General features: G+C 41.8%; 3 protein-coding genes across 3 annotated transcripts in view; 1 reads left to right on the top strand and 2 right to left on the bottom strand.

The window, feature by feature from the left end:
• FLT1 (fms related receptor tyrosine kinase 1) overlaps positions 1–8,401 on the bottom strand; it is a 108,583-nt gene extending 100,182 nt beyond the window's left edge. Inside the window, exon 1 of the mRNA XM_084226226.1 lies at positions 8,084–8,401. Within this exon, the coding sequence (XP_084082352.1) occupies positions 8,084–8,141 (58 nt within the window). The 5' untranslated portion in view covers positions 8,142–8,401. The remainder of the gene's footprint in view (positions 1–8,083) is intronic.
• A 36,034-nt stretch (positions 8,402–44,435) lies between these two features.
• POMP (proteasome maturation protein) lies at positions 44,436–52,886 on the top strand. The gene is made up of 6 exons (XM_084226688.1): positions 44,436–44,476; positions 45,917–46,014; positions 46,815–46,875; positions 48,879–48,980; positions 50,648–50,741; positions 52,389–52,886. The coding sequence occupies exons 1-6, from the start codon at positions 44,474–44,476 to the stop codon at positions 52,454–52,456; spliced, it is 426 nt and encodes a 141-aa protein (XP_084082814.1). The 5' UTR covers positions 44,436–44,473; the 3' UTR covers positions 52,457–52,886.
• Positions 52,887–55,239: 2,353 nt separating this feature from the next.
• Positions 55,240–68,429, bottom strand: SLC46A3 (solute carrier family 46 member 3). Its single transcript, XM_084201188.1, has 6 exons — positions 68,235–68,429; positions 67,494–67,711; positions 61,565–62,434; positions 61,073–61,156; positions 59,401–59,557; positions 55,240–57,837 (listed from the first exon to the last, which is right to left on the bottom strand). Exons 2-6 carry the CDS (start codon positions 67,687–67,689, stop codon positions 57,750–57,752), a joined length of 1,395 nt encoding a protein of 464 aa, XP_084057314.1. The 5' UTR covers positions 67,690–67,711; positions 68,235–68,429; the 3' UTR covers positions 55,240–57,749.
• Between the last annotated feature and the right edge of the window lie 3,293 nt (positions 68,430–71,722).

Genomic DNA, 71,722 nt, shown 5'->3' with positions numbered 1-71,722 from the left:
ACTGTCATGCCAATATGGTAAACAAATAAATATTTCCCCAACAACTGCCAAACATTTTGCCAGCACTTGCCCTAGTTAGGTCAGGTTGCTTTTATAGAAGTTTGTGGTGAAGTCTTTCTAGCAAAGAGCAGGGAGGGGTTGTTAATTAAAACATTTAGATGTAGAAATTAAACAAACTGAAACCTCAGACAGTTATTTGACACAAATCTCATGCCAGTTATTACCAATTGAAACTATTGACATTTCCCATCATACCTGGGCAACCAAGGCCATGCAGTTCCATGTTTTGTGCCCCACAAGACCCACTTGAAGGCACTTGCTTCACCAGCTCATCACAAGTTTGTGCCTTGTTTGCCCTACACTCAGTAGGGAACTTCCATGCATGAGCATAGGCACTTAATAAAATGCCAATGAAAAATAAATTTCTGTATTTAACAGCCAAAGATCTGAGAGAAAAATAATCTTGGTTTCCTGTTGTATCCATCAAGTTTTAATATCTCTAGAAAGATAGGATCTGAAATGAGCATCTTGGCCACTATCTAGCCTGATGAAGGTGCTCATTTCATCAGCTATATAAGCAGGACACATTTACAGAGAAGAAATAATACCAGCCACAACTACAAACTTTTTCTTTCCCACTGAGCACATGGAATTGAAAATGGATATCCAAATGCACAGTCTGACACCTCCATTATGAACCCCTGTGGGACCACTTTGGTAAACCACACCAGGAAGGCAGAAGACAAACATACATGTGATGTGAGTTGAGAAAAGAAACACCACAGTTGTGCCCACCTTAGTCTGCTCTTCACTCCAACGGAGTAAATGCCCATCTTAAAAACAAAACAGGTCAGCTGAGGCCGGTAACACAGAGATAGCAACACTTTCACAGCCACATTCAGCACAAATCCATGTGGCTCTCATACCCCTCCACCTTGATGTGCCTGTTCTGGCCCCTGCATGGAGATCCTGCTGAGGCCATTCTCATCTGGAGAAAAGATTTTGACTCCGTCATTTGCCCAGCCAAAGGGATGCCATGTGATCAGCCAGTGGCACTCACCCAGGGGTGTCATTTCATGCCTCCCCACACAATTCAGCCTGTGCTGCTCTCACAGTGTAGAGAGCCCCATCCAGACTGTGCCTGTGAGTCACCAGATCTACCTACTGACATGTGTCAGCAACCACAGTGCCTCTGCTCTAATCCCACCATGACAGATCCTAGCACATAATGGCCAGTTCAATATTCTTCCCATTAATAAAAAGAAAAGTTTATCCCATTAATAAGTGAATAGAAAAGTATTGATATGGTATAAAGAGTAAGCAAGTACACTAAAAATTGACACAAAAACAATTTAGAAATCCTAGGCATTTAGAGTAAAAGTGTATATTTTCTTGGCCAAACTAAATTTCTTCACCAGTTGGATACTTTACATTTGTAACAGGTTATCTGTCAGGACGAATGAAGTAATATAATAGGACTGAATTGGAAGACTTTTCATAAAGACAGGCAAACTGCCTCCCTGCCAGTAATCTACCTGCTCAGCCAGCAGCACAAGCCTGTCAAATTCATCTGGGGCTGTAGTAATCACTAAGCTGTAAGCACAGAAAAAGATTAGGAACTGTGTAAAAGAAAATGTAAAGCAAAGTTGAAGGAGTTACACTTCGCTGAGGGCTGCTGGTTATTATTCCCATTGTTACAGCTGCACTGTCCTGTAGTGCTCCAAGTCAAAGAGTCAGGAATCAACTTTCCATCCACCCCACTTAAACCTATAAAGCAGAGCTATAAGTAAAGCCCCTGGATTTGAAACAAGAGCAAGTAAATAATGCAGCACCAACAATTTAGAATAGAGAGATGAGAAGAACTGGAACAGTCTGCACAGAGGAATCCCTTGCACTGGCTTAGGAGCAAAACCCACTTTGCTGTTAAATAACATCCAAAGCACCCAGTCTAAGGAGGTAGATGCACGTGCAGAAATCTTCTGACAAGATTGCCTATGGCTCAATTACATTAGGAAATGGTAATCATTCATACTTATAAAATAGATTAGGATGACTGTCAATTGCAGCACTGCATGAGACAAAGAAAGGTGCCCCAAACACTTTCAACACAACAGAACAAAAAAGTTCTGTCTTATATAGTTTAACGTGATTTATTTCCACTGTGTAATATCCACTTGCATAAACATAGAAAACAACTAAATTTTACTTTCCTTGACCTTCAATCCCATGGTTTCTTATGAAATGCTATTGGATTTTAGATCATAATACCAAAAAAAAAAAAAAAAAATCCCCTCTTAAGAATATTATCAGATAAATGCTTCCTGCAAGGCTTCATGAACCTTTCCTGAAGATGAGATGCTGGACACCACTAAAGACATGACAAGAAGCTAAAAAAGCCCTTGTCTGATCCAGGATGGCAACTCTCACGCTTCTGTTAACATTAGTCCATGGTGATCCTGATGAGAGGTTTTTCCATAGAGGAATGACAATGGGAACAAAAGGGGTGAATTCCTTCACTCTGTGTCAAGGAAGAATCCCACAGGAAGGACGCTTAAGTGAGCTATGTGAAATTGTGAAATTCCTCTCATGAAATGCCCTCACACTCATCCCTGTTCACTCCCCACGCGCTAAGCAGGGGGTCTGTTCCCAGAGCACAGGCTTCCTGAGAGAACATCTGAGGAGCAGAGACATCTGCTCACAGGTCCCTGGCTCCCAAGGACCACTGTGCCCTGCCTGCTTCACCCACTTCCAGCCATGGAGTGGGAATAATGGCACCACATTGCCACAGCATCTTCAACCCACTGAAACCCTAGAAGCAATTTCCCTCTAGCCCCTTGCTCATCCTTCAGCTGCTCCAACAGCAAAGAGAACCTTGTTTCAAGGCCATAACTCCAAAAGAAGGAATACAACTTTAAAAGAAGTTATATTGCACAAGTGCTTAGTGCCACATACCAGTTACTGCTGGAGAAGCAGCCCCACCACCCAGAAAAGCCATGCCAAGAGAAATTGGTGTCAACAACATCTCACTGAATTATGCTCTAAATATGTTACAGGGGTGACTTAACATTGTGGATATGGATCAACTGTGATTTGAGGGGAAAACAACAGAGAGAGTAAAACCAGCTCACCACGAACATGAACCTTTTGCTTCAGCATTAAAACAAGACAAACCAAAGTGTGAGAAAGACGATTAATGAATCTACTAACTATTGCACAAACATTCATAATGGCCTTGAATACATTGATACACCACATCAAGCTAAATCGTCCTCCTCTTCATCTTTACTCTGGCACATCCCCACTCACTGTACCACACAAAAAACACCTCAAATGCAAACATGACAATGCAGAAGAAACAGTCATCCCCATTATCTGTCCAAATTTCTCCATACAGCTCAATGGCTCAAGATTAAAGTTTCTGACAACAGTACCTCTGAAATCCATAGTTTCAAATCTCTTAGCCCTCACTGTTGCTTAGTTCCATCATGAGTTCATTCTGCTGGTCACAAAGGCAGGATATTATGCCATGCCTGGCTCTGGAGAGAGCACTAATGACTGCATTTACACTTTTCCAGCTCCTGCTTGCACCATAGCACTTTCTTATGAGCATCAGGATTTATGCAGTACTGATCTTCAACCATAGGAGAATGAAAGTGAACTTCTGCATCTCAGTAAGAGAAAACTATATAGGCACCTCCTGACAGTCACTGGACCAATTTTAGGATAGGCAGTTCCCCATGATGCATCAAGTCAGACCATTCACAGCTGAGGATGCTTGGGAAAAGTTGCTTCCCAGCTGTAGGAATGCATGCAGTGAGGACGCATCGCAAGGGCAAAGAGAGAAGAGCCTGGTTCTGTCTGTGGGTAGAATTCATGCACAAATATATACAGAAATGTTTCTCTACATTCTGACAAATAGTGATAGAGGGAAAAAAAGAGACTGCTGGGGGCAGGGAAGAGATCTAAAGATGAAGCATGGAGGGAGCGGTTTGCTTCTTGAAGGTCTCATGCCAACAGGAGAGACTTGTCTCCAAGAGCAGAGGTGACTGTGATTGGTCATTTCATGCAAAACCTACTCTTGCAGCACTCTTGCTTTCCATTCCCTCTGGGCCTGCAGCAGGAAGTCCCAAACACTGGCTCTGGGGGATTCAAAGAACAATCTTGCTGCTGAAGTCCCATCACAGCCCCTCTGGACACAGACTTCTGAAACACCGAACCTTAACCCTCATCTGCTTCTGCCAAGCTTTTTCCTTTCCCAATCTCAGCTGGACATGAAAACTAGCAAGCTGATAAACAGTGTGCTGGAAGTTTCCAAACCACATGAAAGTATAAGGACTTATCAACTGTCCTCAAATCTGGACAATTTCCTTTTGTCCTATACACCCACACAGTGTGGCAGGCTACTGGTTTCAGTCTTTGAAGCATCTGACAAAAAATAGCTTGTTTGTTATTGTTTGGATGCAAAAAAATCCCCAACATCACCAAAAAACCTCTCAAATCTCCTCAAAGGCAAATTTTTAGGGTTCTAAATATATTGGGTGCTTCTGGATATGAAGATCTTTGCTACAGGCACAGGCCAAGTCCAAGTTACCCAACACAAAGAGCAAATCTAGAAGCTGCTGGCCCAGCCCAAAGGAATTGCTCCAGATTTACACCAGCTGTAAGATAACGAAATCTAGCTTTGTGTAGAGCTCGTGGGAAAAACACCTGTCTGGTAAAATATCAGTTAGCTCTGTGATTTTCTTTGCCTATGTCAGAAAGTTTGATGCTTTAACCCCATACGTGCCATACATTTTTTTTAAAATCTCTGTTATAAAGCAGTTCCTAACTCTTCTCCTTTATGTGAATACAGTTTGGAATTTTTTAGCGAGTTTCATTTCTATGAAGGTCCAGAAGAAGTGGGAAAGCCAGTTTTTCTCAGCTTTGTTAATAACTGCAGCCCTCATCCCAAATTGGACCATTCCATCTGTGTCATTGCTTCAGCAAGTACTCAAATCAAATTGAAACCTTAACATATGAGCTTCCATCTGAACAGCACTTTCAGAGAAGTCAGGTTAGTTATTGCAACAAATTAGCCTCAGCACAGATTAGATTTGACCCGGAATTTCTTCACTTTTTCCTGCTGGCCATGAATTTGAAAAGTCCTCTGTGGATTTTGATGTTCTAGTTGCTACCGAAATAACTGAGATCATATAGTGCTGCTCACAGATAAGACTGTAACAGAGTCTACCACCTTCTAATGCAAATTGTGAGGTTCCACTTCTGTGTGGAAAGCCAGAAATACAGCTAAACCATCAGTTTATGTTTCTGGAAGCATGGCACACAAGCCTTGAGCCAGGCTGCAGAGTCTGATGTTTTCAGGGTTTAAACACAGTCCTTCAAAATCCCAAATGCTAGTGATTAAAATTATAGTAATACATTAGTAATAATTATAATTATAGTAATAAAGTTGAGGACTGGGAGATTGAACTTAATACAGCAACCACATATTCATGTTGACCGTTATGTGTACAGTCATTAGCATATGCAATATAATTTGTGGAATAAATAATTATAAGATATAACGAAAACATATTGAGTTCTATGCAAAACCCAGAAAAAAAGTACTGTTCTTTCCCAAGTTAACCAAATATGTGTGGCACAAGAGACCTGAAGTGCCCAACACTCACATGTCAAATGAATTTAATTTCCTTAATCTCATTTTTCAAATAGGTACTCTCAAAGTTTGTAGGCTGCTTGTTGTTTTCGGGAATTTTAAATTATTAAGTAGACTTACATGGGCTGAAAGACCTCCTTCTGTCTCCTCCTTGTGGAGGTCTTTTTAGGTTCTTTCTGAACCACTGATTATTTCTCCCCTAGAACCTGTCAGTAAATGGAAGCTCAGCAGGCACCTGCAGAGACTGACTTACAAGAGGGCACCAGTGATGAATTGAATTTCATCAAGAGCACTGGAAATGGAAAGTGCTGGGCAGCCTGAGTAAGAAATTCAGGTAAATAAGCAGTGAAGGAGGGTGAAATGGGAGGAAAAACACAGAGAGATGTATGGTACAAAACATCACACCACTTCAACAATAATTTTCAAACTCTCCATGCAAATGCAACTATGGAGAATTCCGCCAGTGGCCCAGAAGAAGCATGATCAACCTATTTGAGATGTCCAAACAAAGCTGAGCAAGAATGCTCCTCCAGAAAACAGAAAAGAAAAAAAAAAAAAAAAAACAAAAAAAAAAAAAAAAAAAAAAAAAAAAAAAAAAAAACAAGAAAGCCAATGAGTCTGAAGACATTTAAATTTTGATTTGAGCACAGTGTCTTCTACATGGCGAGGATATGAATTTCCAGCAGGATGGTTGTAAAGGCACCCAGCCAAACTAGAGAAGAAACTTTCCAATGCCTACAGCACCCGATATGACCATCAGGATGTTTGGCCCCAGACAACCCAGAGCCCCGGGTTGTCTCCCAAGCAAGCCAAGCTTTTCCCACTGGGACTTGTCTAGGGTGCACATGAACAGGAAGGTGAACCAGGGTCTTTCTCACAATCCCTGGCTCACAGAGTCCACCCTCTCCCTGGGCAGTGGGCTTGCCATGATCTGCACAATGGAAAACCTTTCCGACAGGAAAGAGGAAGCCAGTCCCCTGGCGGAGCTGGTCACTGCAGGAGCCCATGTAGGAGCAGGACGCCGAAGTTCAGACTCAAGCTGTGAAGGAAGCCTGGCAAGGATCTGAATCCACATTTCCTGTATCCAGGGTGGGTGTCCCATGCCTGTCCCTATTTCATCTTGGGCATAAGAACCTCCTAGGCAGAGACAAATAATGTGGGGAAATTAGCACTTTCCTGGGGAAAGGAAAGAGGAAAAAAAATGTAGAAGAATACCTATGTATCTGTATTAAAGCTGATGAATCAGCACTTCCCGAGCAGGAAAACGTCTCGTAGGAGCTGCCCCGCCAGCTCTCCTCCCGGGCAGCCTCAGGCAGCCGGACCGCTCCCGTGGGCTCAGCGGCGCGGAGCAGACCGAGCCCGCGGCCACCCGCGCCGCTGACCGCAGGAACGCTGGCCTCGACGGCTGTCCCCCGGGGAATTTGGCTTTTCGCTTCCCCACCCGGGTTTGTTCTCGCTCCCCGCCGGCCACTGGCCCCTTTCTGCCGAGCGCCGACCCCGCGGAGCGGCCCGCGGCCGTGCGCGCTCTCCCGGGCGGGACAGGCGGCGGGATCGCCGGTCCGTCCCTCTCCGCGGGACATCCCCGCAGTGCAGCGGCCCTGCCGAGCGATGAGCCCATGCGGGACGGCCCTTTGCCCGGCCACCACGCACCCCTGCTCTCAGGTGACCAGCCGCACAACGCTGGGAGGCACTGACCACCGCGGCGCTCCGGCCCACGGGGACTGGCTCTTGGCACAAAGCAAAATAAAATTCGGGTAAGAACATCAAATCTGCAACGATTCATCCCTATCATTGAGGGATGCAGGCACCGGAGAGTAGGTCCATCCCACTCTCCAGTAAGACCCGGCAGCCGGCCCCGCAGGAGCACCACCGGTGCTCCGCCGACCTGCTCGGGCGGGAGGCAGCAGAACCGCGATATTTGCGAAGAAAAGTTATACCTTTGCCGCTTCACGGACAGAGCTGGGACACTTGAAAACAAAGTGCGGAGGAAAGAAGCGTGCCCTGCAGCCAAGACATGCTCTCGTTCCGTGATGCACCGGTTGGGACAACTCCCGATGATGTACGGCGGTCCCCTGTGCCCGGGAGAGGCTGGCCTCCACGCCGCCACTGCCACGGCTCCGCACCACCGGACCCTCCGGGAAGCTGCTCCCGGAACACGCCGATGGGGATCCGGAGCATACTGACAGCTTGGGGATGCGGCGTTTCTCCGCTCCCTGGAAAGCAGGGATCGCTTCCCCGGCCCTGCCTAGAGGAAAGGGGCGAGGAGGAGGCAGGTGCCCGCCGGCTCCAGCCGACAAGCGGAGTGCGGCGGGACCGGAGAGGGGCGCGGGAGGTGCAGCCGACGAGGCACATCACTGGGGACCCGTCGCGGAGAGCTCGGCGCAGAACGGGGTCTGACCGGGGCAGCGCGAACCGGCGGTCCCTTACCTGCGAGCAGGAGGGCGGCTCCCAGCAGCACGGTCCCTGAGAGCAGCTGGCAAGGCATGGTCCTGCCTGCGGGAACGCAGGGCTTTTTCCCTGCCGACGGCGGCGAGGCAGGGGCACAGGCGCCGGCTGGGCTCCGACGGGCTCTCCTCGGTCCCGGGCGCTTCCCGCGGTGGAAAAGATAACGGCAAAGCGAGGCGCGGAATCCGCATCCAGCAGCACCCGAATCCTACCCACCCGCCCCGGCCCGGCCCGACCTGCGGAAACGGAGTATCCGCTGCGGGCCGCCCTGCCAGCTTCACCTCCCGCGGGCATCCGATACCCGCCAGCCCAAGCCTCGCTAATTTATAACTTCTCCACCCCTTGCCGCGCACCCCTCCGCCCCCCCCGCCCACATCCTCTGCCAGGAGCACGCCTACCCGGGACGCGTCCCCCGCCCGCCCTCCCGCCCTCCCGTCGGTGGGCACGGTGTCGCTGCCCCGCGGGTGTCCCGGTCCTGGCCGCCCCCGGACCCCAGGGACCTGGCCGTGCCGTCCCGCTGGAGCCCGGGTCTGAGCTGCTTCCAGCCGCCGCGGCCGCAGCTCTGCCGGGGCGGGCAGCGGGACTCGTCCGTCGCACGTCGTCAGCCTCTCCTCGGGAGGGCGTGAAGCGGACTTGCGATTCCTGGACCTAATGCTGAGCGGTGGGGTCCCGGTCCTGCGGAGACCTTCTCCTGCTCCGCAGGAAAACCTTGACAACGCCGCGTCCCGCCACCGGCTGCCGAGCCGGTTGCCGGGTCGGGCGGGGGCCTTTTAGAGCCGTTCCCCGACTGCCCGGCGCGATGCTCGGAGTGTCCAAATCGCTGTCCGTGCCCCAGGGGCCAGGGACTCCGCTCCCCGCCTTCCTTGGGGAGTGGAAGCCGCGGGGCAGACCGCTCTGTGAGGGGCCTGACCCAGACCAGCACGGGTCCTCAGCCAGCAGCACTGAGAGCGCTCAGAGCAGGGAAGCCAGGAAGGGGCAGCACTGGCTAAGGATGCTTAGGGAGTCTGCCCTGCCAGCTCTCCTGCTGGCCTTCACTGACTGTAACAATCAGGGCAGCGCCAGAAATATATTTCTCCCCCCCTATGCACATACCTTACATTTCCCATACATGTTTTATTTTGTGAAAGATCAGCAGAGAGCCCACGACAGCAAAACTCAAGCTCTGTGTTTCCACTTTTTCCCTGTGTAGCCAGAGAAAGGCTGCTGCGTGAGTCAGGTCTTCAGTTTGCCCCACTGTGGCCCTTCCTATATTTTTATGCTATGAAACAAGTCACAAGAGTGTCTGCACGGGGCAGGTAAATGTCATCATCCCCTTCATACAGAGAAGGAAACGGAGGCGCATAGAGAGGTTAGGCAGCTAGTCCAAGGTCATAGGAAGCTGGTGACAGGAGACACAAATAGAACTCAGACCTCCCGTGTCCCACCAGACCATCCTGTGCAAGAAAAAAAAATAAGAAGTTAATGTTGTTTTTAACTTGAGAACTGTTTAGCTTTAAAGTTTAAAGTCTGTGAGAATATTTCCTGCACGCGTCTGTTTGACTACTATTCATAAATTACGCCCTAAGCTACAAATTTAAGTCTGTATTTTCCAATCTTCCTGCCCCCAGCTGAGACCTTGAAAATAAAATAGCTATGGATACCTTCCCCCTCAGCTGCTCACACCACGGGGGGAAGAACCCAGAGGTTTCTTTCCCGAAGAGGATGACTCACACGAAGTCACCTCCTCCACTGGAGAGGATAGCAGCTGGGAAAACAGTCAGCCAGGGAGGACAGGCCGACAAGAACTAGGACACTGAGCATCCTGACAGCTTAGACCCCCTAGGAGCAAGGGCTCCCCTATGGAAGGACCTCAGGGAACAGTTTGTGCCTGCCTTTGGCCAACCCAGTGCTGAGTACGTGCTGAGTCTGAGATGATGCAAACCCAATCACAAGCTCAGCAGCCGTGCCACACCAGTTCCTCCCCATCTTCTTCACACCTCCTACATCACAGCTGCATTCAGTCATGGCCCTCCAAAGACCACATTTCTTTGGCAGGCCATAGCTTCTTCCTTCTTCAACAGATGTCATCAGCTCGTGACCCACTCAAGTGTCTGAGGACCAGGAAGGCCAAACCTAAAGGTCTGCTCCTAATCTCTTTTCACTCTTTTATATGTTAACGTCAGGTAGAGATGAGATGTGGAGCTTGTAGAATGGAAAGACCCTAGCAGAGAGATATGGGGAAGAAAGAAGAAGCAGGTATTCCCATAAAGCAGAAGAAAGGTATAGTAGGAAGCTTGTGCCTGGAACTGGACAGTCTAAACACATACATTGGAACATCTGGACAGATGAAAAATGTATATGTGAAGGGGAGGGCTGTGTGAAATGTACTTGACTTTCTTTTTTTTTTTTTTTTTTTTTGTGTGTGTGTGTGTGTGTGTGTGTGTGTGTGCAACTTGCAACACCCAGTAGGATGCACACTACCTTCGAAGAGTAGTTTAGATGCTGTGGCTGGACAAACACTAAGGAGACAGCCATAGATCTGTCCCAGGCAAAAGTCTATCCTGCAGGCAATATGGTCTCTTCATACCAGAATCGTAGGCCTTGGTTTGATCCTAAGTAGTGAGTAGCATACGTGAGGCCAATTTAATCCTTTGAATTCAACCATTACTCACTGAGGCAAACAGCTCTGGCACAAGCACATCTCACAGCAGAGCAGGGGATCATGGAGAATGGGGCGAGTTTCTAGAACCAGGGGAAACCCAAGAGAGGCTCACATGGAACCAGCAGCTTGCACAAGAGAGGCTGACTCAGCATAGGACAGAGCCAGGAGCCCTCTGGGGAGCACGAGCCTGAATCCGGAGACATCCCACTCAGCTGGAAGCTGGCTAATATCCTAGGCTTCAAGGAGGGCCAGAAGAATGACCCTGATAACTGCTGGTCTGTCAGGTTCTGCTGCAGAGCAACGCCACAGAAAATGTCAGTGACAAGCTGAATGTGACTCATACTGGTGACTTGTACCAATATGTTACTCATATTGGAGACTTGTACCAGTGATTCCTGGCAGCCAGGAGGTCAAACATATCCTGGGAGGCTGTCAGACACAGCATCACCAGCCAACCAAGGGAGGGGATTGTCCCACTCTGCTCTGCACTGGTGGGCCTCACCTCAAGTGCTGTGGGCAGTTTTGGGTGACAAGAAGGACATCAAGCTATTACAGTATGTCCAGAGGAATGGGACCCAGATTGTGCATGGTACCAAGGGCAAGACTTAGGAGGAGAAGCTCAAGTGGCTTGTTTGCTCAGCCTAGAGAAGAAGAGAGTGAGGGGAGATTCATAGTGGTCTATAGCTTCCTTACAAGGTGAAAAGGAGGGGCAGGAGCTTTTATCTTCTTTCTGGTGACCAGTAATAGACCAATAATGGGAACACCATAAAGCTGTGTCAGGGGAGGTTTAGGTTGCATATTAGGAAAAGATTATTTACCCAGAGTGTGACCGGGCACTGAAACAGCTTCCCCACCACACCAAGCCTGCCAGAGTTCCAGTGTTTGGACAATGCTGTCAGGCACATGGTGTTATTTTTGGGTTGTCCTGTGCAGGGCCAGAGTTGGACTTGGTGATTCTTGTGGGTCCCTTCCAATTCAGAATATTCTATGATTTTATGTTTCTGTGAATAATGGATACATAACAGTTGTTATGTTCCCTTCAGCTCTGAAATGTGGGAATTTTTATTTTTCTAGCATTTGTTAAAAATACTATTACTAAATACTAGGAAGGAAATCAGCCAAATTTAGCAGCTGAGAGTAAGCCCTCTGAAACATATCAGGCAAACATTTTGCAAGACTGATCATCTGCTCAATCTCCAGCACTACAGAAGCTGAAAAAGAGAGAGGAGAAACAGCCTTCACAGTAGACAACATTTGTTTTCAGTGTTCACTTGCAGCCCACAAGTACCTTGTATTGTTGAATTTTACTCTGCTCTACGGGAAGATCAGAGTACAGCTTTTGCTTGAGCAACATCTGACACTAAAATCAAGTTGTCAGGCAGCAAAAGCCCCAACTCTCCCATCTGCAGCCCTTGCCCATCCCTGGCCAGCAAGATTCATTGGAACAACATAGAAAATGAGCAATAGGAAATCTGATTGAGAAGGTAATCAAGGCTCTCAGACCTTAGGTCCACATGGAGCAGAAGACTACCATGACAAAGGAACAGAGACATCATCCTGAGCATATTGGACTTTTCACAGCTGAATAGTCAGCCAGGTCATTGCCACTTGTCTGTTCTCTGTCTCTTGCACGTCTGGCTTCAGGAATTAGATGGAGTGGCAACTCCCCTATGGATATGACTTAGTCAAGTCACTGGGACACATTCTGAGGTTGTGGTTTCTACTCCCCAATGGAAACAGGACACTTTGAACACCCTTGGTTAAGGCTTTAGCCAAGTCTTCTGGGAAGAATTGTTTGGGCAGTTCCTGTGGACTTGGCAAAAGTAAAGAGCCTAGAAAATCTCATTCACACCAGCAGTTGATATCCTCCCCACATGACCTGACTCTTCCTAGCCATGGCAACAATTCCTTATTTGCACTGATATTCAGAATAATTCCTTGTAGCGCTGGTTCCAATGCCCAGAGCCTTATACAAAATATCACTACCAGCACCTGCAACAGCAGGTGCCTGCCCACAGAAGAAGACTGCATTGGTCAGAGTTACAGCTGAGGGACCTCATGATGGGACCCACAGCAGAGGTAGACACCTCACAGGAACTGACTAGAATGTCTCTGAGATGGTCCCAAGCTCTTGCTGTCAGGAAAGAAGGAAAAATGTCAAAGCAGAGCAGACTGGATCTCCCTCTGCAGATCTTCTGCAGAATCTGCATCTGCCAACTTAATTTGACTGGATGCTTCCAGGATTAAAATTTAATCAAAGCAATATTTCAGTTGATTAGTAGAAAACATTAAAATTTTTGCAGAACCAGTGAGAAAGGTTCCAATGCTCCCTGTCTACCATACTCCATCTCCATAGTCCCTTATGAGTTCCACTGGCAGAGCTGTTTCTGAGGCTTAGAACTGTTTCTGGGGCTCAATTTAAAACAGCTTGGTGAAACAGTCCAGGATGTAACTTGTTTACTTTCTATGGAGAGTCACTTATAACCTGGGTCATTTTACTGGTACCGCTTACAGGAAGCACATCCATACAATGGGAGACACAGTGATCTCTGAGGACTAGAAGAGTATGGATCTAGCTACTGGGGAGACTGTAACCTGGAGCAAGAGGGGAGGTGAGATGGACTGGTGTAACCAAGACTTCCCTCTGGCTTTCTTTTCAATGATGTGTTTCCCATCACCATTATTTTGACGTCCTCTGGCAGGAACAGAGTTCAAAAAGCATTCTATCAAGGAAATCCCTTTTACCATCATCATTATCCTTAGTTTTCTCAAGGACTGTGAGAAGTGGAAGCTGAGACCTCTTCTCTGTACTACAGTGTTTGTTGGGACATAACTTCTACCTGCTCCCAGGGCACATGCATATGTTAATGTGTGCAGAAGCATAAACTACAGCTGGTGGTGCATTCCCTCAGCAAGGCTGAGCTTTATCTTATGTTGTATAGACTCTTGACTCTGTACCCAGTCAGTGTTCACCTGCATCACACTTAGGTTCATTTCTGAGGGCAGACAAAGCAGGCAGCTCTCTCATCATAACAAGAAAGTAGAGGCAATGGGAGCACGTGATTTGATGCTGCTCATTTTTCATTATTGTTAGTTAACTGGCATGAGAAATTGATTAGGTTATCTGGTATTTTATTGGGAAGTTTGGAATACTTGGGCCTGGAGAGTATCCCTCTTCCAGGATTTGCAGTGGCTGGACCTCAGCTGGTCTAGTACAAGGTCACTGCCTTCACTGGCAGTAGGTGATGTGAAGAAAGCCAGAGGAAAGAGTCTGCCCCTCGTGTTCCAAGGGAGCTCTTTGGAACTGAACCACATCATTGCTCATGCTGCACCACAGCTCGCACAGCTCCGTTGGTGCCCAGCTTTGTACCACTCCTGTGGCCTTCCTTAAGCAATTACCAGACATGGTCTGACCCTGATCACTGCCTCTGGACCTGATCCTGACCCAAACGTGCCATCCCACATTCTGGCTCCTTCCTGGTTTAACAACTGCTCTTACATGCCTGTTTTACTGCCCTTGGCTCATTTGAGAATCAGTTGGCTCAGCTGGCTCTCACTGATCTCTGGCACATCCAACATGATTTGGCTCTGCCCACATCTCCTCTTCTGGTCAGGACCGTACAGCAGAAAGCCACTGATTTCAACACCCTACTAAAAGCAAAACCTACTACAATGCACGTTTTCTTACTAAATACTCCACAACTGGTTTTATGTGTGCATCAGGCAATATTTTACTGAACAGGAAGAAAAAGAGTGGAACAAGATTTTTTTTTAACTCTGAAAAACACAAAAGTACAACAGAAAGATGCTAGTAAGCATTTCCACTGTATGCTGGACCCTCCTCACATGCACTCACACCTGCATCAATATGGGAATGATCCACTTTCAGCATAACAGGGTTAGTGTGGTGGTGACATAGTGCTCTTGTGTTAATGTCCCAGGCATCTGAAATTTAGTTCCCAACCATTTCTTCTTCTCTTTATCCAAGAGGATATGTATATGCCTTTCCTGGAGCAATAAGTGCATGAATGTACCAGGATAAGCATTTAGAAAGAGTCAAGACCACATGAAAGGATCGGCAGCATATCCCCCCCGTGGCACTGGGCCAAGGTCACTGCCTTTCAGTGGGAAAGACAACCAGAAGGTCAGCAAAAGAACCACAGAACCAAACCAAAACACGTCAAAAAGGGAAAACTACCCAAGAAAATATTGGGCCATGAAAAAGAAAACCAAACTTACAAACGAAGAGCTCTTTTCCTCTTACCACCCCAAGCACTAACCCCCAGGGGTTCAGTGTTTCCCTCCCCGTAACACAAACCAGGCCTCCGTGCTGAGAGCCCACGCAGCTGCTGCTCCAGAGGAGCTGGTGACTCAGGGATGTGCACAAATGCTTATGCCCTGATTGTTTTGGAACGAATCAGACACAAAATGCGAGCAAAAGCAAACAGTTATCTGGCCACAGAAATGGTGTTCACAGGAGTGTCTTGGGAGCTGTACTGGGAAATGTGGGATATGTACAGCACTGTCAAGGTCCTGCAACACCATGCATATGGTTATACCACATGTGCCCCCAATAGTAGGACCAGTGTACTCTGTGCTCCATGGGCTGGTTCACTTACACAACCACAGGGAAAAGCGTTTCAGGAAACAGGGCTAAGGATGCAAGTCTGGAACTCTAGGTCCAGGGCTAAACTGTGCTAACTCAGTAGCAATGCAAGTCTACTGGACAGGTGGACAGAAAGGAGACCCAATACAGTGCTTGCCTGGAACCTCATACAGCTGCCTCTAGCTGTAATATTTGTCAAAAACCATGTCAGAGATAGCTGCAGCTCCACCTGCAAGTAGCAAGGATGATGTTGTACAGAGGAAGACTAAGGAGAGCTCCACTGGTCCAGTAGGAGTAAAAGCTTCCTCCAAAATGCACTAAAATTGCCTTTTCTTTCATTCTCTAGTCATAAATGAGATTTTCAAGACAACAGTTTTAAGATAGCTCTTTTCCACAGAACACTTCCTTGAAAATAAGCAAAAACGGTAAAGCATAAAAGTTAAAAAAATTAAAGCAGCTGACAGGAATAGTTAAAAGATTGTTTCACTTCTAGTTCCATCAGATACTCATGGTGATGCGGGCAGTCATTGCCTCGGTGATGCAACAGTGTCATTTCCATGCTGTGAAATGAATATCTTTGCTTCCTTCAGTGCAGGAAAACCTTTACTGGCAGATCAGCATGTATGGGGCATGCAGAAAATAGTTGCCCACTGACTCAACAAGCCTCAGAGTTGCCCAGCTGGTGCTTAGAAATCTCACCTGGAAATGCTCTCTTGTCACTAGGTGCTGCACACAGAATCCATTACAGGTCTAGGAGGGAGAATGATCTGTGCACAAACTAACCTCACAAACACAAGGACCTGCTGATATGGTTCATGTGTGTCTTTACCTTGCATAGATAGCAAGTCATCCCCTGAAGCTGAGGTTTAGGTTGTTATTGTCAAAAAGGCGGGAAGGCAAATAGAACAGACCAGAAGATTTTGGTGATGGGAGTACTCTTGAGATCGTCAGAGCTTGCACTGACTTTTCCTCCATCCCATTAGTGGCCAGAGGGAAGATGGAGAAGCCAGAACTGGACTGCAGTCACTTTTGCCAGAACACCACAAGGCAGTGAAGACCATAATATCATTCGAGGAACAATTTTATTATATTTTACACACACACAGTGTTTTTGAAATCAAATTTGCCCCAAAGATCTATGTCTATACAGGGCATGCATTTTTTAACCCTATAATCTCTTCTGGGGAGAACTGGATTAGAAGGACATTCAAACACTCAATTAACAAGTGTGTGGCTTTCCTGGGACAGCCATTGTGCAAAAGCTAACATCCTTAGAAGAAACTGGTTAAAACCTATTTTGTGGAATCGGACTTTACAGGTACTGTGAGCTGTCAAAGGGCAGACCTCTCAGTTTGAGTTTTTTAACTCTCACAACTTTTTCCTTGGTGGTGTTTTTTTTAATTTTTCGGTTGGTTGGTTGGTTGGTGGGGTTTTTGCCCCTTAAGGAGATAAGCAGGCTGCGTTCTCACTCGCAGAGCAAGAGAAGCTGTGCGTCAAGGTACCCTTTCAGCCCAAGGCAGCCGCAGGGGCAGCGGAGCTCGGGGCGCTGCGCGGGGCGGCAGCGGCGGGCTCGGGCAGCGGCACCGCCCGGGCACTCCCCGCCGCGGCGGGCGGAGCGGGGGCTCCGGGGCGGGGCGGGCCGCGCTCGGGTCTCCCCATGCGCCGGGGAGGATGCGGAGAAGAGGCTGCTGCCGCTTCCCTTCCCGAGAGCCTGCGAGCCGAATTTCCCGGGGTGTGTACGGTCAGCAATAAAAAGAGAAACGCGCGGTCCAAGTTAATTTTCCACCCCCGAAAGGAAATGCTGCTTCCTGTATTATGCAAGGCTGGTGCCAACAACACTGACACAGGAGTCTATTGTCCTTTTCACAAAGCCGTGGTGGGGAAGGGCGCCTGAGAAAATAGTCCTTTTGCAACAGCAAGGAGCTTTTGATCTTGGGGGGGTGGGTGGGGGTGGGAGGGCTGCGGAGAGAAAAGAGGGTGCGGCAGGGAGCTGGGAGAGATGCGGCGGCGGAGCAGGGTACCGGGGTGTCCTTCACCGTCCCTTCAGCCCCGCTCAGGAGTCCAGGATGCGCAGAAGTGCCTGCAAATATCTTTCCTCTTCCATGCAAAGTGATCACACGCTTCGGCCCCGCTTCCGATGTGTGCAAGCCGGAACAAAGACACCAGGGATTAGGAGCGTCTTCCCCCCCCTCCTCCTCCCTCTCACTTAACCCCTCGGTCTAATGTAGATTACGAAGGCTCGGTCACCGGGAAGGAGCCCAATGCCTTCCCCCGGGTTAGTGCTGCGGCCGCACGGCGGTACCGGCGCTGCCCGGCGGGCCCCGGGTGGGGCCGGCGCCTCCCGGTACGGGTGCCTGGGGAGCCGGGCGCTGCCGGCCCGCGGGGCTCCGGCGGGGCTGGAGACTCTGCATCCCCCCGCGGACGGGCGGGCTCCCGCTCCGCACCGACCTGGGCGCAGGGGACACGGTGCCCATGCCAGCTGCCGGTCCCAGCGGTTTCTTAGCAGGAAAAGATAAGTAACATCTGAGGAAGAGCCACGGTGTTTCCAAAAGCAGTTTGGGACACTTTCCTGTCCCAATGCTTTCCTGTCACAGGCTTTAAAAATATCGTGGCTTGCTTTCCCTTAAGTAACTAATAAAGACGTCTAATTCCTACTCTAGAAGGATCATGTCAGTCCAAAAGAGGGGGTACATAGATTCTTTTGGATATAGGTGTAGATTCAATGTTGCTGATCCTATCCCTTGTTAAACAATTCTTAAAGAGTTAATCTCTGTTTAAGAGAGGATTTGAAAGAACAATTCTTATTCTTAAAATAGTTCTTATAAACTTTCTTATTAGCTCTTATTAAAGGCAAGTTCCTGCCTTTCTCAATGGGATACAAAACCCATTTCCAAGGGAAGTCTATGTCCAGTAAGAGCAGCAGGGTCAGTCTCTCACTTTGAGTGTTTTCTGGCATCTGGCTGCCTGCAGGATGGAATCCGACTACTGACTGACAGTGGCTCATTATCAGAAAATGCAAATAATTTTCTTTAAATGTACCTGCTTACAATCAAAAAGAAAAGATAATGTTCCTCTTCACACATGTAGATGGGCTGAGTTAAAGGAATTTTAGGGAAAGAGGATATGAGGAACCTTGAAGAATTATTTAGAAACTTTTCTGTATAAAAATAGAATGGGGTTTCCTATGTCCAAAGAGCAGAGTCCCTAAAAAAAAAACTAAACCAAACTAAAAACGAAAAAAAAAAAAGACAAAAACCAAAAAGCAGAAACAAAAAAAAAAAAAAAAAAGAACGCAACAGAAAAGATCCTAACCAAACAAAAACCCCCACCAAACCTAAATGGGCTAAATGGTACCAATTTTCTATGTCTCCTTCGTTGTGAAAGCATAACAGAACAAAAATCTCAAGGTAAAACAGATCATCTGGGTTTCCAGTAGCTTGCAAGGTGCTCACGGCTGAGTACAGCTGCTTGTGAAAGGGGCTGAATGTCACTGGTGGTCTTGCATCCCTGCAGCTGTATTCATTCACAGACTCCCTTGCCCCCCTTCACAAAGACACAGCTTTGGGGTTTTTTACACACGGTTTGCAACACCGTGTCCAGTTCTGGTGCGTGGTCCTTAGCTCCCGTCTAAGGTGAGATAGTCAATTTTAACGCAGTCAGCATGCCAGCCCTCCGTGCTCCTTCCAGGCTTTCTGTAAAGGCCAGGAATTCCGCAGGCAGGAAAAGCTGCGCTCCTTCTGCCGGTGGTAGTGCCTGCCCTTCCCCCAGCCCTTAGATGTGGGCAATTCAAGTTTATCTCCCACCAACTCTGCCATAGACTTCTGTTATCTGAAAAAAGCCCCAGAGGCACAAATCCTTAAAGGCATTGAAGTGCCTAACTCCCATCAGAATGAGGGATGTAGTTGTCTAAATACCGCTGATAATCTACAAAGTTGCTCACGATTTGTGTAGCGGGGATCACGTAAGTACCCGCAGTCTGATACAGGCAAAGCGCTAAACTTTCTTTTATTACTGCTGCTGCTGCTGTCGCTACTGCTGTTATACAACATCTCTCTACTCACAAGTCCAAGTCGGCAGTTAGTCCACTGGGAGAAGGACCACAAGGAGAAAACTTTCTGCTTACGAGATTTCACAGCCAAGAAACGGCTGAGGAAACTGCACAGAAGGACACAGAAGAGGAGATTGCCATGAACACATGAGCACGTTACTACACTAGCCACCTTCAGTTTTCAAGGGGTTTTCAGGCTTGACCAAAGTAAATTTGTAATGTTACAAGTATGTCACTCCTGCCTCTTTGGTGGTGGCTGTTCACCGAGTATCAGACAATGCCTACGGTAACATCTGTCACCAAGCCATGGAAAAAAAGTTAGCTGCCTGCTTGGGTGTCTGTTGGGAACAGGTTGGAAATGGGAGGGATCGTTTCCTTGCACTCACCCATGCCTGTATGCGGAGGATGTCGTCACGGCAAAACTCAAAGTGTGCTGGTGATTTCAGAACCTTGGGAAATGGCCAGTCATCCGCTTTACTCTGGACTCAGCCAGCAATGAAGTTAAGATGGCCATCTTTTTTGAGAGATGGATGAGACTTATTTAGAGAGGAAATAGGCACAGCCTTAAGGGATAGGACATACCAAATGAACACCTAAAAATAAACACTTTGTATTTTCTGTTCCTTGAAAGCTATTGTTGAAGTTGCCACAGAAATATTTCATAACTGTGCAACAGAAAAACACCCAAAACGTAATCTCCCCTCTACTTAGAATTTCTCGGAACAGTATTAACTTTTCACAAATTTCAGAATGTTTGAAATTATCTTTGCATTCTGATGGGGCAAATCCATAACAGTTCATCATTAATATGACTCAAAAAAAAAAAAAAAGCTGCTGTTAGTAACATATCTAATTCGAACACTTTAAAATATGATCCAGCAGAATGTGTCAGCTTTGTGTTTGACTGCTTTGTGAAGGGTAAATGTTAGAAGTTCATACAAAAATGAACCTATGTATCTAATTTCACACAGCATGAGTGACTGGGACAGAAAATGTTTTCTCTTGGTGAAGTCATCAGACCGTCTGCAGACAAACATATTGTTCAAACCCCTTCACTGTGTGACAGGCTCCAGTGTTAAAAATGCACCACATGTGAGCAGAGGAACTACTGAAACCTGTTTTCCAGTGTAGTGTGAGGCTCCTGTGTTTGAGAAAGTCTGTTCTCTGCTCCATGCCTTTCCCATGGCATTTAAATACTCTAGTGAGCTCAGGAATATGTTGCTGACAAAAAGACCAAGAATTTACACTAAAGACTTTCCCTCTATTGCTTCTCATTTGGGTTCTCTCCACCTAGCCCTTATTTTCATGAAAACTTTAGGAATACAATTACTTTTAAAGCCCATTCCTTTGTATCAGTTTTAATTCAAATAGACCAATGGATTCCAAAGAGAGAAGAAAGTTTTTGTAGAGGTAGGAACCATGTAGGTATTCGTGTTGCTCATACAACTCTCATTTCTTTAAAAACAATGCTAATTGCTTAGATTGCTTGCTGCCACAGAACCTTATTCCCCTACTTTAGAGAATTTCTTCCAATTGCCAGCCTAAGTTAATTCCTCTTGAGATTACATTTTCCTGGTTTCATGCTGACTTTTTCTTTCAAGCTTAACTCCTATTTACAGGTATTTATTCCTTGATAAATGCTTATGTCAGACACAGAATCAACTTAATTTTTACTATAATTGACTCTTCTCACAGAACAGAATTGCTCCAATAGACATTCCCTACACCTATCCCAGTTTTAAATCAGTTTGGTCGAACATGCAAAAAAACCATGCACTTTCATGGCACTTTCACACAGATGGGTCAAGACAATTCTGAGATTCTGAATACATCTTTTTTTTTTTTTTTTTCCCCACTATGTCATTGCCAATATATGATTGCCAAACTTCTAGCAGATATTTCTGAGGAATTTGCTCAGAACATAAGTCAATGTATTTTTCTGCTTCCTGGTTTCATGATTGACTCACAGGTTGACTCACAGACTATCGTAAGTTATTTTAAGCATTATGTACAAAAATACTAAATGTTGAAAGTTGGTTTTATTGGGGATTTTCTGCTATCTCACACATTTATACAGATAACTTCGTAATGTGAGACTTGCAAATATAGGAAATGAAATCTAGATCTGGCCAAGGAAAGAAATAAGGACTTTCTGCAGAAGAGAATATTGCAAAATAAACCATAACAAAAAAAAAAAATAAAACAAAATGTATGGTTATTCAAGGAGATAAACCTCTAAAAATGAAACTGGAAGAGTGTTTCCACCACCAAAACTGCCTACTTTTTCAAAAGACAGCTATACAACAGAAACAAAAAGCAAGGTGCTTGCAAAAATCCAGCCTATTTAAAATAAAATAGGAGGATCTGAAAGTGAATGTTTTCATTTGTGCCTCACAAGAAATGCACCTGTTTCCATTTCTGTCTCTCATCTAAGGTAAGGATCCTGAAGCTATTTCATGATAGCTTATTTCAAAAACGCAACAGATGAACTTTCACAACATTTTGGAAATGAGAAACATACTCATTTCTGAACCAATCTACCTCTGCACAGTGACCACATGTACTGAGGGTATGAAAAGTCTTTGCCATCCCTGTTTGACCAGGACAAAGTGCTCCTCCAAGAACCATCATGAAGTATTCAGCCCTGCTGAGGAACCATCAGATACTCCTTTGTGTTCCTTAAGCAACCCTACCCCACAGGGCCAAACACAGGTGTCTTATCTGACCTGTAATAAGCTGTGGCATGTGAGCTGTCCATCCAGAGATGAATGGCTCCAGCGAGCCCAGGCCTCTCAGGAGCAATGGCCAGAATCCAGAAAGGATTCCCTGGGATGTGTACAACAACCTGATGCCAATGTTTGGACAACTGAGTTCTCCCTCAGGCTTTCTTCTTAGTATGTCTCAGATATTTCTATCTTCTTTTCTAGCCAAGACATTGCTGAATGCTTAATAACTAATATTTTCTAAGGAATTTGCTTGCAAAGGCATTTATGCCTAGATTTAAACTAAGTCCTTGTAGTTGATGCTTTCTACTGTGTGCACACCTCTGAAGGCCTGGAGTGAGCCAACAGAAATCACAAGCCACATGGACCAAAGTGGGCACCCAACCATAACTGCACCAAAGGATGCAGACAGACCTCAACTCCTCCTGGTAGTATTGTTAACCTCTGAAGTGGAAATACTAAGGAGATGGATGAGTTGAGTTGACTGAATAAAGCCAGCCTAGATCTGGAAACAGTACAGTCATGCTTGGTTGACATTATTTCTGAGCTAAAACACCCTACTGGAAATTGCTCCATGAACTTGGCCTGGTTTCCACAAGGAGGCTCTACTTCTGGGTGCTTTTGTCTTGTGGAGACATAATCTTTTTTTTTTACCTTAGGATGTTTTCCTAAGCAAAGGTGGAATAGCGGTTAAGTTGGACAGACTTTAGGCAACCAAGTCTTGTTGAAGATGGTGAATGCAGTTGCTTCATTGTCAACTAAAAACATACTTCCCAGAAGGCAGAAACACAAACACTTTCTGAGAAAATGCTTTGGTTTAAAAGCTCTGACACTGGTTCTCTGGTGTTTTTTTAGGGTGCTGAAAACCTTCTTCTGTCAGTTTATTATGCTGTCTTGCCAGGAAATCAAGACTTTTGGAAGTATCCATTCTGTGCCCACCTAATCTTTTTCACAGTGAAGTAAGCAACAATTCAAAACAGAAGTAGTAAGTAACTGATACTGATTTCTACTGCTGAAATCTAAATCAAACACAGCTTCTACTTCCTTACATAAACCTTCGATGAAGCTCCTTGTTATAACAGCTTATCATAACATGTAAGGTATTCTCAAATATATTTATGTGGTGGTTGCCTAAATGCTATCTTCATGCTATCTTTATGCTATGTGGTATATTATGTGGTGGTTGCCTAAATGGTCTCTTTAAACCTATAAACTGAATGAGGAACTGCTGCTTTTTTTTCTCCCCTTCCATTTAGCACTCAGTTTCAGGGCTTGTCAGTGTTCAAAGAATGCCCAACCCTTTAGGCAAAAAAGACAGTCGGTAGTGGGGTTGTTACAGTGCTTTTCATTTAATTCAGAGAAAAGTTGGCTAAACTGCTTTTATGTTTGTTCTCCCCTGATTCATTTCACTTGCCTGCCTGAGTGCAAAATGCTTGTGTTTTCCTGGCTCACATATGGAAATTAAAATTACTCTGTGGTTAACTGCTTCCAAGATCAAAATTAACCCACAAGCAGTAGCTTGAAGAATTGTGGATGAAACTAATATTCCTTTTAGAAATTGAATCTCTGCTTCCCGTATTTGTCAGCAGTTGTTTTCTTTATTCTGCTCTGAGTAGTACAGTACAAGGCTTGTCTGCTTCTGAACAGTGTGTAGCACACGGTCAGATGCCACAGTCGCTTTGGTCACATTTCTTTGCCATTGTGTTTACAACTTCCTTTTATTTCAGAGAACAGAGACTTAATGATGTTTCCTCACTGAAACCATCAGGACATTTAAGTATTCCCCCATAAGTTAATCCTCACCTGCACCTTTCTATTTTTTTTTTTTTCTTTTTGGCATCTTTCACTTCTATTGTGCTGGGAAACGTGACAGCGTATAGTATAGTACACTGTTTCATTTTCAGTTGGCACTCTTTAAGAGTGTTTTGTCTATAGTTTCATTCTGTTGGGTTCTATTTTTAATCATTTCCAAGGTCTCATTTTGTTTGGTGTGAATTCGCAAGCCAGAAGGCTGCTGATCTGAAAGTCCATTTCACTTTTCTCTCCTTCACAAGTGACTTCTTCTTTGCTGACATTTTCCATATATATTTCTTCTCTCTTCTTGCTAGCACTTTGGTTTTTTACCTAATAGAGACTTTTAACTTTATCCAGAAGGGGTATTGCTTCCTTTTATTCTTTTCTCCTTTCACACTGTCCTTACACATCTAGACTTGAGTTATATGTGCTAGGTAATCGATAATTCTTATTGCAACAGCTGAAAGGGACCTGGCATCTTCCTATCTTTTTGAAAGAAATAGAAGAAATAGAAGAAAATTGAAATATAATTCTATAATTAAAAAAAAAAAAAAAGTCTGTCATTGAACAGAAAATAGAGTCCTTGCCTTCTGGCTTAAGTATCATAACTATAAATTTATCTTCTTTTCAAGCTTTCTTTCTAGTTGCTGCAATTACAGAAGAAAAATGTCCAGGTCATAATTCACTTCAGCCTTTTAAATGTTAATGTTTTAAATATATAAGCCTTTAAATTTTTTTTAACAGCTTTATAGAGCAGTTTCTCAAAGCTATCACACAGACCATTTTCCAGAACATACCAAAACATCATTTTGTGCTTTTCTACTTTGTGTTTCCAACTACTAATTAAAAAAAGAAAACATGAAGTGTGTTGACAGACAGCACTGGGCTTGGGCACAATGACATAGAAACAATAGTAACGTGATTGCTATAGAAATTGAGGCAGTCATTAACTAGTCACAGGGAAAGAAAAATAACACTAGCACCAGAATCAAAGGATATAACAGGAGTTAATGTTGCAGAAACAGGAAAGATTTAAAAAATAGTCCCATAAAAATCAACTGATTTGGTGATTTGACAATTAACAGCAGGCAAATGAATCAATCTTCTGTCAGTGTATTTTTCTAAGAAGAAAGATGGAGATAACTTAAAATATTTTTCTTCTTCTCATACTACTGGAAGTTGATGGAAACAACTAAAAAAGAAGTCATATTTTTCTATTCCAACCCCAAAATTTCATTTAACCCATTGCAGTTAGCAACACACCCCTGAGCACCACAAACAGAACTTGCAGAATAGGTAACCAGCACAGGACAAGAGAAAATTTAGAAAAATGATCACAATTTATACAAACGTGGATTATTTTAATGCCTACTTACCTCCAACCATTTATCTTTTCTTAATTTTAAAAAAAAATATTTTAAAAATTATTTTCTTTTTTTTTAGAAAAAGCTCAAGAACAAAAGCTATATACCCCTTTCCAGCCAAGAAAGACTGGAGTAATTTATTCAAGACTGGACCCATGTTGCTGTTGAATCATCTCCCTTAACCAAGCCCGACTTCCTCATTCAACAGGATTTTATTCAACCAGCCAGAATCAAAGCCATTATTGAAGGACAAAACACAACTCCTGTGTCTTATAACTAAAAGGAGGTTGTGGCAAGACCAGACTTCAGTAAATACAAAAACTGATAACAAGCTTACCTCACTGTCTCTATTGCAATGTCTCAAAGAGTGACTAAAGCAATGCATCTTTCAGGTAGTGGATCATAAAGTAATGCTGAATATTCCTCTGGGTCCATGGACTTTGGTGGAGGAGCTGGGAGAATAGTCACAGAGCACAAGTAGCCATACAGAGAAGATAACAATCATAACATGGGCTTCTGAATCCCTGCAGGATCTTGTCAATAACTAAGCTGTCCTATGTCAAAATGCTAATTCATGAAGAAAACACGCCTATCACAGCCAGAATTTCCACCACTGAAGTAGTGGTGGAGAAGGGCACCACTGGGCATCCTAACCATAAATGCCCAACAAAAATTGATTAAGTGGATCTAGTTTTCAGAAAGCAGCAGGGTTTGAAATTCAAGACTTCTGGAGACAGACATGTAAGCTGCCCACAAAATTACGCAACAAAATCAGATCCGGCAATCAGTAAATGTAGTAGTTACTTCATCATTTCTTGAGTAGGAATGTCAGGGGAGCCAGAGATGACAGTACTATCACGAGATGGGACTGCAATAGTAGGAAAGGCTGTAAACCACAGAAATACTGGTTATGGCACAGAAACTGTTACACCAAGGAGGAAGAAACTTGAGGAGAAATATAAAAATTCTGTCACAGCCCATGCAGTAACAGTAGAATTGCCGTAACAATCCTGCCACTGAAAGTAGAAATTGCTTGATCTCAGACTTTCAGACCATTAACAAAATAAATAAAAGTATACAAAAATGAAAATGGAGTGCACAAGTTTTTTAAGAGAGCTTAGAGGCTTTTGTTTCCCTGATCAGCTGTTGGATACACCATATGTAGCCTCACAGCCCTCAGCCACCGATGCCACCATCAGACTCCAGCCTGCCCAATATCACAGTGAGATACAACCCAGCCCACTGAGTGCAGAGGTACCTTGCACCAAGCTGCACCTGCAGCTATCCCTCAGGGCTAGCAAGATGTGGTCTTCTGTCCTGTAACAAGCCTGCAAAAGAAGTGTTTCTTTAACCCTGATGAAACTCTTTTAATTTTGATTTTTTTCCCCTCCTGTACTGCTGATCTGAAGGCAGACCAAACACATTACAAGCAAAAAGTACATTTGTGAGAGGAAAATGGGAAAAGTATTCTTAAAAATTTACAGTATCTCCTGTTGACAATTTTTGTGATTATACTGACTTTATTTTTTACTACTTGGTATGACTTCATTCCCTATTCCCTTTCACTCTAGATAATGTACCTTACTGTTCAAGATCTATCTGCCTAAGCTGATTTAATCTTTCTGTACACCCTGTAGTACATGAAAAATTGCATGATGTCTCTGTGAACATTTTGGCAAAACTCTAGCAAGTTTATCTTTACATTCCTTTTCCCATTGAAACTCACCCTTCCAAAGCCTTTCAGAGCAAAAGTGCAATAGGGAGGGAGTAATATACAATTATTTGGAAAAAAAAATTCCTATCAAAATGTTGGTGTTTTTTCTGAACAGAAAGCAGAAGCACAGTCTACTTAGTAGCCTGATTGGGGGATTAATATGGAGTATGTATTACCCTTTCTGCTTATGGACTCTTCAAGTCTTCTGACAAAGACTTATAAGCATTACACAGGATAAAAGTCTGTAGTGAGGTTTTTGTCTTAACATCAATACATATTTCCTTCGGTTCTAAAGGTGCCAAGAATTGGCTTTGTTAAATGAAGTTAATGGAAGGCACAAACATTCCTCCTTTGGAACAATAGGACATAGCTACCTACTGGGTTGTCTGGTTTTAGATATCTGTGGTTGAAGCAATTTTACATAGCGTATCTTTTGGGGTCAGAATGAAAAGAAGGTAAGCCAAAAGGAAGTGGGAACTGAAGTAAGAGGTAGGATATGGCCTCAGAATAAAAGAGATCAGCACAGCATATTTTTAGATGCTTGGGAATGGAGCTCAAAAAAAAAATAAAACTGAGCAATCAAGGACACTGCTTCCCCTTCCAATCACACACACACTCTCTATATTGTATCTAATCACTTACAGTTATGGAGTCATTTCCTTAGGAGTTCTAAGGGAATCATGTTTGGATTCCAAAATGTGTAAGCAATGCATTAATTTGATACTATAGAAACTTGCATCGGAAGTCCTTGACCAAAACATTCAGCACTACAAGTACAGTGTCATTCTTTCAGTCCCTTCAAAGTTTTCCACCTGGTATGTTTTTCAAGGATGCATATTAGCTTAGAAAATAAAGAGAATAGATATTAAATTAGCTTTAAACCGATAATGAATCTTTGCATGACTTCATTGTCACATTAAGAAATGTATTTCAAGACAAATAAGAGGAATCTTGACTAATTTTATTGTTTCTGAGAAAAGGCCTGTAGAAGGAAGAGTGGGTGGCTGAATAAGATCCCACAAAGTATTCAGCATTTATGACAAAAAGGCAAATGCATTGACGAGTAAAATTAAAGCTCAGTGTGTTATCACTGAGTCACACACTGAGAAGCACATCTGCTGACACAGAACATAGAAAATATCTGAAGTGTACAGTATAATGACAAGTAAGACCTTTCAGAAGCAGCAGATTTAAAATCATTTCACATAAAGGGAAAAAAATCAGGTAACACCCACAGAATCTGGCATTCATGCTGTCACTAGGACGGACAGAAACGGAAAAAAGATTAAGCCATTTGAAAAAAATTACTTGTGGACTGAAGTGTAACAGCCATATTTTATTTTGTTAGTAGTAATATCTGAAACTTCATCTTATTTGAAAAATCAGTATAGTTTTGAATGGCTGCCCTCTGTATGAGTGATAAGCCAACTGTACATATGTTACAACAATACAGGCACTGCAGTAATATATACGGAGAAGTAATGATTGTTATTTCACATTTAAAAGTCGCTATGCCCTAGGGCACAATTAACAGGCAATAAATTCCTACATGCTACTGAAGTTCAGAGATTAGTGTTTGCCTGTCAAAGCATGGAAACACATTTACACCTAATAAAAAGGGGCTAATTAGCTGTTTAAATAATAGGAAATGTCAGTCAGAGGCCACAAAAGGCTATGAACAATAACTAAACCCACCCCCAAAAAACTGACACGTGTGTTTACAGGCAAATAGAAAGCATTCAAAAGAGCCTTAAATGTTTGCCAAGTCATCCAAAAAAGAAGGAACTTTATTTAAATAGTGAAAGCAAAAGTTAGTGCTAGAAACTCACTGGAGCAGGGCATGTGTCACTCCAGTCTGTGCACTCCTTCACAGATTGATTTAGGAAAACTTTGTACATACTGGACAGGACTTCAGTGAGAGTTTGGAGCATCAGAGATTATTAGAATATGTTTTAGCCTTGTCTGGCCATGGGATTGCAGGTGAATCAAAGAGCATGTCTGAACCCTAGGCCAGGAAACTCTATTTGATAGTGGTCAAGGATGAAAAACTGGATCCTAGCTACTGCTGATGCTGAATTTGTACATCCAGATATCTGATTAGTTTTTTTAGGAACACTCTAAATACTATTCTGTTTGCTTTAACATCTTCTAGTGTTCTCCTCTCTTTTTTTCCTATTTTTCTCTAGCTTTAAATGTCAGAGAGGTCAAAGCAGTCATTAGCCAGCAACTATATAAAGAGACTAATAGCATAATTTCAGATTGATTTCATGTTTTGGTCTTCTACACAGTGCTTATAATCTGATAAAATGAAGCTGTATCACTCAAATTTGAACCAACACTATGAAGACATACCTTTTTTGCTGGTGCGAATCCCCAGATGTAAAACAGGTGCACCACAAATTGATTTTTGTCTGAGATATTTGAGTTTGCCAAATTCAACTGACCACATCCCTTACCCAAGGCATTCAGCACCTTAGCGAGAAAAATTTGTGGCTCAGCAGAGGAACTTGGAAGGCATACATTAAACTGATATGTTGCATTAAGCAGTGACAAACTAATGCATAAATAATCAAATGCTGTTTTGAAACGAAAAAGACTTTTGAACCAAAGTTCAAAGGCAGTCAGTGTTTGATGAATTTGTGGATCTTTCCCATTCTGATTTTCTCCTTGCTTATGGCAGGAGTCAGCCTTCAGGCAAAGAACAGAAATGATCTCACATGGTTATAAATAAATGCTGAACCTGCTTAGTGTTAGTGATTTGTGCCCTCTCTTTCATGGTGCTTGCTCTGCATCACTATTGCTGTGCAGCACTGAACAAGAGCTGCATCAGAAAGAGCACAGCCAGCAGACTGAGCAGAGTGGTGTCCCCCTCTGGTCAGTGTATGTGAGAAATCTGATCTGCTGTGCCCAGTATGGGGATCTTCAGTACAAGAAGGACAAGCTAGAGCAAGATGAGTAGAAAGGCTACCAAAATATTTAAGGGGGTGAGTACATGACATGAGAATGAAAGAACTGGGTTCACTCAGCTTGGAGGACAGAAGCCAAAGGAGAGATCTGATTGCTGTCTACAGCTAATTAATGGGTGGCTACATAAAATAGATTCTTCTCAGAGAGAAAACTTGCAGCTGGGGAGCTGTTATTAGACGTAAGGGAAAAATCTTCCTAATGAGGTGCCTAGGTGGGAGAAGAGGCTACAGCAGAATTCTCATCCTCAAAGGTACTCCAGGCCCTGACCTACACAGTGTAACTTCAAAGCTGACTCCACTTGGAGTGGGGGAGTGGGCTTAGGCCAGATGAGGTCCTAAGATCCCTTCCACTGGAATTACTATATGATTATATGATTTACATGAGAGAAACACATGCTGAAATCCAGTTTAGTTTTAGTAGTATTTAAGTTTGTGTTTGAATTATTGTTGAAGCAGAATCAAGAGGGAAATATAGCTGCAGGACATAGAGAAATACAGTGCCAATACACAGGTTCCAAATAGTTTGAAAATGCGAAGGATGTTTTGTCTAGCCTGCCAAAGAGATCGTTTGTCATTTCCAGCATTTGTAACAGGCTCTTTTGATTTGGGCAAATATCTTAATCTCGCTATAAGTCAGCTGCTGATTTATTAAGTAAAAGGATAAATCTGTTAATACTTAGATATTTGTGAATCCTTCAATAATACTTTAAAAAGTACACAAGTGGATTCCAACAGGGCAAAGGAGAGGATGCATTTCCTTAAGTTCTGAATAATTTGTATTACTGTGAGACAAGCTGTGCCATAAGAGCGTCATGGACAGCAAAGCTGGGAGGTTTAGCTCTAGAAATCTATCATGTAGACATGTGGATTTGGTTATTAGAGTTTCACCCAGGAAGATATGATGCAAAACTTCTTCCTCAAGCCTTCAGATGTAGCATTAATCAGAACATAATAAAAAGTAGGATGGATCTTTCTTTTCCTGAGGGTCTTAGTAATTGCACTTGGTGATGGGGTTTTTCAGCACTGTTGCCAATAATACATTGACAAAACCACATTGTAATCTCTGTATTAAAAAGCTAGATAATTAAAATCCCACAGCTGTCCCAATGACTTCCAGGAAATAAATTTCTGGATTAAAAAAAAAAAAAGTTCCAGTTAAACTTGGGTTAAATATGAATGATTCTTGGGAAAAACATCTCTGGAATTGTCGTAAGACAAGTACATTGACTGCTTACAAACACAGAGATCTTTGCAAGTTCTTTAAGCAGCAGCAATCTCATTGCACTGCACTCTTTGAATGCCATGATCACCACAAGGATGAGCCATGACTTCTTCCATGTAACACTTAGTAGACACTACGCCCTATATTTCCTAGTGGTGGTCTGTCTGCCTGCATTCTCCACAAATCCCAATGCGATTACTCCCCACATGAGTCAGTAGGTGAAGCAATATAACAGAAGCAAAAGTGAAACTCTACTCACAAGCCTGAGTTCAGTAAAAGAAAAAATCTATCTTGGAGTGAAATTCTTCTCCCAACAATTTTATCATTGATATGGTAAGGAGTTGTCTCAAAAGCAAATTAATCTACCAACTGACCTGCTGCCAAGATTAGTTTCCTAACCTTGCTTCTAAAACGTCCCATCTCAGCTGTCTCTACTGACACCTTTCTCTTTGACATTCTTCCTGGAATTTCAGTTAGCCTGACTTAATTTAGTTAGCTAAAGATGATTATAGAATCATTAGGCTTGAAAGGACCTTTAAGATCATCAAGTTGCACTATTACCCCAGCACTGCCAACTGTATCACATCTCCAAGTGCCACATCAACACATTTTTCTAATACTTCCAGGGATGGTGACTATCACTTCCCTAGGGCAATCTCTTTCAGAGTTTGACAATCCTTTCAGTGAAGAAATTTTTCCTAATATTCAATCTGAACATCCCTGGCCAACTTGAGGCCATTTCCTCTTATCCTGTCACTAGTTAGGTGGGAGAAGAGACTGACCCCCACCTGGCTACACCTTCCTTTCAGGCAGTTGTAGAGAGCAATATGATCTCCCCTGAGCCTCCTTGTCTCCAGGCTAACACCCCCAGCTCTCTCAGCCGTTCCTCACAGGACTTGTGTTCTGGACTTTTCCCCAGCTTTGCTGCGCTTCTCTGGACATTCTCCAGCCCCTCAATGCCCTCCTTGCAGTGAGGGGCCCAGAACTGAACACAGGATTCGAGGTGTGGCCTCACCAGTGCCAAGGACAGGGGACCATCACTGCCCTGGTCCTGCTGGCCACACTATTGCTGACATAAGCCACTTACTGGCCTTGGCCACCTGGGCACAGCTGGCTCATGTTCAGCTGCCACTGACCAGCATTCCCATTTCCTTTTCCACTGGGCAGCTTTCCAGCCACTGCCCTCAGTCTGTAGCACTGCCTGGGGCTGTGACCCAAGGGCAGGACCAAGTGCTTGGTCTTGTTGAACCTCATACAATTGGCCTTAGCTCATCAACCCAGCCTGTCCAGAGCCCTCTGCAGAGTCTTCCTACCCATTATGTAAATATCTTCTACCACAGACTGACTTACACTCTTATAAGCATATGTCTGTATTCCCAAGCACATTTTAAATCCTTGGCTATGATACAAAAACCTAAAGGTTGCAGGGCTGGTTTACAAGCTCCATCTCTTGACTTTTCTTAAGCTTGAAGTATAAGCATCTTATAGGTATCTTACAGTAAAAATTATATTTTCATTCTCTCTATGTACATTACCTAGTAGACTGTGATCCTTGTCTTATATTGTGATGCCTGAATATTTGACACAAAGAGAAATAACTAATATTGATAAACAACATTTTTTTATTTTTTTTAACTAGTAGAAAGCCTGCACGGGAAGAAAATGCCCTCTAGCTTAAGAAAACAGCAAAATCAATGTATTCATAGCTAAGTAAAATCCTGGACATAAAATGATCACAATCTACTGTCATTGCTTGCAGACCTTAATGACCAGATGTGATTCAAATTCTTAAACTCCATATTGATTGTCTCGTGGGAAAATCATAAGGTAGATTCAAGCAGGTAAGAAAAGAAAATATATCACTGCAACTTTTCACCAGATTCTGAATTTCTACAAGGTCTTAGGCAATCCCAGTGAGCTGAAGTGTGTGAAGCATGTGGGCTTTCTTATGCCACTGCCTGGTTTCCTCTTCCTTGAGAATAATGGTATGAATGGGACTGGGAGGGCAGGAGAGCATCCAGCCCTGGAGGACAGCTATTCACTCTGCTCCAGCCAAAGGCCTGTCAGCGTTTCCACTGTTTCACACGAGTCCCAACTTCAGACAGGGATGACTTCATTTTAACCACTTTTCTCACATTTAAAAAAGTCAAAATTAGTCAAAACAAAAACAGCAACCATGTGTGCTCAGGGATGTGAGCGGAGAAATAAGGATAAACAAATCTGCTCTCTTGCATATCCTACCAGCAGTTTGTCACAGCATGATCCTTAAAAACAGCAGGGTGCCTAGCCTCAGCTTTTATCAAATAACATTTATAGGACACCCCACATTCCCTACCAGTGGACCACAAAGAATCAACAGGGAATGAATAGGCTGTCTTTATTCTTGAAATGTTAGGGTCCAGCTTACTCAAAAAAACCCCATGATCTATTTTATTTTGTTTTCTTGTGCTTTATAGCATGGGAAAGAATGGATGAGCAGTGACCCACACGGGCTTACTTATGAAAAATTATGGTTCATCTTACAGGCATGTTTATGAAAACAACTGTGTGTAAGGACAAATACCCCTCAAAATTAGTTCTGCATCTGCATAGACACAAGAAGGTAGCTGTAAAGTCTCTTTCACGGGAATGTCAGCTCTTCAGTGTAGGAAGAGGGAATGCATGCTCTAGCATGTCTAGACAGATGTGTCCAGGGCTGTTGTCCCTAGACAGCAGAGGATATATGGCCTCTAAAGAGGACAAAGTTTGGCTTTGCTATAAAAGAACAATCCACTTCCTGGAGAGGAAGATACAATGATTTTTTAGGAAAATGCAGACACATTGTGAGCTCCACAGAACACTGATCTAGAGAGGAAGGAAGAGGCTACGGAGTAAGGACTAAACATTACCTACCTACAAACTTTGTAGGCTCATAGCCTGTTATAAATTACTTCTTATACAATCTTCACCTAGATGACAAGAAGCAAATACTTTACGTCTTTCTTGTTTTTCTCTTCTGCTTCTCCCCTGCTTGAAAAGAACAACCAACTTTCAAAGTATGCCTGTAATATGGATTTCAGTGCTAGTAAGGAGGAAGGCCAAAGTGGAGTATGCATTGCAAGAGAAGAAAAAGGCTCAGTGCTCAGGAAAAGATAAAGAAAGTAAGAAGATATACAGATAACTTGATAATGCATGCCATGTCTCCATACTTAGACACTGACTCCCTGGACTTTCAAAGTTTCAAGGAAAATCTGGCACTGTTGTGTTCACAGAATTCATGCAGCAAATAGGAAATGTTTTCCAAAATTTTAATAACGTAATTCGCAAAGTCAGCAAGTTATGTTTTACTACAGGAAAATTAGGAAAAGCAAGAAAAATATGTGAGTGGGAGACAATGGAAAACTTTGTTTTTTAGCTTTCTTGTTGCAGTAAGTAAGCACATAACATCCTTCCTTTGGCTACAAGACAGCTATGTTTTCTTAATATTTTATTGTGAACAAACACAGATGGAGGTTCAAGGGGTTCTCTTCCATAATTATTGCTGCGGCTTTTAACTGCTGAATTAATGTATTGGGTTGGGTTTGTTTTTCATAATTTCTCAAAAATATAATTATTTTAGCAGTATTACAAAGGGCAATGTATTATCATAACTCAGTAGCTTGTGGTTTTAAATGCTAGGAAAGGAAGTGGGGGATAGGACAGACATCAAATCCTTTGAACAGAGAAATAATGCTGAAATCTACTCTTCTCTTTCTTATCACCTAACATTCACATCTTATTATGTTCAAATATACCAGACAGTAGTTAATAATAGATAAGTGTATCTAGAATGAGGGCCAAACACATCACTTCATGCTCTTTATCTCTGTAATCTTCCTTCAGAGGAATTCTCTCCTTCTGGAATTTGGGGCAACTTTTCGGGAAACCACAGTGATACCAAACTCAGTAAGTTATCAGTCCTTACAACATGTATGAGTTGCCACTGGAAGCAGAGCAGATGAAGATATCAACTGACAGCAGATTTTTTCCCATCATATCTGTCATTAGACTAAAGAAAGTATGAGCTCACGGTATATTAGGTATGAAATGAGGAATGAATAATTTCACAAGCTTTCAGGAAAACTGCCAGAAAAGACCATTGGGAAATATGGCATCGAGGCAGAATAGTAGATTATTGCATTAGCCCCTTACTGCCAGACTAAGAAGCTATCTGAGATCCCAGAATCACAGAATCAGTTAGGTTAGAAAAGACCTTTGAGATCACCGAGTCCAGCCTTTAACCAAACACCAGCTTGTCAACCAGACCATGGACTGAGTGCCACAGCCAGTCTTTCCTTAAATGCCTCCAGGGATAGTGACTCCACTATCTCCCTGGGCAGTCCAGGCTAAATAATATTATTTAGTCCTTAATTAATTATTTAATTAATGATTATAAATAATAATGACTTCCATCCTCCCATGGGTGAATTGGTGGGCTCCAGTATGTAGACCTTCAGGAATGTGTCTCAAAGAATGAATATCTTTTTCAGTCTGTCTTTGAATACCACCCAGGACTGTGCAGAAGCACCTATTTTAGGCTGGATCTGAGCACTGCTTCAGAGAACAAACAAAGTGTGTTGGCAGGCTGAGCTAAATAAGAGTAATGCAAAATGCTAAGTACACTTGATGTAAGTACAATTGTATCTTTATTTAAAGATTTGAAAAATTATTATTTTTAGAGTTTTGGAAGCACAGTGGATAGACTCTGTTTTGATAATGCTTGGGACCAACACTGGCATAGTGTAGTTATTGTGTTAGTATGGTGAAGCCTGGTGCTTTAGTCTTGTGTTCATAAAAATGGGTATGAAATAAGACAGAACAGAAGCATAGTCAAAAATATCTACCATTCAGAGAGAGAGAAATTGGTTGAAATAGCTTATCCCCCAAACCCAATACTATTTTTCAATATATAATGAAAAGTAGGTTGTTTCTCTTGGACACAGACAGTAGAGTTCCCTCTCTACTACAAGAAGAAAAATCTGGCCTCATTTAGCCAAATCTTGTGCACCGGGAAGCCACAATCGAGCACATCATTTAGGGTATGATCCTTATTTATGCTCCTTAGACATAAATATCCCAGAGGAGAAGGCTCCAGACACTCTTCCTTCCTCTCTATTTCAAAGGACTTTTTTATCTTTTCAGGATGGTCAGTATGCTATTCCCAAAGAAAAGCCAAAAGCTATAGCTTTTACTGCAACCAGCTTTAGTAGAAATCTAGAGGGAAAATCAAATTTAGAAAAAATAATAATCATAATTTTTGTGCAGATATAGCTGTTCTTGAAATTTGGTGTAAGTCCAATTTCTAGCCAGGGCAGAGCCACGAAAAATGAGCATTCTTCCTCCGTTTTCAAGCAGAATGAGAAGGTGTGACATCAGAGCAAGACTGAAAGGTAATTTTGAAGAAATCTGTAGAACTGGAAACATCTATTTCCCAGGTGGCAAAAAATTTTGAAGAGCTGAATAACCAAAATGCCATAGCTTAGGTGATTTTCATCCTCAGTTCCCAAAGAATCAGGACAGTAATCACAAAGCTTACAATATGGGTTTTCAACAAATCTTACAAATATTGATTTTATCTGTTAGTTCGTGGTACACTTAGGAGCTTTATTTAGGAAAGAGAGGGAAGGAGTATTGTAGATAGCAGTAGAATCAATAATCTGATTATAATAATATGCATAATTTTACAATAAACTTTGAAGGAGAGTGTAATTAGGCATTGGGTAATTAGAAAATAACATAGACTGAAAAAAATGTCAATTTCCAAGAGGAGGATGTGTCATAGCAATAAAATATCCTTATTTGATTGTGAAAAGGAAGTTTTGAAAATAGTAAAGTACAGGTCTCATCTAAGCACAATTTTAGTTTAGTACTTGAGACATTATAAGGAAAAAGGTTTAAGATTGAGAAGAAGGGTGATAATGGTAGGATTAAAATTTGAATAGAAGTTTACTCAGAAGACTACAATGAAGTGCCTTGAAATGCAGTGATTCAGCATATATTGGAGTTCCTTGGGATCTGTTTTTAGGATCAGTGTTATTTCATATTTCCATAGCTGATGGTCACTCAAGAAATAGAAATATATTAAAGTTAATGGTAGCCCAGAAAGTCATGAGGTCTGAAACCAGAGGAATATCAGGCTAATCACACATAAATGACATGAGAATAATAGAAATGTAACAGAATAAAACAAGATCTCTGACTTGAGATTAAAAAAAAGACTTCCCACAGCAAACTAAGTTCTTGTCAATCAAACATCTGAGATGAAGAGAAAGCCTGAGAAGCAGACTATCCTGTGAAGTACCAGTGTGAAGCAGTTTTAAAATCCAAACGTGATCCTAAACTGTATGAGAAGAATTGTATTTTTGTAGCTGTGCATGCACTGATGTGACCTCATCTGAAGCACTCTACAAAAGTTTGACTACGCATGTTCAAGAATGTAAGACTGGAGTGTGTTCTGGGAAGGCATGTTGGGATTATCAAAGGAACAGATGATGCAGAGTTTTCATGTCCTCTTCATGAAGAAAGAATCACATGAGCTAAAAGCCACCAGAACAAATAGGTATAAACTGGCTTTGAATGATTTCTGTCCAGATATTAAGTTTTCATGACCGGAACAATGAGGTTCAACAAAACAATAAGAACAGTCAGGGAAGAAGGAAGAGGAATGAGATCAAGTTAACTTAATATTCAAGTTTATTAAGATGTTATAAAAATAATTATACTGCATAGGTCTTTGCAACATCAGTGGGCAGGACTCAGTAAGTCAAGAGGAGCCCTTGAATCCAAATATCGACCTCCTTCCCCCTCCTCATCTCCCTTGAGCTTGTATCTTGCTTTGATCTGCCCACTCTGATCCTTCACCACAAAGGTATTCACGCAAATTTACTCTCAGAGGAGGATATGACAGTCTGTCTTGAAATGTCCACTGTATATATTTCCCAAACCCTTTCAGGACTGTTTGCTTCTTTGAATAAATGGCTTGGGGTTTGTTTTTCCGGTAATCTTTCACAACTTAAAAAAGTCCTTCAGAGGAAGAAACCACACAAGTTTTCATAGTTAATTTGCATCTTCTTTGTTCCAGCTTAAATCTAATTATTTAAATTTATTTATTTTCTTTTTTCTTTCTTTCTTTCTTTCTTTCTTTCTTTCTTTCTTTCTTTCTTTCTTTCTTTCTTTCTTTCTTTCTTTCTTTCTTTCTTTCTTTCTTTCTTTCTTTCTTTTTCTTTCTTTCTTTCTTTCTTTCTTTCTTTCTTTCTTTCTTTCTTTCTTTCTTTCTTTCTTTTTCTTTCTTTCTTTCTTTCTTTCTTTCTTTCTTTCTTTCTTTCTTTCTTTCTTTCTTTCTTTCTTTCTTTCTCTTTCTTTCTTTCTTTCTTTCTTTCTTTCTTTCTTTCTTTCTTTCTTTCTTTCTTTCTTTCTTTCTTTCTTTCTTTCTTTCTTTCTTTCTTTCTTTCTTCTTTTTCTTTCTTTCTCTCTCTCCTTTTCTTTTCTTCTTTCCTTCTCTCCTACTTTTCTTCCATTGAAGGTCACTCTGAAGCTGATCCACAATCTTCCTTTGCAAAAATAGAGATAAAACTAGAGAATTTACCCAGTGGCATTATTTTATTTCTTTTCTCTTTAGTTTCAGTTCAGTATGTTAAATACAGAACTTTCTACAACTTAGTAATAGTATGTATTTCAATAATGGAAAAAAACTTGTACTGGCTCTTTGCTGCAATATTCTTTACTTAGTAAGTATAAAGCTGCCACTCTTTGAATTCACTGACAGTTTCTGTCACAAGCATAGTATGATATAAACTGAATAGAAAATCTCATTGTAACAAAGTTCCAGCAACACACAATCAGCATCTCACAGCAATAAAATGGAGCATAGGAGCATGATTTAAGCTGTTGGTATGACACATATAACAAAAAAATAATACATGCCATGGAACATGTAGGTAGCTCTAAAGACTCAGAATTAAGTGATGCAATATGAAGATCAAAACAAATTAAGCCCATTATGTGGAAAACCTGCAGTAAGGAAGTATGAATAAAATCATCCATGGAAAATGTATACTCATAGTTTCACAAAATAAAAAGTTTAAAAAAAGTAGGAGCAAAAAATAAAATTTATGGCACTCTATTTTCTCCTTAGAAATAATTAACTTCACCACCCTTTACAATGTAATATTGTTGAATGCAATAAAAGCTTTTCCTGCAGAAACAGTGGAATAGTTCTCCATTACAAAAACAATGTTGGTTTTGCTCCTTCAGTGAACTCCATTCTCCAGTGTGTGGGATCATTGCACCTGAGTGGAACTGTCTGTAAGTCAAGCAAGCCCTCTACAAGTGTCAGGGCTTGCATGTGAGCTTACTGTAAGCTACGACCTCTGTCTGCCTAGAAGAGAGCAAACTGCAGTTTTCTGTCCAAAATGACTCATCAGATTTAAACCTAAGCCCAAGCCTGGCCAGTGTGTGAGAGGCTCAAGACCTATTTGTGATTTTGCTTGCTAAACCTAGGCACTGGCTGGCTCACATCCTGAGCAGTTCAACACATTGCTGCCTTTGAAGATTCGAGCTTTAACTATTTCTAAGCCAGACACCACCATGATATCTGTGGGCTTAAGTACACATTGCGGCTGGATGAGAAACTTTGTTACAATTTCATTTTTAAAATAACAGAAAATGCACATGGAGTATATTTTTGATTGACAGTTTCTTAGTGGGAAAAGAAAAAATATTCTTAGAGATGCATATATTTTTGCTGAAAATACCTGTTTTCTGTGCCGAATGCCAACTTTTCAGTTTGGTGATTATGGGTTCATTTATTGTAGTCAGCCATAGGAGGAAATTAAGGTGACTTCTGATTATTTAGCTGCTTAATGGATGTGGTTATGAGTCAGAGCAGTCTCAAACTCCCCTTTTGCTGCTAGGCATTTTGGCAAACTCTTGTGGGATTTTTTTTCCTGCACAGTAGCAGGACTAGGAAGTAATGTTCCATTCAATTCTTCCAGCTGTGACTACCATTAATTAAATTCAAGGTTTCCCGTAGGAAGACACTCTCACAGGAAATGTGCTCTTAGTCTCACCTATATGTTCAGAGTGGGTATGCTTCTGGGAGAAAAATCACTCCAGACTGAGGGGAAACACAAAAATATTTTCCTTTGAATTCTCATGAGGGACTTGATTTCAGACCAGAGGTCCTGACTACATGAACACTAGCTTGGTTAAACGTTGGACTCAGCCTGCAGGATTAGTTTAATAGTGTCACAGGGAGGTAATAGAGCTTACTGAAAATAGTTGCACTACGAGTGAAAAAGTACTCAAACCCAGGCAGGAGTATCAGAACAAGGCTGACCAGAGGCGGCTGGCGAGTGCCGAAGGAAGCAGGCGCGGGGTGTTTGGGTACTGAGCATCCCCTAGTGACCGGCTCTCCCCGTGCAGCATCCTGCTCGTCTGAGTCTGCACAAAGAGCGCAGGGAAGCACAGACTCACGGAGTACAAACAACGGATTAGTACAAAAAAGTACTCCTAGACTTACAAAAGCACTGACAAGCTGCAAAGAAAGTCATCACTTCTAGAGAACAAGGACTCCTTTTAAATCCTAGTACATTGCTTGGATCAAAGCACAACAGGTTTTCCTTGTCTGACCCACCAAAAAAGGAATTGAAGACAGATATCTTTTCACTTAAACTTCACTGATGACTTATAAATCAGACAATGAAATGAGGGATTGTCAGTATTATTTCCCCACTAGATGTTACAGTATGTTTAAAAAGTTTACATTCATACAGAGATCCTGATGCTCTCTTTCTGGTCACTCATTGGACTGCTGGCTGCTTTTGAAAGATGAGGATGGGAAAGTTTTGACTGAAGAAGATCCTACAAACTGTAGATTTTGCTGGTAAACAAACAGGAAAAAATAAGCTCCTTCAGCAATATGTGGGATTTTTTTTTTTTTTTTGGTCTCCGTGCAACAGCAACTTTTTTCTAAATACTTTCACCAGCTTCAGGAAAGGGTGGGTTAGAGACAGGGGTTTCCTGAGCCCTTTCAGAACATGGTTTTAACGAAGCCATGTGTTCAGAAGAGCCCCTAGAGAGTCTTGTTTTGGAACAGTCTGACGCCTACACATTATTATCTTTGCTACGTTTTGCAGTTTTGTGTGAAATTTATTTTTAATCTTTAACAAAACATGCCCCTGTTTATCTTAAATTCAGAAAAGGTTTAATAATGTAAAACAAAATAACTTTTTAAATAATTAGATTTACAATGAATGCCAAAACATAAAAGTATAAAGCAAGCTAACAAGAAAGGAGTTCTTAAAGATCAAAGAAAATGTGTTTATTTGATTTGATTAAAAACAAATAAAAAGTACTTTCACTTTAACAAGTTATAACTGGCTGTTGACAAAAACCAGTGAAAGAGTTTCCCAGTCCCACAGAATAAAGGTTTTCTTCTGATAGAGGTTCACGTAGCCAGAACAGATTGCTGACACTGATATGTCAAAGGAATTATATTTTGAAAAGTGACAAAGCTGCATCAATATTAAAAAAAAACATGGATATAAAGACAAGCTTCCTTGGAGAACATATTCCTTTTGCAGCCTTTGCCTCACATAAAAAAAATTTTAGGACTAGGGTTAGGTAGCAAAGGCTGCCCCATACCAGACTTCTCTACCCATGGAAGAGGAGATCTGCAGAAGCCAGCTCTCTTCTGGGAACTCTGCTGCTATGTTAAAGCAGATTTTGAACTAATGTTGTGCCTCTGTGTGACTGCTTTTGAATCCACCTTTCTTCTGGAGGCTTCAGCAGGAAATGTACAGACCTCCCATGAAATGATGCCATGCTGGGATCCAGGCAAGAGAAAGCTAAGTAACTGAAATCAGAATTTGCTTTAGGTCAGGCTGTTTAGGATTCCTTTAATGAGGTTTTTTGTTTTTAATTCCAATTTAACTGATAAAAGACCATTGAACAGTATCTTTTTTTTTTTTAAGAGTAAACACTTCCCCATTTCCAAACGATCAAAGTATCCAGCGTCTAAGGATAGCTTGAATATTTAATGAAGGTCCACAGCTAAAGCAATGAGACCAGAATTGACTTTCCAAAAATGCAGAAAACACATGAAACAGTCATACATTTCAGACCTCCACTACACAAAGGGATGAAAAAAAATTCTCAAAAAAACGTCAAAACATTTAGAGTTTATCTTTTAAGGCAACATGTGAAATTCATCATCCTAACTTTATGAAAGTCACCAATTTAGAGGAGCCATCGTTATTTTCACACTAATTTTAAGGTGTCCACATCCTCTTAAAAGAGTGTTCCCAGACAAGAAGGACCCTTTAGCAACTGCAGTCACTGCATCTCACTTTCTATCGGCTTCTGAGCTGTCAAAGCGCTCATTGCTCACCACGGGCTCTCATTTCTGGTCCCAGGTCTGGTCAGCCTGACAATTGCTTGTGCAACTCCTGTGTCTTTGCAGTGGGGCTGCAGAGAGGCACCCCATCACCCACTGTCAAGATGCTCACTGTAAGATTGTTAAAGCAAAGCTGGTTGTGAAAGAAATCAAGCCTTGCTCCAATTTTAAATACTTGGTAATCTGATGAAAAAAAATATGTGTGTGATTTGTGTTTATGTCTGGAAGTTTTCCCCAGTGTGAAAGCCTGTAAAGGAAAACCAGTTCTTTCTTGCAATGTACGCCCTTTTATGTTATGCAGCCTAGACTGTGGATCGCAGTGATGTCAAAAATGTACATGGAGTGATTGCATCCTGTCTGTGTCCTGCAAGAATGACTTTGAAAGTTAGATGTTTCATCTCTCCAGTCATATCCTGATCAACAAACTCAGTCAATAAATAAATACATTTAGTGACAAAACCTAGCTTTCTGTAAGCTGCAGTCAAACAGGAACTGTTTTTTGTATTCACATCTATTCTATAATAATGAATCCAGCACCACAATAACCAAGTACCCATTATAATTATAAGATCAGAGAAACCTTTGTGGTGCTCATTTTCCTAAAAATGATTTTAAAAACTCCAGTCCTCCATTCTCATTCTTTTGAAGTTTTTGCTTTAAACCTAAGACTTAAATACAAAGGGCCAGAATGTGGGGGGTGGGGGATTTAAGAAGTGTACAGATATTGTCCAAGAAACAGGAAAACAGACTATAAAGTGTATTCATTTTTCAGTCTTATTTTTTTTACAAATCTGAGTGCCATTAAAACATATATAAAATTCCTGCTTGAATATTGCCTCTGTGTCCGTGTGTGTGCGTGAGAGAGAGATAGCATTTAACTGCCACATAGAAAATTTATAAAAATGGGTCAATTTGGGTTACTAAGCATAAGACAAATTAAAAGGTTAAAGGGTTGAATGAGCCACACGTCCCAGAAGAAATATATAAAATAAACATCCCAGATACGCATGTGGAGCTATGCATTGAAATATATGGAAAACTCTGGAAGTATCACTGCCTGGTTTCACCATCTCAGGCCATCAGCATTGTGATGCTTTTGGTGTCCCCCAAGCAGTTTTTGCTGCCTGTGTCAGAGCAGGACAGGATGGGTTTGACTGAGAAAAGCTGCCCACGGACATGGCTGCCCGGTCCACTATGGGAAGGTGTTAGTCAACTTCAGCTCCTGCCTGGGACCACCGTGGCACTGAGGCAGCTGGGCTCTGCTGGCATGTGAGAACGACCTGGAGTTTTAGCCTGGAAAAGAAGATGACAGTGATGACCTTATTGCTCTCTACAAGTGTCTTAAAGAAGGGTGTAGGCAGGTGGGGGTCGGCCTCTTCTCCCAGGCGACAAGCGACAGGATGAGAGGAAACGGTCTCAAGCGTTGTCAGGAGGGGTTTAGGTTGGACATGAGAAGGAATTTCTTCACAGAAAGGATGATTTGGAATGGGCTGACAGGGAGGTGGTGGAGTCACCGTTCCCGGAGGTGTTCAGGGAAGGACTGGATGTGGCACTCAGCGCCTTGGTGTCGTGGACATGGCAGCGTTCGGTCATGGGTTGGACTCGCTGGTCTCATAGGTCTTTTTCAACCTAGCTGATCCTGTGATTCAGTGAACAGCGCGTTCAGTTTACAAGGCACAGATCTACGAGTGAGAAAGCCATGGGAAGAAGAGCACAGGCCGGGACACAAAGCCCCCTACCCCTCACAAGGCACCGGGCGCTGCCGCCATCAGCACCCCCACGGCCCCGCTCGGGCCCGCCCTCGCGCGGCGACGCACGCGAGGGGCGGGGCGGAAGTGAGCGGGCGGCGGCGGAAGTGGCTGCGCGCGTCGGGGGCTCAAGATGGTGAGTGCGGGCAGCGGCGGCGCCGGGCGGAGGGAGGTGTCCTTGTGCCGGACCGCGCCGAGCCAAACCGGATCGGACCGAACCTCCCGCCCCGCCACCCCCGCCAGATACCCCTTCCCTCACCCTCCCGGCGTCCCCGGGGGCAGCGAGGCCGTGCTGAGTCATAGGGGTCCGGCGCGGCCATGGCGGGTTTCCTCACGGGCGCGGGGGACCGGGAGGCGCGGAGGGCCCGTGGCGGCTGTGGTTAAAGCTCTTCCCTGCAGCGGGGCGGGATGGGGAGCCCTGGCGGTTCCAGCCTCCCGCAGCCTGCGGCTTCGGCGGCGCAGCTCCCGGGGAGGGGGATCACGCCTGGGCCCTCCGTGGTGGGCAGCGGCGCCGGGACCGCCTCAGACGGGCCGGGCACTGGGGTGCCTCGAGAGTGTTGCTTTTGGGGAGTGTTTCGTGGTTTTCTCCTTGAGTTTAACTTTGATCTTCCCTCTAGTCAGGTCACCCGGGTACCGTATCGCTTTAATGCTTTCATTTACAGCAGTCTCACAAAGGTCTGGTCGGTGCTGAGTGTGTAAATTGGTAGATGCGTTACATGCATGGAACAGCAGGCTTGTTAGGACTGTCCTACAGCTCTTATTTCACTGAGAGCTCACATGTTGGTAGAAAAGATCTTAGCTGTAAGCATGAGTTTTCTGTTGGATCTGACAGTGCTGCTGGGGAAAGCCCTTGCAATGAACTGTTCATCGCTGTCACCTTCCAGATGTCACCTTTTGGTTTTTATTAGATATTGCCCTATTGGTGGAGCAATTTTTATGATCAATCCTAAAATCACTTCAATAAACGTGGGTAGGTTAGAATGAAATTAGTGGCCTGGGTTACTAGTAAGCAGTACTTAGTAAGTCTGTGGATTTCTTGTGATCCACTACAAGTTATTGCTTTCCTTTGTTTTTTCAGTGAGCTAGCATACTGGACTGCTCAAATACACCTTGTCCTCCTTATGGCGGCCTCAAACCGTGGCTAAATTTGGTCTTGTGTCAGTATTTCAGTAAAATAAAGGAATGCTCCTTTCTGTCCTGTCAGCTGTCTGGACTTGCCACTTTCTTTTCCATCCCTGCAGCCCAGGGTGGGGACAAACAGGGGGTGTATTGTGAGTTTAACCTGATCTGGGTCAACCAGATCCAAAAATGTTGTCAGTACCTTTAGTTCTTGTCAGACACTTTGAAAGAATTCTATATTAGTGTAGGGTTTATGTTTTGGGGTCTTTTGCCTCTATTTTTAAAGAAACTGTGAAGTCTAGGGCTTGTCCAGAGGTACTTTAAGGAGTTTTTGAGCACTTCCTTTAATTTGGGTAGCCTAATGGCCCATACAAAAGTGTTCTGGTTCTGTTGAAGTAATAATCTTTTTTTTTTTTTCCTTTTCTTTTCTTTTTTTTTTCCTTTATTTTTGTTCCAGAATTCCAGAGGTGCTGCTTCTCTGTTGAAGGACAGTATCCCATTTACAGACGTTTCAGCTGCAGGGCTGTTTGAAGGTCATGATCTTCTGCGCAGAGGGTACGCTTTCCTTTTGCTTGCTGAATTGTGTCGTAGACAGTGCTGAACTTCAGTGTGTATTAAATGTTGGCTTTCACGAAGTTTCTTGCAAGGTGTGTTGCAAACAGGCATTTACCTCTGTGATACTGTCCTTTAGAAAAGAAACAGCAGAGCATTGATAATTTTGAAATATCTGATAGTTTTAATACATGTTTATATGAGTGTGCCTTAACACTGTGGGAAATGGTTAATTTCAGCATTGGGACAAACCCCAAAAGTAATATAATAAAAATAGTTTGGAGTTTGCCATTTTTACCGAAGTGCAAAACTTATGTCTCTGTCTTGGATAATGAATCCTGAATAAGTTCACGGAGTTTAAAATGCCATACAACTGGTATTGGGGGGAAGGCGTGTACAATATTCAATTACAAAAGCTTGGAGGCTTCAAAATAACATACAGTGTAGCTTGGACATAATTAAATCTGTAATGATTTCATTTATTAGTATTTTAATCTCTTTCTGAATGGTATCAAGGAAGAAAAACACATTCTGTTTTGTCAAGCATAAAGGATCTTTGAAACCCTTTTTCTTCTGGTAGTGCTATAGTAAACTCTTTTTCTTCTGGTAGTGCTGTAGTTAGAGGTTTTACTTGCTGCTTTACTATTAATCTTTTTTTGTTTTGTTTTTTTTGTAGTTCGGACTTTGCTAGTTTTTTGTCTCTGTGGGCTGGTGTTTGTGTCTGAGATTGGTTTTGGAATGCAGCTTAAAAAACCATATCCCAATAAATTTGAAGTTAATACCTTTTCTACTTATTCTTCTAGCTTTACAAGTGTGAAAAATGAGTTGTTGCCCAGCCACCCACTGGAGTTGACAGAAAAGAATGTAAGCATAACATCACATGTAGTCATCTTCACTCTTAAATAATTATCAAGTTTAAATTAATGGTGTATCTGTAGTGCTTTGTACAGTAGCAAGTAATGAGCAGGGTCTTTAACAGAATGAAGGTGTTCAACATTAGTAACATTTTATTTATACAAATAACATTGTTGGCAAGCCTGTTTAATATTAATCGCTTTCATACATCTGTCTCCATACATCTTCAAGTGTGTAAGCTGGCTTCCAAGTAGGGGCTTGTGGGGTCAGGTTTAGTCATCCAAGAGTGTGTGTGCAACCACCATAGGTAAGCCACCGGCACATCTGTCACCTCATGAAGGCTGATCCTCCCATTCTGTAGATTTGCCATCTGTCTTCATTTTCAGCCTTTCAGCCTGTGAACACATACATATTTTTCCGGCTTTTTACACCTACAGTTTATCAGTGTTTGCAATCTTGTCTGGCTCAGTCCTCGCTCATGGACCATTACAAGTGGTCTGTGGAAGGTAGAGGGAGGCCAGACTTGCTGGTTGAGCAGAACGTCTCTGGTGCCTGTTTTGTCAGAAGATATAGTGTATCAAACCGTCCTGAAGCAATGTTATTTTGATAGAATGTTCCAAATTGCTAAGTTAAACAGCAGGACAAGGTCTGACTGTAATGTCTAATATATTCTGACTTTAGCCAATGTTAGTGTTGCCTTGCATTAAAAGGATGATCTTGTGACACCAAATTTGTGAGATTATTTATAAATATTGTTAATGTTTCAGAGCTGTTTGTCAATTGATTTTTTTAAAACTGATTGCTATAACTTAATTTTTAATTCTGTTCTTACTATACAAAACCTGCATAATTAAAAGATCACATGTTAAAGAGAGAAAAACATGCAGAAATGAAATAGGCTGTGTGATCCACTGAGAAGTATGTGAGTCTTCTAAATTGTTTCTTCCACATTTGGTTAATTTTTCTGTAAGTCTAAGGCCATTTTAATAATTCTTTTCATGTATATTTGAATGGGAAAATATTTAACTTAGCCTGAGATAGTTATGTTTGTTTTCGCTGCTATAAATGTTAAAAAGGTTTTTCAGGTAGCACTGGTAGAAACCAAATGTCTCTGCTATCTAAAAATCCTTCTCTCTATAAAATTAAAGAAATGGAAAAATAATGTAACCAGAATTATAAGATTAGGATGAGGCATATAAATAGTATTTTCTTCTACCTTTTGAAGAGCATTTAATATAGATTGTTGCAGAAAAAATGCTTGTTATGTCTTTGACTTGTATTTTTCAGTTGGTTTTTGAGATCCCTTCTCATAAATATTATGTTCTCATAACAATAGGGTTTTGTCATGGTGATGGAGTCCAGATTTTAAAATTACAGATTTCGATTCTTTTTATTAATTAAGCTTAAGTTTAACATTAAGTATAACTTCTTTGTACTCCAGTATACATGAGTGAGCACTTTCTTTAAAAAGCCTCTACTGAATAGATTTTCTTTGTCTTACTGGTAAGTTAGAGAGCAGTTGGGGAAAATGAGTTTTCATTTGCTTTTCAGAATCATGAAGACTGTAAGTGGTGCTCTATTTCCCTGATTGATCAGAAAATAAGTACATCAAGTGTTTTTAAGTAGTCTTTGATGACTAACTAATCACATCAAATTGGTTTTTGTGATCTTTAAACTGGACTTAGCTTCCTATTCATCCAGACAATATAATTGTAAAGTAGTGCAAAATTGTACCACTTGGTGGTGTTACATCTCCTGATTATCAAAATAACAATATAAAATTTCTTCTATTAATTTGGAATAAAACTCAGCAAAAAAACAATTTCAGCTTCATAGAAATCTTACTGCATCACTCTCTTTCCTGTACACTTGAGATATGTTTGATGGTATCACTGAATTTTTATGTAGAAATTTAGTAAGCATATTCTTTAAGTAGGATGTCACAAATTTCTTCTATGGCTGTACTTTAAAGTAACTTTTTCTAAAATAAAAATCGATATTGTTTGTGACAGTTCCAGTTAAATCAAGATAAAACAAACTTTGCTACACTGAGAAACATCCAAGGAATCCATGCACCTTTAAAGCTGCAGATGGAATTCAGAGCAGTGAAACAGGTAAGCATTTTCATCCAACTAATATAACTTAGGCCATTTGAAAAAATATTTACCTTGAAACATGCTTTCAGGGACACATCTTTCTTTGTTGAGATACCTTATGTTTCCAAAAGAAGTTAATTCACTGTTAAAAACGATGAACCAAACAGTTCAATTACTGGTTTTTAGAGCAGTCCATATACTAAAGCCTCTTAACTGCTGTTCTTTTATTGGTTATTTGGTGAAGTGGTAACTGCTCTATCTTTGCTGTGCAATAGCTTCCTGTAAGCCTTCCAAGAAGAGCAGGAGGAATTGAGTATTAATTCCTAAAATTAATACTCTCCCCTGCAGAATGTATGACCTTCACGGGAAGGAGTCTCCATAGCTGTAGGGAAAAGAGACTTAGGGGTCTGAAGCAGGTAGTGATTTGGGAGTAGATACAGAGGTAATGTGGAACCTGAAACAGAGTTTTCTATGTGCTTATTGTTCCACAGCCTTTGTTGTAAGATCAAGGGAGCTCTACAGGGAGTTAAGTTCAAAGGTTTCAACTCTTAATTGAGAAGCTGAGTCTGTCTCCTTTTCCTTCTTTTCTCATAGGATTGAGGGTAGCTGGAGGAAAGGAAACATAGAAAGCTCATTGGTCCTAGTAAACTTTTTGTCTTCTTGAAGGTTGTCAAGCTTCTAAGAGTAGGTGTTCCAAGTGAATTAGAGCAATTTTGTACTCTTGAGTGATAAGGTGCTATAAACCATAGTGAGCTGCATTAATCTTGGAAGAAGTTACAGGTCCTGAAGGTGTGAAAGTCAGCATGTGAGATACGCAAACATCTCTTGGTCTTAGCTGTGCTGTCTTGGGGAATCTTTTTCCTAACTAACATTAGCACATTGCAGAGAATGAGGGTGGTGAGGATATCTTGTTAGTCTGTCTCCAGAGGTGGTTTTGGGAGATGGATGGGGGAAATATGGTGATCAAAAGGTTTTTCACTTCAAGATTCATGTTGGGTATACAAGTTTTTTCATAGTTTAGCTGAAGTATCTCTAGCAGTAGTAAATGCATTCCCAGAAAATTTAGGCTCTGAAATCTATGTGTGCTACTTGAATTTTTTTTGGAAATACTGTGAGTGAAGGGTACAGAAGACTGTTGAAAGTAAACTGGGAGTGGACTTGAAGCTTAAGAATTGGTTGAGATCAGAGACATAATTATGATTTAGATTAATTAAAAGGAGGATTATGTTTGAATGTGAAAGTCAGGTAGCTCTTTCACTTGTGTACCTGACCTGTCAGAGGTGTAGGAGGCTTAGAATGTAGTTCCAAACTCTGCAGTATACATCAGTTGCCCAGTACTGACCTCAGGGTATGGAGGTTTGCAGTGAACCTGCCCAACTTTCTGTGAGAGGAGCTTTACAGAGTAGACAGAAAGTACTTTGTTATTTCTTAAAGTGCCGTATTTGCTGTACTACCTACACCACAGTGAAAACTAAAAATCTATTAGAAAGCTGTTCTTCTCAAACAGATAACCAAAAGAAGATGGTGGTGTTTGTGTGTCTTTGTGTGCTGGTAGTTCTGTTATTCCAGTGTTGTTTTTTCTGCCTTTTGACTTAGAAGTCACTTCAGACTGAGAAATCCAAATATGAACCCTTTCTATTTTGGACTTGCTGACACTTGAACTCTTGCTTGAACTCTTTTTACAGGTCCAGCGTCTACCATTTCTTCACAGCTCAAACATGGCAATGGATATTTTGAGGGGAAATGATGAATGCATTGGTTTTGAGGATATCCTTAATGGTAAATACATTCTGTCTTTAATATTATGGAAGCATTTAAAGATAAAATTTGGGAGCTGTGAAATTCTTTGCCTCTACTGAGCAAGAAAATTAAACTCCCAAAATGCAAAGAACATTAAATGCTAAAAGCAAAGAAGCGCTGGGGAAGGAGAAATGAATGTAATTCAGCTGTAAGTTATGTGGAAATTACTTTGAAATATTGAGCAAGACAGTATTTGCTTGTAGGCTGGGTTTCTAAAGGAGCAGATTATGCATGTATGTTGTATGCCTCTTTCCTCAGAAACTTTTGAAGTACTTGTGCAAATTTTGTCAAGCAGAGGTTACAAAGTTTAACATTCTGTAATTAAGAAGAAAATGTTAGAGAAGAGGTAGAGAATTAGTGAAACAGATATTTAGCAGGGGAAAGGCTCCCTCAAATGAACTCAACAGGCTGCAGTTGCATGGTAGCCTGCTGACTGTTAGTATTGTGGAATAGAATAAACCTGGAAAAATGGCTTTTGAACAAATTACTTCTAGCTTGTATTTAAGGAGGTGAAAGGAGGCAGAGTATTTTGAAGTGGGATTGGAGAATGGAAATAGCTGGGGAGATAGGAAGCTGGAAATAATGGAGGAACAAATCTGAATCTAGAGGCATGAAAATAACTCCAAATATGGCATTATTTTCTGAGATGGATATAGAGGGACCAAGGGAAGGAATCTTGGGCTATTGTGGTTCCACAGGGGTAGACAAATGTTGAACATAATTTGTAGAAATTTGGTTATTTACCACTTCTCCCAACAAACTGTTAGATTTTTGTAGAGTGCTGAGGAGTGAGTGGGTTACAAGTGTTCTTGTTAAGACTTTATTTATCAGAAAGTGGACTAGATATTTTTGTTGTCTCTGGAGGAATCAGAGACATTAATATGTCTTAGTTATGGAAAGAAAACATGATTGATGCACCCATAAAGAAAAGTGTATTTCTTCCAAACAGTCACCACATGTGTGCTGGCTCTGGGTTTGTTTTTTTTGTTTGGTTTTTTTTTAATTTTTTTTTTTTTTAGAAAAGGAGTTCATACTGTCAGTATTGGTCTCTCTTGTGTCCTCTGCACATTCCTTGGTAGCCTTTGAGTACAGTGGCTAATGTCAACCATACTTTACAGAATGGAGGAAATCTAAGAGATATTTATAAGTGTAGAATTTCTGTGAAACTAGGCAGCTGGGTGGAAAAGAGAAACCAGGAATATGACCCAGATAACAGAAGGGATGACTGTGAGCTCCTGTTGTGCAGAGAAGTTGTGTTGGAAAGAGGTGTAGGGCAACTATGGAGAAATGCTTCAGTCAGACTTGAGTTTTCTCAAACACTAAACTTGTGGTTTAATCCCTTTGAGATTCAGGCTGTTGGAGTCTGTGCTTATGCAGAACTGGTTGATTTTACTTGTAATGTGTGTGTGTCCTTTGACAAGCTGTTCACAATATATGTGTTTGTTCTGTCAGTGCTTTGGATAGAGGCTTCTGAGTTACAGATCTGCTCTTTACAACACTGTCAAAAATAAGTCAAGTAACTGTTGGACTAAGCATTATAATGAAAAGAGATGTTCAACTTCATTAGTTGTTGTTAGTCTTTGTAGCTTGGTAAATGCTTCATGCTGTCAATTTTTCTTTTTTCAGATCCTTCCCAGAGTGAGGTTATGGGAGAACCACACATGATGATGGAGCACAAGCTTGGTTTATTGTAACAAAATATACTTCAGAAAATGTTTTGTGTGTGTCTTTCTAGTGCAGATCTAAGTACATGGTACTAAATTGACACTCACAGTGTTAAGCAAGCAGACCTAGTTATCACTTGCCTTCCTTAATGAAAAGGCACATTAAATGTTTAACGTCTCTAAATTGTTCTGTGCTTGTTACCAATCATACAAATGTCCTGTAACTAGGTAGTTTAAATAATGCCTTTTCATAAACTGCTCAGGACAATAGCTTCTCAAATATGGAAATGCTATATATGTATACAAGAAATTCAAAAATACCCAGGCATTTTAAAACTGACTACTGTGGTAAATGCATTTAATGGGGGAAGAGGAAGGTATTTTCTGTTGCATAACTCTTTGTTCATGAAAATTTCCATACACTTTTTAAACTATTGAATAAAAGTTTGCTATAAATGCTGTTGCGTTTCAAAATATATTTAATCCTAAATCAGGAATCTCTTACCCGTGACCCAGTGTTGTCCCTTTTATTGCAATATCTTTAAAGATTTTTAACTTCAGCATTGCCAGTTATATACATTGTAGCCCTCTCTTGACAGCTATTTGAGTGAGCTATTAAACTTTTATGTAGAATTGAAAGTATTGCTGTAAGAGTGAAGTTAAAGGTCTGGGTTTTTTTCATGTGTGTCCCTGAGAGGGTTTTTTGGTTTCTGGAAGTAGAAGCAAGTTCCAGTTGGGGTTTAAAGAGATACTTTAAAATCTGTTTGAACATAATCCAAAAGAGTGCTCCCAGGTCTAGGTATTTTAGTATTAAGAAAGAATGCAGAATTATTAAAGTACTTAATAAAGCTGCTGGAGTAAGAACATGAAGATATGGTGGTACAAATGCAGAAATAATTATTTGTGGGTTTACAAAAATCAGATCTTAAGGAAGAATGAGAGATTTATACTTAAATACAACTTTTAAAGGAGCAGACCACTGGAAGGGGTTTTGTGTGCCTAAGTGGTTTTATTTATCAAATTCAGGGTTGTAAAAACTATTCCTGGTGTCATACATGTGTATATGTTATATCAATCCTGCAAGGCAGCTAATACAATGTGGCATATGAAGAAAAAAATCTGTGGTTCAAAAAATGTTATCTATTGTCAGATATGAAGAACTTGAAAGAGTATTTCTAAAACAGGAACTGTTTATTCAGCAAGTTCTAATGACTCGGTTAAATGTAATTAGTGTTCTGTTGTAGATAATTTTAGCAGGAATGTTGCTATAAACCTTTTTCCACAACTGCAAATCTCCTTTGTGCTTTTCAGTGGACTTATAGCTACTACAAATTCCCTATCAGTTTGGGCCAAAGCCTCTAGCTTCTGTCCTGTAAATTTTATAGTGCTTTTATATGCAAAACATTGCAGCATTTTGGAAACATTAAGATGATAGTATGACTCACTTTAGTGGTGGTCTTATTTGGTTTTATATTTAAATTTGTTTCATTTAAGAAATTAAGCTTCTAAAATTTTTGTCACTTAAGACTTGTAGAGATTAGAGGCTTGTGCTATGCAGTACAAGCTGTTTAATTTGTTGGGTTTTTTTTTCCTTAGGGAGGTTAAAGAGAGGACCAATAAATTGAACATGCAAGTGTAGACCTACTCACATTTTTGTTTTCTACAGCTGTTCTCATCCGTGAGCTGATAATCTCTATTAAATATCAGAGTTGGCTGCTGGTTTATAATAAAGCAAAACCAACTGTTAGGAAGCAAGCTTGGTATTCAGTAGGCTTTGTACTGCTCAAGGTTCCGGCCAGAAAAGCTGAGGGATTACATTGCCAGGTCTGGGACAAGTTTAAGATGCTGGCATGGATTTTTAGAGGTCTGCCATCTTACCTGCACTCTTCAAGAAAACAGGGAGCCATCTGACAATTGGAACTAGTACCTTACAGCTCCCCACTTCAGTGTATTGAGCTGGTTGGCTTTTCCTAGTGTTGGCTGAAAGATGGATGCTGTTGCATCTGAGCAAAACTACATTGAGACAAGTAATTTACTAGAGTTTCTCATTAGTGCAGAGTAAAACCAGAAGCAGATTAGGAGGCTGCATGCAATTTCTAGGTGGTTTTGTTCAATGATTAGTATACTTTGTAATAATCTTGGGTGAGATCAAGCTGTATTCAGAGCCAGGAAGTTGCATTGTTCATTATGTCTGTAAGGAAGCTAATCCTAGGGGTTAGCCAGGCTGGAAAGCAAATAGTATGTGCCTGTCTGAGAATTTATGCTATTAGTAGAGAAATGGGAGTCAAGCAGGACTGAGGCAAAAAGCTTTTGAGGTAAAAAGGAAGGGTTATGTTTTCTCAGTGCTACAGAGGGTTGGGCTGTGGGCTGTTGTGCTTCCTGCCCCAGCCCATTCTTCCCATTTTGTACAAGCCTCATTCTGTAAAGCAAGTGCTGCACAGAGCAAACCACGGAGGCAGCTAAGTGGGGATAGATCTGGCCTGGGTAAGGGGAGGAAGGCACTTTCAGCTCTGCTGCCCTGGCTGGTGCAACACAAGCCCTCACCAGGACTTCTTGCAGGTGGCAGTGCTGTCCCTACTCTGTAACTTTCCACCTCCACTTGGTGCCAATGTTCTGGGCCGCATCCTTTCCTCTCTCCAGGTGCAGGAGGGAAGCAAAAGCACATCTGCTCTGCTGTTTGTGTTATGACCATTAAAAATAGATGATACCATAGTGCTGCTCCTGTTTAAACCAACAATCCTCTATCAGTCATGCCATTCGCCATTTGTCAAAAAACAAAATTTAAAAGCAGAAGAACTACAAATGCAACACAGTTTAAAAAACCAAACTTTATTATTATGTCAAAATATTTTCTATTTATACACAAATAAATTATTATAAACTTAATAGATTTTGCTTTAATAATCTGATGCATGTTAGTACTTGGTTCCTCAGCTTCCACTGTGCAAGGCTTTTTAAAAACACAGTTCATATCCTCCATGTGTTTTGGCCTAAATTTATAGCCAGTCCTAAATGCTCCATCTACCAGAAACTCTGCAAACAGCACGTACTTTGTGCAGTTAAATCAAATGACAAAGCCATTCCTGAGGTGTACGTGCTTGTTGGACTGACACAGCACCACTGTGGAAGTGGCTGGCTTTGTTGTGAGCTCCCAAGTACTAGGAGAGGTGTGCACTGAAGAAGAGCGAGTGAAGGTACACATCCCTTCTGCATTTGCTTTTTTATTTCCAGGCAGTTTTGTGTGAAATAGTTAATTTCATAAAGCCTTACATAACTGCATAATGAAGAGGCAAGGAAGACAATGTAATGTTTGTGCTAAAATCCTTTACATCAGTGTTTTCTTAATCACTCTACAAGTACTCATTATGTTTTGGACCCACTGGTTATTGTAGCACTCAGCTCATGTTTCCAGTAAGTTGGCAGTAGCTTGGGCACCTCAGAGGAATTAAGCAGTTTTATTTTGTGGCTCTCATCTAAACTACCAAAAGAAAGCTAATCTTTAATTGCCAACATCAGTCTTGGGAGTTCAGGACAGAAGTGTAAGAGCTAGCTAGAGGTGTTAGCGCATTCCCTCTGGCCTGGATAAATGGCCCTGTTTTCACCTGTGATGGGCACACAGTGGTCTCCTGAATATTGTAAGCTCTCCCTTTAACTTATTTGAACCTTCTTCCAGGCTTCTCTGTGATCATGACACATAACTTGGAAAGAATGCAATCATTCAGTTAAAAAGGATCTATGAAAGTATCATCATGATTTGGTATTACTATTTTTTTGTGGAGTACCACTGGGAAGTTCTGCAGGAATCTCTGTTCATAGCATGGGTATCAGTGGCTGTTAGTGGCTGTAAGCAGCTCATTGTTTATATACCACACATCTGTCTGCATTTTTATCCTAAGCTGTGTGCATGTGAAGTCATTGTAGTTGCTTTCCTAGAGGTTTCATTCTCTAAATGGCAACCACTTTACACTGTTTTGCTTTTTCTACCTAATCTGTTTGGGGGAAAAAGAGTCACAACTTTGAGAGATCAGAACAGTATTGGCTGTCAAACTCTTAACAAAATCAACAGATGGGAGTGGTCCTTAACATGGTGTTATATTCACACTTCTGCTGTGCAATGCATTCTAGAATCTAACACTCAGCATAATTTCTACTTAAAGATCTTAAGGGAAAAGGTTAGGAGTCAGTGCTGAAACTGATTCCTAGGTTTGGCAGTCTCAGCAGTTTGCACTGGGGCCCTCGGCATGTCACTTGTCCTCTCTATCCAACCGAGAGGATAGTATCTATTATGGAAGGATGCTTTGAATAGCATTTGTAAAGTGCTTTGAAGATGAGAAGTGCTGTTCATATGTTCATAATTTATGCTGCATTTGTTGCAAGATGATTAGATTATTGATTCTGATTTTGTCAGATTTTAACAATTTTTGTCTAATTTTAACAACTCATTTCAGGGCTGTTAAAAAAAATAAAGATCTACAGATAAGAAATGCTATCACAGCTTTTCACTAAAAGAAACATTGGTACCAACTTACAGAAAACAAAAAGTATCTCTGGGACAAAACAGAGATGTCTGTACGCAGTCCTTAATATATGGAAAATGATAAATATGCAATATGGTTTCTGCAAAATGTAGGTTTAGGCTGAACTTCACACTCTGCAAGATTTCTCAGCAAGAAATTTTCTGACAGTTTTGTGTGAAAATCCATTCCAAGAGCTAAGTCACAGGCAAGGTCCACACATCTTATGTTAAATTTACACAAACACTCTGCTAGCTGCAGAACAGTAAGCGTACTTATGGCAGGTGTAAGTACTGCCTCCAGTTTGCTTTCTGAAAAAACCTATTTTTTAGTTTAGTAATTTTAGACAGTTTGGAGGCTTCACTGTTAAGACAGGCCTTTCAAGACGTATGCAGTGGACCTCATCGTCAGCTGGCACAAGCTGCAATGGCTTCAGCAGAATTGCCAGCATCCTCTGGATTGCTAAGCTTGTCTTTGTCACCCAACTTAAAGTGATAGAAGATGTATCACAATCCACAGCTGACATTCTCAGACTTGAGAAAGGGTAAGTGGAAAAAGTACCATCCTACCTTATTTTTTCCTTTGTGCTGAAGCAGCATTAATCTCAATTGTCAGCCTATTTCAATAGTTAATAGCTAGCTTTAGTCAAGTGCTAAAAAGAGATTGGGTATTGAGCAGTACCAATTTAGTGCTTACTGCTGCAGGGCCACTTGGAGATTGTGTTGTGTTATCTCTGTGGTTTCTGTGTGACATAACTATCTCTGCCACTGCACGTCAGATTAGAAATCCCAGGTATGTGGATCCTTTGTTCAGCTATCAGCACTCTCTAAGCTGGATACTTCTTCAGGTACCAGCAGAGCCAAGTCCTCCCCATTCCAGCTTGTGCACAGAAGCCAGCTGTAAGACAAAGAGAAGACAGGTATCTTCAGCTGAGATAGTTCAGTATAGCATGCTGATTCAGCACCAACAAACACATAGGATAGCTCTCTGCAGCCATCCTCTGTGGCACAAATGTGTCTCAGTACACAAAAGCAGTGACACTATTTGCCCTAATTACACAAGTCAAACAATATCATTACTGCTGCCTTTGAGCACAGTACTACTCTGCATGTTACAGTCTGGAACAACTACCTTTCTGCTCTCCAACTGCAACACTGAATGACACTCTAAAAAGAAAGGTGTAGAGAAAGGGTTTTCAAAGGGTCAGATATCTGAAACTAATGACAGAAGGTAAAGAAATACAACTTTCAGAAATTTATGGTGATGATGTACTACAGCACTGATTGCAAGATAGTGTTTGGTGGTAAATGCATTTCCTCTTCTGCAGTAGAGCTTGCTTTCTTAATAGACACTTGCTCTACTTAAGAGAACAAGTACTTACTGTGCCTTTGTTACTGTAACTGAATTTCTCAATTATTTTATTACTTTACTGGAAAGTATTCTTACATCCAAGACCCCTTTGCTTCAATTCCCTCAGGTCTAAGACCCATCACTACTTTAAATTACCATTAGTATAGCTTCTCTGTAAAGACTCCGTGTAAATAATTATAATGAAGCAGGAGTAGACTTGAAATTGTGTGAAATGTTCTAAATCTACAGCATTATCACTGCCTATTTAAATCTTAAAATGCAGCTGATGCAGAGATAAAAGGTGACCAAGGTAAAGTCTTGGAAAAAAATATGCAAGTCTCTAGCCAGAGTGCCATCCTCTTAAGAGAAACATCTTTCCCCCCCAACTGTAAATCTATCTAATGGAAAGTGATTCTTCTGTCATTTAGATTTTTGTTTCAGCATCCTAAAACAGCACCCTAAAAAGAAGTAATTTATACTGGAAATAATGTAAAGTGATCTTTGCTTTATGAGTACTCGTGAATGGTATTTCACTGTCCATATTACTAGATGGTCACTGGGTATGATTAGACACAACTGCTATAGAGGCTTTTATTTAAAACATGTTTATAAGTTTATTCTTTTGGGCTTTAAAATCTTTTACAGATTTTAATGGTACTGGGTCACAAGGTACCCATGACCAAAGACCAGGACAGATAGCTTTCCATTAAATCCAGTGGGTGACTGTCATGTTTATAACCCTCAGTAGCATCTAGAAGAGCTCAGATTGCAAAATTAAGTTCATGCCTTTCACGTGATCTGTGGGAAAGGCTTTCCTGGAAGGAAGACCATGTAAAGGTCTCAAACCAAGGGAAGTCACACGTGCAGTCAAGGGAATGGTGTATCCCACTGGCAGTACATTCAGGCTATCTTCAATTTGGGGGAAATTCGCAGCATGGAGCTGAGGGAAGGTGGCTGGATTGGGGAAAAAGGGTGAAGCTAGAGCCACTACAGCACCCTAGCAGATAGGAAATTTTGAGAACTACCACACTAGACTACAAACTTCAATTCATGTCAAAATAGAAATTACTGGCAAAGCCAGTCAGAAGAACCCTCCTGATCAGTACTTACCACAGGACAGACAGTGGAATTAGACAAAGGCCTGCTGATAGAAGGAAGCTAAAGCCTGAAAACCATGCAACAGTAGTTGCATAGAGAATATTAAAAACTGAAAATGACATTGTGCCGGTCACAACTTCTAAACAGGCAATACAAGCAAACACAGCACCTGCCAAAAATAAATGGGCAAATTACAAACAAAACAAAACCAAACCTCTTCAAAGTACTGAAGTTTTTAAACATGGTTCAAAAGATAAATCTGTTGACAGTATTTTTGCAAGTATGCAAGTTACGAGCGCTAGGTGATCATAGTTTGCTATGAAAACTGTGGCATCTCCGACAAAATGCTAGTTCTTTTAAATGAACAAAAAACCAACAAATAAACAACACATTTAGTTGATGGAAACTATTTCTCTTTTCTATTATTCTGTCACCATGCCTACTTTCTTGCATTTGCTCATGACATCAAATTTAATCTCTTCATCCTCACTAACCATGTTGTGCACAGCTCCCTTCTTTACCCCTTCCAGTTCTGTCTTCATTTTACTTCTCCAACTTTTTAATATTTCTTTATATACTTCCTCTTTATATATTTCTTCTATATACTTTTTTTTAATCTTTCTCGTTTCTTTCTTCTCTAACCTTCATTCTTATATGTGGAAAAGACTGATTCAACAAGGACTAGTGGTTTAGCTTAAAACCATCACCTTCTCAGTTTTTAAAAGAAACAAACAACATTTTTTGGACTGAACTACCCTTCGGGTGGCAGTCTATCCCATAGGTGTCTTGTTGAACACATTTTCTGGAGTTGCATTCATAGTCACAGAACCATAACCAAAATCACACTAGGTAAGCAGAAAAGGATGACAAGAGGCAACGTGATTGCTTCATCAAACTACTCAAATAGCCAAAGCCCTGAAGAATGCCAAGAAACTCAATACCAGAGGTGCATTTTAGCACAGCTAGTACAAAGAGATCTTTGTTTTCGTGTATGGAGATTAATCTTTTAAAAAGTAAAACACAGCAACTCAGGAAAATGATTCTAGAAAGTATATGTTTCCCAAAATCTAGAAAATGCACACTCCCCAAAAGCAAAATATGGGCTATTAGAGCCATATTTTGAGGCCTGACATGCTTTTTTCTCTGTTCCGTAAGGAAAGGACTTTGAGAAGTATTATGTTACATTTCTTGGGATATGCCTAGAAGCCACAGGCATGAAGTTGGGGTCCTGCTCCTTAGCTGAAGATAGAAGTCTAATTGTTTCCAAATGCTATGAAGATTGACCACCTCCTGCTTACCTCTTTAAATTAGTAAGTGAGAAATTGACTAAATAACAGAAACATATCTTTCTCTGCATGCCAAAAACTTGTGAATGTAGAAGCCCCTGTGAAACACTTCTACAAATCTTGGGCATTCTTCTGCTTCAAGTTTCCCATGGTCTTTAATTTAAGAACAGTATTTTGCTTGAAAGTTGAAACTTGCAGTAGTTTTTAACACAGTATTGTTTATATTTAATTCAGAAGCAGAAACCATTAATGTCAAGACACAGGCTCATATTATACAGAACTTGAAAGAAAAGGAATCTTAAAGTATCAATACAAATCTGTTTATTTAAGGGTAATCTTTGTGCATCTCTGTTCTGAGGCACCATATTATTTTATTGTTTAAAAACAATTCTACTTACCCTGTTCACCAGGGAGAACCACTTTTGACAGCATGGATCGGAGAACAGGAACAGGCATAAAGCAGAACAAAGATGGCACTCTCACTGTAAAGCAGCCATGAGACATTGAACTAATTGAAATCCAGGGATTTACAAATATATTACAACTGCCTTAGTCATATACTTTTGAACACTTAGTTCCCCAAATAGTAAAAGGCAACAGAAAAGTCAGACTAGAAGTGCACTGAGACACAATTCTCCAAGAACAGAGAAATTTAAAAATCAAATATATTTCTATGGCACTAAAACCATAAGCAGGTAATTCCATTGTTTCTCCGTATAGTTCATCTTTTAATCAACTCCTGAATCAGTCTGATCACCCATTTATATTTTATCTCTCTGTGACCCTTTCAAGGTGGCATGTTCAATATCCAACAACTGCATTCACTACAGATAACACAGCAGTATTTTCATATACGTTGTTGACCATGGAACAACTGATTCTGAACTCACCTAAAAACATGAGCAGAGTGGTTTTGGCAAAGGCAGCCATGATCATTCCTCCAATGTAAGAAAACATCCCAATAAAGACAATATAAATGTCTTTGAGACATTTGGAAAATAAGTAAACTCCTAAAAAGCTGGTTAGCGAGATAGAAGTGGATGCAGCTGCTCCATATCCAATGTATACTTCATTCCAGCAGAGGGGCTCATCCAGTTCGTACAGTGTAAAAAGTGAACTCCCACCCAGCACAGTAAACAAATAAGTCATAAATGTAAAAAGTAACACAATTATTAAAATCCTCTTTTTGTAAGGGGCAGTTTGAAAAAGCATGTACACTCCAGAAAATGTCTCCCTAAGAACTTCTTTCCAGGATACTGGTGCTTCATGCTGGAATTGAGACACACCTACGGTATCTTCCAGAAAAAATACAATATAGATTATATTAATGACATGGAGCAGGGATGCTATCACAAATGTCCATGCAAAGCCTATTCCTCTTAGAAAGTAGCCGGATGACAGTCCTGCCAATCCAGATACAACTCCAAAAATCAAATCCACTACAGCTATTCGTGTTGTTTTCTGCTTCTCATCATGACACTCCTCTGCTATGTAAGCAAAGCCTCCTCCAAGGAAAGTTGCTATACTTCCAAACAGTCCAGTAATAAATGCAACTGCAAATAGGACAGAGAGTGACAAGGAAAAATATGATATTGCAGTGAAGCTAATACTAGAAATCAAAGCTCCCATTGATGGTAAAACTAAAGACCTTTTGTGTCCCTGGCGATCCCCATTAGCTACAATGACAAAGGCAACTATAAGGCTGGGAATGGCTCTAGTTAAGTCCAACTGCAAATTAAAAACAGAGGCTTTTTCTTGAACTTCCTGCAAAGAGAAAATAAAAATAATTGTAAATACTATCATAAACTGGAAAAAAAAAGTCACAATATTACTTACATAATTTTTAGTATGCAATATAATGAATATCACTGTACATGTTTACAGATTACAAATTATACTATTGTAATACATGCAATGTAGTTTTATAACATTATATGACATTTTGATATACTAGGCTATAATAAAATACATTGCATATTCAGACTTTTGTAATTTGATCTTCAATATTCCTCAAACATTCCCTTTTACATTTTAACCCAAAACTCAAAAGCTGAAGACATGGTCTTACTAGTAGTGTTGACAGAGAAGTTTCAATGCAGACAAGAGAGCAATCCTTTTGAACATGCACTTACCAAAGCTGTAAGTATCTTTAACTGCAAGTATCTCCTTCAATACAGGGTATGGCAAAAGGGCACTGGGATATTTTAATACTAGACAGAAATCAGTAGTAAGCCAGTCATCGATTAAGGAACACACTCCATGCTCCCTCCTCACAAGAGATCACTTTTCCTCCCAAATAATTCTACTGAGGGGGTTACAAGGAAGAATTAATGGACTAGAGCACACTGTGCAAGTAAACAGATCACAGTTTGCTCTGACATCCCCCTGCACAATCTTACTACTACTATTACAAACAACAGTAACAACCAAAAAAGTGAAATACAGCTTTAAATATTGTACTGACTCACAAGTATGTGAATTAACGGCTTTTGCAAACACTGTAAAGCTCTGGGTTCAGGAATTGTCCGAATCAGTGATGTCTCTACAGATACACCAGAGCAGGTATTCACATAAGGAACAGCAGCTAACACTATAAAAATAAATACCCATTATGGAAGAAATTTCAGAGTTCTTTTTAACAGAAGTATAAAAATCAAATGTGACTGAAAACCAACCATTTAACAGAGCATGAATGGCTGCAGAAAAAAAGAACTAAAGAATGTTTAATTGAAAAAAAATGAAATCTTATGAAACCTGCTGCTCAAGGACACTCAGCAAGCCAATTCAGGTCTTGTTTTTAATGCAAAGATGCAGACCTGATGAAAGTAGCCACAACAGCCCTTTCAAAGACAACCACCTGATCAGACAGCAGGGGAAAAGGAAGCAACTTTATTCATCCAAACCCTTTATACTAGCTAAGACAAAGTGTCAGATGCAGAGAGTAAAGTATTGCTGAAAGTCTTGGAGTTATCTGAGGCACAACACCGACTTGGGCAGGCATTGTGCTCTTCAATCAGCAACAGGTACACTTGTGCAAATCTGCCCACACCATTCTCAGGCTGTATTCAAGCCATCTATTCTGCACATTTCAGGTGTCTCCTCTGTAGCTAACATAATTCTGACTGAGTAGCATCCAAAATGATGAAATGCCCCCTAAAACTTACCGGGATGCACTTGGCAATTTTGAAAGCTGCTGAATGCTTTATAAATTTGTATTTATATTTACAGGCAGAGACCATGAGTTTCTCATTCAATCTCTTCTTTGCTTACAAGACACCAGGTTTTATTACAAGAGGAAAATCAACTGATCCTGAGGTTCTCAAGGAAAGCCTTCAAGATCCCCAGCACTCCCAAGTCTTTTGCTCCCTTCCCTTATGGTGTCTGACTGCCTCAGCATCCATGACATCCTGGTAACCAGCCAGCAGTGCTGTCACCCTGGAAGGCTCAAAACCATGAAGACTGAACAAACTGAGATGGTAAATGTTATTCTGATCTTTAACTCCTCTGCTGCCGTCTAAAAGAACTCTACGGAGTTGCAGACATTGCTCCTTTACTAGGATTGTCTGCTTCAAAGCCATGAGCATCAAATGCTACTATGTTAAAAGTAAAATTAAATGTTAATATGTATCATCTCAACCCACGTTAACCACATAATACAGAGATTATTGTCAGGCCATAATGAAGTGTAAAACTGAAAGAAAAACCCCAAATTTGGGTGTCCTTTTTTTGGAAGAAGTGGTGCAACACACAAAACGTGGCTACACATCCAGGTAACACGTGTGACCATGAACTTGCTGAGATAAAAAACTTGATGTCTACTGAAAAAAAGACTACAGACATAAGTACAGGAAAAATCCATTTAGAGTGCAAGGCATGCAACTGCTCACTCTATGGCTTTATGAAGCCAAAGGAAAAGAATATAGAAAATGATAGGTCAAACCTTCAGCTGCTTTAAAATCCCATAACTCCATTAAATAATCAATGGAACTGCATATATTTGAAGAGAAAGGTCTAGTTTTTTAATCTGCAAATTCACTTTACTCTGAAAAATTATTCACAGTGGACAGAAATAGATATTTCAATCACCTATTTCAAAATTAAAAGAACGAAAATGAAGAAGCAAGTAACTTATATAAGGATTAAATTAAGAGAGAAGTGCAGCACCTGAGATTGAACAATATACAGGACATGATAAACTCACAGGCTGATAAGATAAAATATTACTGAATAGCAAGGGGAAATTAATGGATTGGATAATAAATGAATGGGAGGATAAACAGTGTTTAATGATTAACAATACAGATCCTTCTGAGATATTAAAAAAGGATTATCCAAGTTGGTGATCAGAATGCTTCAGTTTATATTCAAATTACCATCAAACTCACTTTATTATAACTATTTTTTCAAATTGTGAAAAATAATTAATCTAAATTTTGCAAAAACTAACAATTTTGAATTATTTTCTACTTTTTATACAGGCTCCAAGAAATAGGAAATAGGAAATTTGAAATAGGTGAGATTAGTATAAAGCTTCCTCATTCTCAGAACATAAGGACTTACACTAAATTAACTGTTAATAGAGATGTTCTTTTAAACATTAATGCCAAACAGGGTCTTACAGCAATAGTTACAACACCTATAAACCTAATTCAGTTAGATTTAGGTTAGGAAGGTGTTGGAAAATCTGGAACACCTACGCTTGCAAAAGGGTTTGGAATTAAGTTACTGGATCTACTCTTTGGCCCATGCACAGGATTATTACTCAGCACCGAGGCCCATTTGCACTTTAATGCGTGTTTTGAGCACCTACATTGTTACACTATGGTAACTAGTGTGGTATAAAAATGCAGCAAGGCATCCAGACAAGAGTGTAATTGTTCAAAAGCTCATGCCCTACTGGCAATCACTGACATGCAGGGAACGGAAATTTGGCAAGAAAGGGAAACGAAGAAGTTCTGTTGGCCCTTATTCAGCTGCTGTCTTGAAGGACTCATGTTCTCAAATATCAAATTAACTATGATTTGTAAACAAAAGACCTGTGAAGTGTAAATATGTCATCTAATCTGAGACACTATCTAAACTTCAGCTGAAATTAAGCACTGCTTTGGTGTTTTGAGAAAAGAAATATGAAGTCTTATATCTTGAACCAGAGGTGATGGCAATTTGAAAATCAGGTTGAATTTGAGGGGGTTGCAAAATGCAAAGATGTATTTGAAATGTTGATTTCTTGATAGGTTCTGCAATTAGAACTTTATGCTTAAAGAAAATGGCCAGACACAGCATCAAATGGGGAGCTAATAGTAAATAAAACACTTTTTGGGAGTATCATACAAGCATTACTGCAACAATGACTGGTGATTACCTCCATGGGTCAGCCCAGAAGCCATGTTGGACCAGAATTCTACTGACCTTTTCACATTTTTTCTAATAAGACCAGCTTGTGTCACGTGACAAAGAACATATGCCACACTAAAAGTCCTGAATTATTTCTTTGATCACCTTCACCGGAAGCATGTTCCATTAGCAATCTCCTTTTATACAAGACAAATGAGGCAGATAAGCTCAGGCATTCAGTCTTGCACATATGCAGCACATCAGAGATTCAGATATGGGATCTGAGCAAAAATTTTCAAGTACCACCTTTTCAGCAGTGTAAGGGAATGCCAACTGACTGTTTCTGTGGCCCCAACTTCTGTGTAATTTATACATTTATATCTGACCCTGCAGTGGTTTCATCTTTCACTTTATCCAACCCAACTGCCAGTTGTTGTTGACATGTATGGTTCTATTGCACCTCTTCTGAAAATATGTTCCCTCTGCTATTCCCACGTTAGGCACAGAAATCATGTGGCCACTGAGTGTGTCAGAGCAGTGTATTGCTTCAGAAAAAAAAAAACAAAACAAACAACATTCAACAAACAGCAACCCCAAAACAAGAGATGAGCTTTCTGTTGAATCAGTGCCCTACTCAAATCCAAACCCTACCCTGTAACTGCAGAGCTGTGAGATACACACATGGGGTGAAAGGGGAAAGGGAAATGGAGGATGACCATCTCTTCTGCCGGCAGCTCACAGCTAGCCCTGCTTAAATGTAGCATTCAAACTGCACTGGAAGTGCAATGGAAGAGGTACCAGTCAACAACCAGCTATCCAGCACACGGAACTATGGGAAAGTGCCAAAAACGTAACTGACCATGGGATCCTGCCATCTTGACGTCCTTGTATTCCAGCAAGGCAGACTAGTGCTCTGAATGGCAAACCATCAACCGTATTTGATCATGCAAAGATCAGTTACATTTTTTTCCACGTTTTAAAACCACAAAAAAATTTAATTTTCCCTGTTTCTCGTTCTTGTAATTGCTCTGACATACATGTATTTCAAGCTAGATACTATTCCGCGAAATTACAGTGCATTTGCTAAGCTTCACACGGTTACAAAGAACAGTAGGAGCCACAGAGACAAGGGGTGGCTCACAAACACAACACGCACAATGGTGTGGGAGGAGGAGCCTCCACTCCAGTCGTACCCGCGGTAATGTCAGCCCAATGCTAATTTGGTCCCCATTCTCCCAGGCGACTTTCAACTCCCGCTAAAATACGAATTTATCTCAGTATCTTCCTGGAGACAAATCTTTGTCTTTAAAGCACTATCATTACCTACGGCGTAACATTAGAGCGAGGAGATAGTGAAGCGGGAGCAGGTTACAAAACTACGGCTTTCCGGAGAATTAAAGGTTAAGGTTATAACACAGGAGGTTATACTGAGGCAGCACCTCCTGGCTGCAAGATTATTTACAATTATTATTCCTTCCCCGCCACTTGCCTTCTGTTTGATATAAGCCGGGCTGCTCTTATTCTGCTCGCAGTGAGTGGCATTGCTGTCGCTCACGAAAGTGGAGTTGTACTCTTGCTCCCACAGCCGCCGGTAGATGAACTGCTGCACCAGCGGGGTCGTCAGGGAAAACGCAAAAACGTAGAAGAAAATGACGGGCTCCACGCACAGAACCTTCCTCATTTCTGGCTCTGGGCTTCAAACCCTGCGCCAGAACACAAATCGCGAGTGCTCACGAGGTGAAAGCGAAAGCCCCGAGCGGCAGCGGGCACGGTGCAGCCCCACGCACGGGGGACGCGCTCCGCCGGCCCCGTCCCGGAGCGCAGCGGTCCCGGAGCGCCCCCGCCCCGCCCCGCCGGGCTGTCCCCTGCGCCCCGGCCCCGTCCCGCAGCGCCGTGACACCGGGGGGCGGGACGGGGGCGGCCGTGTCCCTCAGCAGAGGAGCGTCCCCCGCCGCGCCATCGCCGCCCCCCCGGCCGCGGCCGCCGGGAGGACGAGGCCGGGCGCCGCCATCTCGGCGCGCTGTCCCCGGCCGGGCCCGCGGGCGGGGCTGCGGCGGGCGGGGCCGGGCCCGGCGGCCCAGAGGGGTCCCGGTGCCCCCGGCTGTCACCGCCGCCGTGCTTGTCCCCACGCCGGGGACGCGCGGGGCTGCTGCCAGCGGTCAGCACACGTCGGCACCTTGCCGATTTCAGCGCTCCCCGGGCCCGCGGCGCGTTCGGGCTGCTTACACAACGATGATCTGCGTTGTCAGCGGCATCGCCGGCCTCGTTCAGCTCCGCCACCCCGGCCCGGGGCGCAGCCTGCGCTGGGGCCGGCTGGCCGTGCCTGGCCGAAAGCGTGCTGCTCCCCCGTGCTGCCGAGCGCTCCGCTCTCACCTGACAGAGCTTAGCGGTTTTATTATAGCCGCTCCCCTTCGGTGGGCTCCCGGCTCGTCAGCGTGTGTAAAAGCAACATTTGTTAGTCACCAGCTGGTCTCTCATTAATAGAATCATAAAGCTGTGTAGGTTGGGTAAGACCTCTACTATCATGAAGTCTAACCATTAACCCAGCAGTGCCAGGAAGAGTTGGATCTCGCTCTCTGGGTCTGGCATAGCTGGTGCCGAGTGCCAGGGGGAAGGGCTCCTGTCGCTGTGAACAGCGGCTGCGTTTCCACGTGAAAGGTTGTGCTGGTGCCGACCCGCAGTTGTGCGGTTTAGATACGGGCTCTGCCCACCCTGCTGTACACGGCACCCGCAGCACGGCGAGCACGCAGCTCTGCGCTGTCCCCCCGAGACAGCACCGAGTAATGATTCCTGCCTTGTCACAGGTGTGGGATGCCAAGGAGAGGTGACCAAGCCAGGGCATCCTGAAGGACCACCTTTCAGTCTTAAATACTGGTTCTCCATCACAAGTACTGCAAAAAGTCCCTTTTGCTAAAAGCACATCAGAACCTCAAAGTTTCCCTGATGTATTTGCTCTATTAAAATGAGAAGGGCAGTTTAGAAACTTCGTGAAAATTGAGTTCCTTGATAAAGTGATTTGAAGACAGATTATCCATAACATGGGTCATATGATCTTGAGTAATGCTTTAACTTGTTCACTGCCATGTGACATGTCATTCAGTCCCAGATTTAGGGACAACACTGGTTTGTCAAGTGTCTCTTAGCACAGGATCAACCCAGCATACAAGCTCCGTGGCCTTGATCATTTACTTGAGCTTCTTTGGTCTGGCATAGAGGCTTGCTCACAGAGGCACACAGGCAGACTGATTCAAAAAAAGTGCTACTCTGGCATGAGATCAGCTTGTAGAGAATGGTGTCCTTCTCCTCGACCTGTCCAAGTCCAAAGTCTGACTCATCCTGTGACAGCATTTTGTTTGTCACAAGGTAAAGCCAAAACAATCATGTGAGGCTGTTAGGTGAGAGGGGCTGTTCAGGTCACTTCTCCAGCTGTTAACACTTATTTGAGCATTTATTTGAAGAAGGGATTTTAGACCTGTTGGAACTTCCTTTTGCTCCACAGAGGGATATTGTCCAGAGGCCCATTAAGTTTCTTGCCAGATCCAGCTGTGCTGAAGAGCCTGTCACTTACAAAGGAACACAAGTGTCTGGGTGCAGTCCAGGTTGCTGACCAAACTTGTTTTAACGCACAGCTCTTCAGGAAAGCCTTCCCAGAGCCAAAGAGTGAAGCTGTGGATCTGTGTTCTGGAGAGGTCCTCTGCTTCTCTCCTTCCTAGTAACTGTGTTTAAGTTTGAGCTTGGGTTTACAGAGCCAAGTGGCTCTAGCAAAGCTGTGATCTCACCAGTGCTGAAGGCAAAGCTGCAGTCTGAGCTGGTCACCTGGAAGCACCTTTTTACCTTTGTGCAACAGCTTGAAGCCTGTTTGGGAATATCTTCCAGTGCTGACACAACATATTCCCCTCAGGCAGGTGCATTGGAAGAGACTTGGCACTCATTTGTTTCCAGTCCCCCTCACTGCAAGGGGAACTAAAAGCAATAGATATTTGCTTTTAAGATCAGACTTAGCTGGGTGATGCTAATCTTTGAAGCTGTGCATTTCCAAATAACATGGCAAGCTACCTTCCTCTCTCCCCTGCTACCAGTATTCACACTGGCCCAAATTTGAGTGACATGCCCATGAAAAGACTTCACAAAGATCACAGGCATGTGGTGGCTGCAGCTCTGCAGTTTGCACTGGTTTGCATTTTATGACATCCTCAATGTGTGAAGAATTGATGATTCTTTAGGTGAAGATATTTTGGAAAAATGCTTTGCTGAAATATTTTGCTGAAAACATCAGTATTGCTTTACTAAATATTATTGACATGAAAAATGTAATTTTAATTCCTTCTGAGAAGTACTTTTTGAAATTGAGTTGGCTTTAAATTACAGTGCTAACAATCTACTGAGAACCTTAGCCCTTTGCATGTAATTTATGGATTACAGAGTAACATTACTGTGCTGTTTATACTAATGTTCAACTCATGTTTTCAAGGCTGTCTTGAGAACAATGGTTAACACAAATTTTTAAAAAGGAACCTAAAAAGGGAAGAGAGGCACATTTTTGGCAGATAGTTTTATACAAAATGCTGTTCTGCAGAAATCTTTCATACCCCGTGTCATGCCCATGGGCATGACAAACAGGGCAAACAAAGATGTATTGAGGAAGCTCTCCAAATATTGGAGGAAGGAAAAGAGAGTAAGTAATGTAATTCTGCAGAGGCATACCTAAGTTTAGATGTAACTGTAAAGGCGTGGGCAACAACATCCCACTGACTTTGTGTTCCTGAACATGGGGTGCTCTGAACACCTCTGCCACAGCACCAGCACTATTGCTAACATTAGTCTCCATGCCATATGGCACTTTTCACTCTTCTGAAGTGCTGTGTTAGAAATTTGTGCTTATTTGAATCCTCAAGCATATGTAAGGCATCAAGATATATTTATTTTTTCTGAATAAGAAAATCTTAACAGAACTGGTGTTCTTGCTGGCATCTCATCTCATACACCACATAACAGCAACAATTTCTAAATGGTGTGGTTTATTCACTAGTTTTGCTTTCCAGTTACCTACCTCTCGTACTTGTGTATTTGCAAGTCCTCCTTGCTCATCTCTGATTATTTCATATTTCAGATTTAGGTATTTCCATTGAAAGTCCTTCACACTGGTGGCTTTTCTGTTTAGATGACTCAGTGGAAAGGAATTTAGCATCTCCCTTCGTGTTCAGGTGTAGCTTGTGCAGAGAGCCCATTGAGGTTTTGCCCAGTCTAAACAAAGCTACAAGAGCTACTAGATCTGCTGTGACAGGCTTGCAGACTACTTGAGGATTTGAAACTTATTTAATGCAGCTTCTTGGTTCTGTTTGAGACGATCTGGTCTTTTGTTTTCCTTCCTGTTTTGCTTTAATCACATTTATGTGCTGGGCATGTGATAGCTCTTCACTGTAGACAGCTGATGTAAGTTGTTTTCGCCTGGCAGCATTGCTTCATACAGAATTTCTAGTGAGCCATTTCACAGCTCCAGTCCAGCACCTCAGACGTGCTGTGGGAAATAACTGGTGGTGCGGGTAATGCTGTGCTGCCTGCCCCTCCCTGTCCCCTCCCTCGGCGGCTGTGTCTTGGGTGGCGATGATCAGCAGCAGCGGCGTGCTGGAGATATCTCCGGTTACCGTGACTCAGCAAAGTGCTCCTCTCCTCCGTCTGCAGTTCACCCTTGGCAGAAGTGGACAGAGGCATCC

Source organism: Fringilla coelebs, assembly GCF_963513975.1.
Source record: "Fringilla coelebs genome assembly, chromosome: 2".
In the NCBI taxonomy this organism is placed as follows: Eukaryota; Metazoa; Chordata; class Aves; order Passeriformes; family Fringillidae; genus Fringilla; species Fringilla coelebs.
The sequence above is the reverse complement of the archived record's forward strand: the minus strand, read 5'-3'. Positions and strand labels throughout refer to the sequence as shown.

Coding starts and splice junctions, on each gene's coding strand:
- POMP (XM_084226688.1), top strand. Junction 46,876..48,878: donor TGGAGTTGACAGAAAAGAAT/GTAAGCATAACA, acceptor TGTTTGTGACAG/TTCCAGTTAAATCAAGATAA. Junction 50,742..52,388: donor TTTTGAGGATATCCTTAATG/GTAAATACATTC, acceptor TTCTTTTTTCAG/ATCCTTCCCAGAGTGAGGTT.
- SLC46A3 (XM_084201188.1), bottom strand. CDS start 67,689: ATGAGGAAGGTTCTGTGCGTGGAGCCCGTCATTTTCTTCTACGTTTTT. Junction 59,558..61,072: donor GGTTCTCCCTGGTGAACAGG/GTAAGTAGAATT, acceptor TATTTTTGGCAG/GTGCTGTGTTTGCTTGTATT. Junction 57,838..59,400: donor ATTCCACTGTCTGTCCTGTG/GTAAGTACTGAT, acceptor TTTGTCTTACAG/CTGGCTTCTGTGCACAAGCT.